We start from the raw sequence: 70,535 nt of genomic DNA on the forward strand, positions 1-70,535 counted from the left end.
AATATTTGTCTTTTTGTGTCTGGTTTATTTTACTCATAATGTCTTCAAGGTTCATCCATGTAGTGGCAAGTGTCAGAATTTCATCCATTTTTAAGACTGAGTAATATTCCATTATATGTATATACCCATTTTGTTTGGCCATTCCTTTCCTGATTGACATGTAGGTGCTTTCACCTTTTGAATACTGTGAATAATGCTCCTATGAACATTGGTGGACAAATACCTGTCCAAGTTGCTACTTTCAGTTTTAGGGGTATGTACCTGGAAGTGGGATTGCCGTGTAATATGGTAGTTCTGTGTTTATCTTTTTGAGGAACTGCCAAACTGTTTTACACAGCAGATGTGCCATTTTACATTCCTTCAACAGTGTGTGAGAATTCCTGGTTCTCTGTTCCTTGCCGGCACTTGTTATCTTCCATTTTTAATGTAATTCTAGTGGGTGTGAAGTGTTATCTTATTGTGATTTTGTTTTGCATTTCCCTAATGCAAATGACATTGAGCATCTTTTCATTTGCTTAATGGTTATTTGTATATCTTCTTCTTCTTTGGAGAAATAGCTATTTAAGTCCTTCACCCATTTTAAATTTGGGTTTCTGCCTTTATCCTATTGAGTGGTAGGAGTTCTTTTATATTCTCGATATTAAACCCGTGTCAGATATATGGTTTCCAAAAATGCTCTCCCACTCTGTTAGTTGTCCTTTCACTTTCTTGATAATGTTCTCAGATGCACAGAAGTTTTTTTAATGCAATTTTATTAAGATTTATTCACACACCATACAATCATTCAAAGTATGCAATAAATGGCTCACAGTGTTATCACATAGTTATGCATTCCTCACCAGAATAAATTTTAGAACATTTTCATTTCTCAAAAAAAAAAAAAACAAAAAAAAAAACACCAAACATACCCCTTATCTGCCCCTCTCTCTGACCCTGTGCATTGGTGTGGTGCATTCGTTACTGTTGATGAGAATATTAAAATATTACTGTTACCTATAGTCCATAGTTTGCAGTAGGTGCGTTCTTTCCTATATAACACTCTATTTACTCCTTGTAATAGTGTCGTACATTGGTTCTAGTTCATGGAAGAAATCTTTTTATATTTGTACTTTTAATCACAATCATTGTCCACCATAAGATACACCGTGTTATGTGTTATACAGTCCCGTGTTTTAACCTATAGCTTTTCTTCCAGTGACATACATGACTCCAAACTTCCCCTTTCAACCACATTCACACAAAATTCAGCACTGATAACTATACTCATAATAATGTGCTATCATCACCTCTATCCGTTTGAATACTTAAATTCAGTCTGCACATATTAAGCAACTGCTTCCCATTCTCTAGCCTCATTCTATCTCCTAATAACCTATATTCTAGATTTTATGTCAGTGAACTTACATATTATAATTAATTCATATCAGTGAGATCATACTATATCCTTTTGTGTCTGACTTATTTCACTCAACGTAAAGTCCTCAAGATTCATCCATGTTGTTATGTGCTTAAGGACTTCATTCCTTCTTACTGCTGAATAATATTCCATTGTTATGTATATACCACATTTTGTTTATCCATTCATCTGTCGATGGACACTTGGGTTGCTGCCGTCTTTGGCATTTGTGAACATCGGTGTGAAAATGCCTGTTTGCGCCCTCGCTTTCAGTTCTTCTTGGTATGTACTGAGTAGTGGGATTGCAGGATCTTAAGGCAAGTCTATACTTAGCTTTCTGAGGAACTGCCAGACCGTCTTTCACAGCAGCTGTACCATTTTACATTCCCACCAGCAGTGAATAAGTGTTCCCGTTTCTCCACATACTCTCCGAAACTTGTAGTTTCCTGTTTTTTAAAAGTGGCCATTCTGGTAGGTGTGAAGTGATATGTCATTGTGGTTTTGATTTGCATTTCCCTAACAGCTAGTGAAGTTGAGCATCTTTTCATGTGATTTTTAGCCTTTTGTATTTCCTCTTTGGAAAAATGTCTATTCATGTCTTTTGCCCCCTTTTAAATTGGTTGTTTGTCTTTTAATTGTTGAGTTATAGGATTTCTTTATATATTCTGGATACAAACCTTTATCAGATGTGTGGTTTCCAAATGTTTTCTGTCATTGAGTCGGCTGCCTTTTTACCATTTTGACAAACTCCTTTGAAGCACGGAAGTATTCAGTTTTCAGGAGGTCCTGTTTATTTATTTTTTCTTTCATTGCTTGTTTTCTGGATGTAACGTCTAAGAAACTACTGCCTGTCACTAGATCTTGAAGATGCTTCCCTACATTTTCTTCTAGGAGTTTTATGGTACTCTCTTTTATATTAGGCATTTGATCCATTTTGAGTTAATTTTTGTTTAGGGTGTGAGATAGGGGTCCTCTTTAATTCTTTTGGCTACAAATATCCAGTTTTCCCAGCACCATTTATTGATGAGACTGTTCTGTCCCAGTTGAGTGGACTTGGGAGCCTTTGTACAAAAATCAGTTTACCATAGATATGAGGGTCTATTTCTGAACTCTAAATTTGATCCTAATGATTAATATATTTATCTTTTTGCCAGTACCATGCTGTTTTGACCACTACAGCTTTATAATATGCTTTAAAGTCAGGAAGCATGCTTCCTCCCACTTCATTCTTCTTTTTCAAGATGATTTTGGCTGTTTGAGGTCCCTTACTCTTCCAAATAAATTTGATAATTAGCTTTTCCATTTCTGCAAAGTAGGCTGTTGGGAGTTTGATGGGTATTGCATTGAATATGTAGATCAATTTGGGTAGAATTGACATCTTGTTGACATTTAGCCTTCCGATCCATGAACATGAAACATCCTTCCATTTATTTAGAGATCTTTGATCCCTTAGCAACGTTTTGTAGTTGTCTGTGTACAGGTCTTTTACTTCCTTGGTTAAATTATTCCTAGATATTTGATTCTTTTAGTTGCCATTGTAAATGGATTTTTTTTTTTTCTTGATTTCCTCCTTGGATAGCTCATTACTAATGTAAAGAAACACTGCTGATATTTGTGTGTTGATCTTTATCGTGCCTCTTTGCTGAATTTGTTTATTAGCTCTAGTAACTTTGTTGTTGTTTTGGGGGGGACATTCTAAATACAGGATTTGTAAATAGTGAAAGTTTTACTTACTTCTTTCTGATTTGGTTGCCTTTTCTTTCTTTTTCTTGCCTAAATGCTCTAGCTTGAACTTCTAGTACAGTGTTGAATAACAATAATGACAGTGCGTATCCTTGTCTTGTTCACTATTGTCATGACCCAAGAGGGCTTTTGAAGCCAAAGGACTAAAGAAAGCACCGGACATGTTCTGAGACATGAGCTTTTATTATAGGGCTTACCTACAGGGTGGGGGAAGTTGAGCCACGTTGCCCTGAAATCAGTAGCTTCTCTGAATGGATTCAGGAGCTGCTGTGTATGGCGGCCAGTTCAGAGCACAACGTGGAAATAGTCTGCCCTTTGGGGGGCTGAATAAGCTGGTTATAAGGGCTTGACATTCCAATGGGTATGAGAGCACAAGGCAGGAGTGGGGTTGTGCAATGTAGGGAGGGGTTGATTGTAATCAACAGGGAGGAGGGAAAGATTATAGAGATAAAAGTATCTCAGTGAGTCTCAGGGAGGAGGTAGTTTTGGGTATAGATTACAGTTAGCATCTGATATTACAAGGACAATAGGTCCTAGGTCAAGCAAACTGCTGTGTGCAGTTTTCAAGACACTTGGGGGCCAGGGGCTCCCACACCTATCTTAGAGGGAAAACTTTCATTCTCTCACCATTGAGTACAATGTTGACTATGTGTTTTTCATATATTCCCTTTATCATGTTGAGGAAGTTTCCTTCAATTCCTACCTTTCGATGTGTTTTTATCAAGAAAGGATACTGGGTTTTGTCAAATGCCTTTTCTGCATCAATCTAGATGATCATGTGGCATTTCCCTTTCAATTTGTTAATGTGGTGTATTACATTAATTGATTTTCTTGTGTTGAACCACGTATACCTGGAATAAAACCCACTTGGTTGTGGTGTATAATCTTTTTTTTTTTTTTCCTTTTTATGCGGTGTTTTTTTTGTTTTGTTTTGTTTTTTAATTTTATTTTGAAATAAATTCAAACTTACAGGAACAGTTGCAAAAACAGTACAAAACCCATACACAGAACTCCAGCATACCCCGACCCTCCTCCCCTGATACCCCAATCCACCAACTTTAACATCCTGTCACACCAACATTTCTTTCTTCCCCTTCCTCCCTCCCTCCCTCCCTATTTATCATCCATCATCTATTGCTCTGTTTTCTGAACATATGAGAGCAAGCTGTGCACATCCTTGAACAAACAATATAATTCACATATACAATTCCTATGAACAAGAACATTCTTTTATGCAGTCACATTAAGCGCAGCTAAGAAGTTCAAGAAATTCAACATCGATACAAAGCTTACATTCTATATTTCCTTTTTTTCTTATGTCCAAACTGTGTCCCTTTGAGCCTCCTGTCCTCCATCCTCAGATCCCATCCAGGATCATCCTTGGCATTTAATTGTCATTATCTATTTAGACTTTTTTTTTTTTTTTCAATTGTAGAAACATATACAGCCTAAATCTTCCCATTCTAATCCCTCCCTAGCATTCCATTAGTGGGATTAATCACATTCAGAATGTTGCAATGCCATCACCTTCCCACCATCCATTAATAGAAATTTCCCTTACCCCAAACAGAAAACCTACACTCATTTCTTAATTCCCCATTGCCCCTTCCCCCACTTCTCATAACCCATAATCTACTTTTCATCTCCATGGTCATATTCTCTGATACTTTCTTTGTGTTTACCGTGGGGCTTCAATTTAATATATTAAATCTGTAACATTCTTGTTTTCTTTGATACCAACTTAACTTCAATAGGACACCTAAACTATGTTACTATACTCCTCCACTCCCCCACCTTTATGTAGTTCTTGTCAAAAATTACATATTTTACATTGAATCCAAAACCACTGATTTATCATTACCAGTTTGTGTATTTTAGATCGTGTAGGAAGTAAATAATGGAGTTACAAATCAAAAATACAGTAGTATTGGTATTTACCATGTGATCTTTACTGGAAATCTTTATTTCTTCATGTAGTTTCAGTCAATTGTTTAGTGTCCCTTCCTTTCAGTTTGCACAATTCCCTTTAGCGTTTCTTATAGGACTGATCTACTGGTGATGAAGTCCCTCAGCTTTTGATTATCCGGGAATGTGTTCATCTCCCCCTCATTTTTAACCTCCAGGTGTTTGTGAATTTTCTAAGTCTCTGATGGTTATTGACTTCTATTTGTATTCCATTGTGGTCAGAGAATGTGCTTTGAATAAATTCAATTTTTTTTTTTTAATTTATTGAGGCTTGTTTTATGTCCCAGCCTATGGTCTATGGAAAGATCCATGATCACTAGAGAAGAATATGTGTCCTGGTGATTTGGGATGTAATGTTCTATATATGTCTACTAAGTTTCTCTATATCTCTCTATGCTTTCTTTGTTTCTCTGTTGGTGGGGCTCCCTTTGGTATCTGAAGTAGGACAGGTCTTTTATTAGCAAAATCTCTCAGCATTTCTTCGTTTGTGAAAAATTTAAGCTCTTCCTCAAATTTGAAGGAGAGTTTTGCTGGATAAAGTATTCTTGGTTAGAAATTTTTCTCTCTCAGAGTTTTAAATATGTCATGCCACTGCCTTCTCGCCTCCATGGTGGCTGCTGAGTATTCACTGCTTAGTCTTATGCTATTTCCTTTGTAAGTGGTGAATTGCTTTTCTCTTGCTGCTTTCAGAACTTGCTCCTTCTCTTCAGTATTAGACAGTCTGATCAGAATATGTCTTGGAGTGGGTTTATCTGGATTTATTCTGTTTGGAGTTTGCTGGGCATTTATGCTTTGTGTATTTATATTGTGTAGAAGGTTTGGGAAGATTTCCCCAACAATTTCTTTGAATACTCTTTCTAGACCTATACCCTTCTCTTCCCCTTCTGGGACACCAATGAGTCTTAAATTTGGACGTTTTATTTTATCTATCATATCCCTGAGGTCCATTTTGATTTTTTCGATTTTTTTCCCCATTCTTTCTTTTGTTCTTTCATTTTCCATTCTGTGGTCCTCGAGGACGCTGAGTCATTGTTCAGCTTCCTCTAGTCTTGTACTGTGAGTATCCAGAATCTTTTTAATTTGGTCAGCAGTTTCTTTTATTTCCGTAAGAGCCTCTATTTTTTTTTATTTACTCTTGCAGGTTCTTCTTTATGCTCTTCTAGGGTCTTCTTAATGTCCTTTATATCCTGTGCCATGCTCTTGTTGTTTGTCTTTAGTTCTTTGATTAATTGCTCCAAGTGCCTTGTCTCCTCTGATCTTTTGATTTGGGTGTTTGGGTTTGGGTTCTCCATATCATCTGGTTTTATCATATGCTTTAAAATTTTCTGTTGTTTTTTGGCCTCTTGGCATTTGCTTTACTTGATAGGGTTCTTTCAGGATATGAAAAATACCAATTTCTAATCAGTCAGATCTACAGCTTGGTGGCGTACACTTTCTCTAACCAGCAGATGGCATCTGTGAGTCACCTATTCCCTTCAAGTCAGTTCTCCCCAAACTTTGCCTTTGTGGTGTGTGGAGGTCTGATTCTTGTGGGTTTCAAGTGGTGCACCAAGTTTGGGTGTGTGGTTGGTGCTGTCTGCCCTGAATGTGAGGCCTGTGTCTGAGTGGTTAGGGAGGCAGGGCAGCTTTAATAATCAAACCTCCCAGGTGTTCCTGGAGATTTAAGGCTGCTGTAAGAGTCTAAACCTTCATTTCAGTCTTGCCACAGATTGTCTCTGCCGCTGACCCACAAGTCCTTGGGATTGGCATAGGGTCCCTGGGATTTCCAAGCAGGTTTCCCTTCCCAGCTGTGCTCTTCCAGGACCTGCTGAGGGAAGGCTGTGCCATGTCACAAGTGTGTGCTGGCCCTCTAGGGAAGCCCTGGGCTGCTGGGCAGTGCAGGGGCATTCCCAGCCTGCTGTAAAGATGGCTGAATGGGGTGTGTTAATTTCCCATTTTCGCACGGCTCCACCTTCCCAGCTCTGGGACAGTTAGCTGTAGGTGCACTAAAGGCCACTGTCCATGGCCGAGATTGTGGCGTGTGGATGTGTTGCAGGAAACACTCCCCATCACGCTGGGACCCTTGGTGCAGCTCTGGGCTGTGCTCCAGCCCCGGGCAGGAGCATCCCCAGCCTGCCAGGAAGATGGCTGCAAGGGGCGTGGTTTCTTTCTCCTTTTGGCTCCCCTCTACCCCCTGGCCCCGAGACAATCAGCAGTGGGCTATCCTCCATGCCAGACACCGAGATGGTGGCACAGCATACTCCTGCCATGCTTCACTGCGCAGTTCTCACCATTGTAACCGCAGCCACTCCCGGGTTTTGTTTTTTTTTTTTTTTTTTGAAAAAAAAAGAACTAGTCCATCTCCAAACACCAGTTCATGGTTTCCCCACACCGCAGTGTGGCCGCTGGACTTTCAGCCAGCTCACTCACTCGTTTCAGAATGCAGACTCCCGGTTTCACCAAATGCACAGTCCCTATAGATTTAGCAGACCTTGTCCGGCTGGTGCATCACTGAAACTGGTGTTCTGGGTCCCTTTCTGGCTTTTATCTAGTATTTTTCAAGGAGGTGTTTTTTTGCCCTGTCTCTCCTAGCCACCATCTTAGGTTCTCCTGTATAATTCTTTTAATGTGCTGTTGGATTCGATTTGCAAGTATTTTGTTGAGTATTTTTGCATCTATATTCATAAGAAATATTGGTCTGTAGTTTCTTTTCTTGTAGTATCTTTACCTGGCTTTGGTATTAGGGTGATTCTGGCCTCATTGAATTATTTAGATGGTGTTCTTTCTTCTTCAATTTTTTGGAACAGTTTGAGCAGGATTGGTATTAATTCTTCTTGGAATGATTGGTAAAATTCACCTTTGAAGCCATCTAGGCCTGGGCTTTTATTTGTTGGGAGGTTTTTGATAGCTGATTCAATCTCTTTTATTGTGATTAGTGTTGAGGTCTTCTATTTCTTCTCGAGACAGTGTAGGTTGTTCCTGTATTTCTAGGAAGTTGTCCATTTCATCTAAGCTGTCTAGTTTGTTGGTGTACAGTTGTTCATAGTATCTTCTTATGATCTTTTTTATTTCTACAGGGTCTGTGGTAATGACCCTCTTCTTATTTCTGATTTTATTTATTTGCATTTTTTCCCTTTTCATCTTTGTAGTCTAGCTAAGGGTTTGTGAATTGTATTGATCTTCTCAAAGACTCAACCTTTGGTTTTATTGAGTGTTTTTTTGTTGTTGTTGTTCTCAACTTCATTTTTTTTTTCCCTTTAATCTTTGTTACTTCTTCCCTTCTGCTTGGTTTCAGATTATTTTGCTGTTCTTTTTCTAGTTTCTCCAGGTGTTCAGTTAGGTCTTTGATTTTTGCTCATTCTTCCTTTTTTAATGTAGACGTTTAGGGCTATTAATTTCCCTCTCAGCACTGCCTTTGCTGTATTCCATAGATTTTGATATTCTGTATACTTGTTGTCATTCATCTCAAGATATTTAATGATTTCTCTTGCAGTTTCTTTTTTTGACTTACTGATTGTTTAAGAGCACGTTATTTAACCTCCATATATTTGTGAACTTTCCAGTTCTCCAGCTATTATTGATATCCAGCTTCATTCTATTATGATCAGGGAAACTGCTTTATATAATTTAAATCTTTTAAATTTATTAGGACCTGTTTTGTGCCCCAGCATGTGGTCTCTCTTGGAGACTGTTCTTTGAGCACTTGAGAATAATGAATATCCATCCACCTATTTGGGGGTGTAATTTTTCTATATGTCTGCTAGGTCTAGTTCATTTATCATATGATTTAGGTTCTCTGTTTCCTTATTGATTCTCAGTTTAGATGTTTTATCTATGGAAGAGAGTGGTGTGTTGAAGCCTCCCATTATTATTGCAGAGACGTGTATTTTGCCAGTGTTTGCCACGTGTACTTTGTGGCACCTTGATTAGGTGCATTCATGTTTATGATTTTTATTTCTTCTTGGTGAATTGCCCCCTTTATTAATAGATAATGTCATTCTTTGTCTCTTACAACGCTTGCATTTAAAGTCTATTTTGCCTGATATAAGTATAGCTATCCCAGCTTTTTTTGGTTACTGCTTGCATGGAATATCTTTTTCTATCCTTTCACTTTCAGCCTGTTTGTATCTTTGGGTCTAAAGTGAATCTCTTGTAAACAACATATAAATGGATCATATTTTTTTAATCCATTCTGCTAGTCTCTATCTTTTGGGGAGTTTAATCCATTAACATTCAATGTTTCTACTGTAAAAGTGATACCTACTTCAACCATTTTATTCTTTGGCTTTTATTTGTCATCTATTTTTTCATCTCTCTTTATCTTTTTAGTTACCCTTAGTGATAATCTTTCATTTCTATATTCTCCTCCAAGGCTCTGTCTCCTGTCTTTTCTTTTCAGCTGGCAGAAATCCCTTTAGTATTTCTTGTTGGTCAGGACTCCTGTTAACGAACTGTCTCAGCATCTCTTTATCTGTGAATATTTTAAACTCTCCCTCATATTTGAAGGTCAGCTTTGCTGGATAAAGAATTCTTGGTTGGCAATTTTTCTCCTTCAGAATCTTAAAAGTATTGTGCCATTGCTCCTTGCCTCCATGGTTTCTGATGAGAAATCAGTGCTTAGTCTTGTTTGGCTTCCCTTGTATGTGGTAAATCACTTTTCTCTTGCTGCTTTCAGAGTTCTTTCTTTCTTTTTGGCATTTGGCAGTCTCATTAGTATGTCTCTTGCTTTGGGCCTATTTGGATTTATTCTGTTTGCAGTATGTTGGGCTTCTTGAATTTGCATATTTGTCTTTTTTTAAGGGTTGGGAAATTTTCAGCTATTATTTTTTCAAATATTCTTCCTGGCCCTCTTCCCTTCCTTTCTCCTTCTGGGACACCCATGATGTGTATGTTTGTGTGCTCTGTGTTGTCAATCATCTCCCTCAAACCCTGCTAAAATTTTTCCATTTTTTTCTCCTTGTGTTCTTTTGTCTGTTTGAATTAGCTTGCTGATTCTTTCTTCTGCCTCTTCAAATATACTGTTGTGTGTCTCTAGTGTATTTTAAATTTATCTCTAGTGTCTTTCAGTTCCATAATATCTTATTTTTCTGTGTATTTGTTTGAATTCTTCTTTATGTTCACCCAGTGTATTTTTAATATCCTTTATCTCTTCAGCCATCTCACTGAATTTGTTTAATAAATTTGTTTGAATATCTTTGATTAGTTTCAATGTTCCAAATTCTGTGTCTCCTCCAACTTTTTAATTTGTTTCTTTGACTGGGCCATATTTTCCTGCATTTTAGTATGCCTTGTGTTTTTTTTTGCTGATATCTGGTCATCTGATTATTTTGATGGGTTTATTTTGAAGGTCGGTTTCTCTCGTCTTGGATTTTATTGTTGATTGGTTTGTATTAAGTCTCTTCTTTGACAGTTGTATCATCAGTATTTCCAAGCTAAAACAGGGCCAGATACCCATGCAGGGGGCATATATCAGATCCAGTGGACCCTGGGAGAAGGTCTGGAAAGACTCCCCAAAGCCCTTTTTTTCCCTGCAGTTTCTGTCCTGCCCAGCAGATAGCGCTTTTCTGCTATTGATTCCTACCTCACCCCATGATTGCAGGGTTTTATGGCTTTTTGCCAAATTCACCCCTGAAGCAGTTGAAACCATGTTGTCTGGCACTGACTGACCAGGAGGGGCTGAAACTGTGTGTATACTGTGTTCTCACTTCACTGGCCATTATCTGGCTCTGTGTTGGGCTGTATGCCCCTCTGTACCTCGGGTATAGGACTTCCACAGCCATCACAGTCCACCCCCATGGAAGGATCAGGCCACCCACCACTTCTTCCCTCAAGGGTGGGGAATGGGCAAGAGGAAATCATGTTTCTCAGTCTCTTCATCCCACACTTACCTGGGCATTGTACTGACCTCCCCTGGTCCCTGGCCCAAACAGTTGATTCAGACAGTTTCTGCCTCTCTAGTTGCTGCTTTGGGGAGAGAAGTAGGTTCTGCCACTCCCTCCCTAATCCTCCGTTTTGTAAGCTCCTCCTTGGGGCCCTTTTGTATTCAGCCCTCCTCAGTGGCTTGTGTTCTGGCCTGGGTCTCTGTGAGCTTGGGTCCCTTTGTCTAGATATGCATGGGATTCTAACTCACCACTGTGTCTTTATAGTCTCTGTATCCTCTGTGGGAGGTGGAAAGAATCCAGGCCACTGCGTCTGAGCATTTCCCAAGCTGCAAGAGACCAAGTGAGGGAGAGAAGAGGACCAGCTAGTCCAGGACGGAAGATTCCTAACTGATATTTTTCTTTCTTTGATTCAGCATCTGTGGAGTCCTCCAGTCTCTACCTTCCTCCAGAGTTCTAAACAAGTGAGATTTGTCCCTTTTTTAGCTGAATCTCTGGGGAAGTTTTTTTCAGGGAGTGTCTTACATCGCCATGTTGATGATGTCCTCTCTGCACAAAAGTTTTTAATTTTGAAGAATTCAGTTCATCTATTTTTTATTTTCATACTCATGCTTTCTCTGTAAAGTCTAAGAATCCGTTGCCTAACATAAGGTCCTAAAGATTTTCACCTATATTTCCTTCTAAGCATTTTGTAGTTTTAGTTCTTCTATTGAGGTCTTTTGAGTGACTGTTTCAGTTTCCTAGGCTGCCCAAGCAAATAGCATGTAATGTTTCAGCTTAAACAATGGTAATTTTTTCTCACAGTTTTGAGGATTGGAAAATGTCCAAATCAAGGCATCATTAAGGCATTGCTCACTTCCAGAAGATTGTGGCATTATGGGATTGGCTGCTATTGATCCTTGGTTCCTGTCATATGACAAGGCACATGGAGACATCTCCTGGTCTCTCCCTTCTCTTCTGGGTTCTGTTTCCACTTCTTGTTTCCTGTGGCTTTTTCTCTGTCTGAATTTCATTCTCTTATAAAGGACGCAGTAATAGGATTCAGACCCATCCTGAATGAGGGTGGGACACACCTTAACTGAAGTAACCTCATCAACAGGTCCTACTTACCATGGGTTTACACCCATAGGAATAGATTAAATTTAAGAACATGTTTTTTCTTGGTACATACAATTTCAAACTACTGCAGTGACTTCTTTGAGTTAATTTTTGTATGTGGTGTAAGGTAGGGGTCTACTTTCATTCTTTTTTTTCCCCCTTTTATTAAAATATATTGTCCTTCTTTGTCTCTTAATTGTTTTATATTTGAAGTTTGATTTTTCTGATTAATTAGCTACTCCCACTTTTTTATGTTGTTTTTTTTTTTTGCATTAAATATCTTTTTCCAACCTTTCGCTTTCAACCTATTTTGTCCTTGTGTCTAAAGTGGGTCTCATGTAGACAGCATATTATGTTTTTTTAATCCATTCTGCCAGTCTATGTCTTTTTATTGGGGAGTTAATCCATTAACATTTAGTATTATTACTGAAAGGGCAGTTCTTTCTTCTACCATTTTGTCTTTTGGATTTTATGTGTCATATTATTTTTTCTCTCTCTCCTTCTAACCTTCTGGATAGTCTTCATTTCTACACTGTTCTCCAAACCTCTCTCCTGTTTTTCCCTATTAGCCCGTAGCACTCCCTTTAGTGTTTCTTGTACAGCAGGTCTCTAATCCACAAAGTCTGTCAGTGTCTGTTAGTGGTCATAAATGAATAACTATATGATTATACAGGGATCCATTGATTGTTTACTTAGGATGGAATGTATGGTGTGTGAATAAAACTGTCTAAAAATAAACAGAGGGATACAAGTGCTGGAGAAATGTGGAGAAAGGGAAGTACCTTAATCACTATTGGTGAGGAAGTAGAATGGTGTAGCCCATCTGGAGGGCAGTGTGGTGGCTCCACAGGAAGCTAAGATGGGGTTGCCGTATGGTCTTGCAACACTGTTATTGGGCATATACCTGAAAGAAAAGAGGGACACAAATGGACATTCGCACAGTGGGGTTTATGGTGGCAGTATTCACTATTTGTAGTGGATGGAGGTGGCCTAAGGGTAGATTGGCTGATGAATGGAATGGTGAACTGTGGTGTATACATACAATGGAATAATGGAATTTTGATTATATTAAATCTGTAAATTGTTTTTGGTAGAATTGACATCTCAACAGTATTTAGTCTTCCAATTGATGAACATGGAATATCCTTCTATTTATTTAGGTATTCTTTGATTTCTTTTAGTAATGTTTTGCAGTTTTCCATGTACAAGTCCTTTACATCCTTGGTGAAATCTATTCCTAGATATTTGATTTTAGTTGTTAGTGTAAACGGAATTTTTTCTTGATTTACTTTCCAGATTGTTTATTACTAATGTATAGAAACACTGCTGATGTTTGGGTGTTGCTCTTGTACCCCACCACTTTGCTGAATTGGTTTATTAGCTCTAGTAACTTTGTTTTGCATTTTTTCAGGATTTTCTCTATATAGAGATCATGCCATCTGCAAACAGGGAAAGATTTACTTTTTTCCCATTTTTATTTCTTTTTCTTGCCTAATTGCTCTGGCTAGTACATCTGATACAATGTTCAATAACGGCGATAGTGGGAATCCTTATCTTGTTACTGATCTTAGCAGGAAAGTTTTCATTCACCATTGAGTATGATGTTAGCTTTGGGTTTTTCATATATGCTCTTTATCATGTTGAGAAATTTTCTTCAATTTCTATTTTTTCTGAGTTTTTATCAAGGAATGCTGGATTTTGTCTGCATCAATTAAGATTATAATGTATTTTTTCCTTCCAGTCTATTTATGTGGTTAATTAAATTAGTTGATTTTCTTATGTTGACCACCCTTGCATACCTGGGATAAACTCCATTTGATCAAGGTGTAAATTCTTTTAATGTCCATTGGATTCAGTTTGCTAGTAATTTGTTGAGGATTTTTGCATCTATATTTATAAAGGATATTTTCCTGTGATATCTTTATCTGGCTTTGGTGTTACGGTGATGTTCTCATACAATGTATCAGGAAGTGTCACCTCCCTTCAATTTTTGGGGAGAGTTTGAGGACGATAGCTGTTAATTATTCTGGGAATGTTTGGTAAAATTCACAAGTGAAGCCATCTGGTCCTGGGCTTTTTTTGTTGTTGGGAAGTTTTTGAGTACTGATTCAGGCTCTTGTTATTGGTCTTTTGATACTTCTATTTCTTCTGAAGTCAATGTAGGTGGTGTGTGTGCTTCCAGGAATTTTTCCATTTCTTCTAGGTTATCTAATTTGTTGGAATGCAGTTGTTCATACTATCCTCTCATAATCCTTTTTATTTCTGTAGTCAGTAGTAATTTCCCCACTTTTGTTTCTGATTTTAGTTATTTGTGTCCTGTCCCTTTTCTCCTTTGTCAGTATAGTGAAAGGTTTATAGATCTTATTGATCCTTTCAACTTTTGATTTCATTATTTTCTCCATTGCTTTTTCATTCTCTATTCATTTATCTCTGCTCTAATCTTTTTTTCCCCATCCTTCTAGCTTTGGGTTTAGTTTGCCTTTTTTTTCCTCCCTAGTTCTTCCAGTTTTGAAGTTAGGTCTCTAATTTGCCTTTGCTGCACTCCATAAGTTTTGGTATGTTGTATTTTCATTTTCATTCACTTCAAGATATTCCCTGATTTCTCTTGCGATTTCCTCTTTAATCCATTGGTTGTTTTAGAAAGTATGTTGTTTAATTTCCACATATTTGTGGATTTTCCATTTCTCCTTTTGTTAGTGATTTCTAGTTTCATTCCATTGTGGTTGGAGAAGATACATTGTATGATTTCAGTATATTGAATTTATTTAGATTTATTTTGTGACCTAAGATATGGTCTGTCCTGGAGTATGGTCCATGTACACTCAAGAAGAATGTGTATTCAGCTGTTGTGGGGTCGAGTTTTCTATATATATCTGTTAGATCTGTTTGGTTTAGAATATTATTCAAATCTTTTGTTTCCTTATTGATCATCTGTTTAGATGCTGTACCCATTATTGAAATGGTAAATGAAAGTCTTCTATTAGTGTAGAACCCTCAATTTCTCCATTTAAATATGCCAGTATATATTTGGGGGATCTGTCAGAAATATACATATTTTTAATTATTATGTCTTCCTGTTGAATTCAGCCCTTTATCAGTATTTAATGACCACCTTTGTTACTTGAAACTGTTTTTGACTGTAAGTAAGTCGATTTTATCTGATATTAATATAGCTACCCCAGCTCTCTTTTGGTTACTACTTGTATATTTTTTTCCATCCTTATCCTTTCACTTTCAACCTTCTTATGTCTTTGAATTTTTTTTTTTAATTTTCAGTAGTGCTTTATAGATTTATTCTTTTTTTATATTCATTTTATTGAGATATATTCACATACCACACAGTCATACAAAACAAATTGTACATTCGATTGTTCACAGTACAGTTGCATAGTTGTACATTCATCACCAAAATCAATCCCCGACACCCTCATTACCACACACACACAAATAACCAGAATAATAATTAAAGTGAAAAGGAACAACTAAAGTAAAAGGAACACTGGGTACCCTTGTCTGTTTGTTTGTTTGTTTGTTTCCTTCCCCCACCTTTCCACTCATCCATCCACAAACTAGACAAACGGGAGTGTGATCCCTATGGCCCCCCCAAACCCACTGTCCCTCCTCATAAGCTACATTTTTATACAATTGTCTTCAAGATTTATGGGTTCTGGGTTGTAGTTTGATAGTTTCAGGTATCCACCACCAGCTACCCCAATTCATTAGAACCTAAAAAGGGTTGTCTAAAGTGTGCGTAAGAGTGCCCACCAGAGTGACCTCTCGGCTCCTTTTGGATTCTCTCTGCTACTGAAGCTTATTTCATTTCCTTTCACATCCCCCTTTTGGTCAAGAAGATGTTCTCCATCCCACAATGCCGGGTCTACATTCTTCCCCGGGAGTCATATTCCACATTGCCAGGGAGATTCACTCCCCTGGGTGTCTGATCCCACGTAGGGGGGAGGGCAGTGATTTCACCTTTCAAGTTGGCTTAGCTAGAGAGAGAGAGGGCCACATCTGAGCAACAAAGAGGCACTCGGGAGGAGGCTCTTAGGCACAAGTATAGGGAGGCCTAGCCGCTCCTTTGCAGCAACAGTCTTCCCAAGGGCAAATCCCGTGGTAGAGGGCTCAATCCACCAAACCACCAGTCCCCTATGTCTGTGGGCATGTTAGCAACCATGGAGGTAGGGCAGGCCAATACCCCTGCATTCTCCACCAGCTCCTCAAGGGGGCTCTGCATATTTTTTCCTTGTTTTTTTTTTTAAACTTTTTTTTTTTCTAAATAAACTGTATGAAAACTAAAAAAAATTTTTAAAAAATTAAAAAAAACATACAATAAAAGTACATTTCAAAGAGACCATAACAAGGGAGTAAGAAAAAGACAACTAACCTAAGATAACTACTTTACTTCCAACATGTTCCTACTCTACCCCAAGAAAGTAACCTAATATAGCAACATTTCTGTGAACCTGTTCCTACTATACCCATCAGAAATTAACAGACCATAGTCATTCCTGGGCATTCCAAGAACGTTGAATTTACCCATGATAGCTTATCTGTTCTTCTTGGATTATTGTTCCCCCTTCCTTAATTGCTCTCTATCGCTAGTTCCCCTACATTCTACATTATAAACCATTTGTTTTACATTTTTCAAAGTTCACATTACTGGTAGCATATAATATTTCTCTTTTTGTGCCTGGCTTATTTTGCTCAGCATTATGTCTTCAAGGTTCATCCATATGTCTTTGAATTTAAGGTGAGTATCTTGTAGACTGCATATAGTTCGGTCATGCTTTTTTTTTTAATCCATTGTGCCAGTCTCTGCCTTTTGACTGGATAGTTTAATTGATTTATATTTAAATTCACTACTTATAATGCAAGACTTTCTTCTGCCATTTTTCTATTTAGTCTTTGTAAATCTTTTACCTTTCTTGTCCCTCAATTCTTCCATTAATGCCTTCTTTCATGTTTATTTGATTTTTTTGTATTGTTCCATATTGAGTTCCTTCTCATTCCCATCTGGATGTTTTATATATTTTCCTTGTGATTACCGTGGGGTTAAATTTTAACATCCTAAAATATAAGAACCATATTTGATTTTATAGCAATAGCATACACATACACTGTTCCTGTACCCCTCAGTCCCTCCACTTTTCCTTGTACTTTTTACAGATTAAATCTTTGTATGTTGTACATCCAAAACCATAGATATGTCATTACTTTTTATGCACTTGCATTTTAGCATCTGTAGGAAATAAGGAGTTACATATGAAAAAATACACTACCATAATTCTGGCATTTATAGTTACCCAAATTGTTACCTTTACCGCAAGTCTTTATTTCTTCATACTACTTTGAACTACTGACCAGTGTCCTTTTCTTTCATTTTGAAGAAATCCCTTTAGCATTGCTTGTAGGAAGGTCTAGTGGTGATGAACCCCCTCTGCTTTTGCTTTTCTGGGAATGTTTTAATCTCTCATTTTTGAAAGGTCTTGACGAATATAAAATTCTTGCTTGACAATAGTTTTCTTTCAATCTGCTGCCTTCTTGCCTCCTTGGTTTCTGATGAGAAATTGTAACTTAATTTAATTGGGACTCCCTGTACATACACATTGTTTCTCTCTTGCAGGTTTCAAAACTCTCTCCTTGTCCTTTGCATTCAAGGTTTGATCAGTATGTGAAGGGGAGTAATTTTCTTCTAGTTTATCCTGTTTGGTATTCTCTGGGCTTATTGGATGTGCATATTCACAGCTTTTGCTAAGTTTTGGAAGTTTTCTGTCATTTTTTTCTTTGAATATGCCTCTGCCCCTTTCTTCTCCTTGTGGTATTCCCAAAATGCATATATTGCTATGCTTGATGGTGTCCAGAGGTCTCTTAGGCTATGTTAGCTTTTTACAATTATTTGTTCTTCTCCTCAGCCTGACTTATTTAAATTTCTTTTCTTCAAGTTCCCTGATTCTTTCTTCTGCCAGCTTCAATCTCCTATTGAAACCCTCCTGGGAATTTTTCATTTTAGTTATCATGGTCTTCAACTCCAGTAGTTCTGTTTGGTTCCTTTTAAATATGTCTGTCTCTTTATTAAGATTCTCATATTGTTCATTCATTGTTTTCCTGATATCCTTTAGGTCTTTCTCTGCATTTTCCTTCATGTCCTTGAGGATATTGAATATCTTTTTTTAGTCTTTGTTCAGTATGTCCATAGTGTGGTCTTCTTTGTTGGTGTTTTCTGGATTTTTATTGTCTTCCTTTGGATGAGCCATCTTTTCCTATTTCTTTGTCTTGTAATCTTTTGTTGCACACTGTAACTTTTAATATTTTAAATATTTTTGTATTTATTTGATCTTTTCTAGTGAACCCTTTTGAATCCCTTCTCTTTTCCTTCTTTATATATTTTTCAGATATTTTCTTTTCGTTTACCATGGGGTTTATATGTAACATCTCATGTCTGTAATAATCTCTTGATTTGATACCAACTCAACTACAGTATCATACACTATATCCTATACCCTTCCTTCCTCCTACCTGTTTTCCTTGTCACTAATTATATCTTTATACATTGTGCATCTAAAACCATAGATTTATCATTACATTTTATGTATTTGCATTTTAGATTGCATAAAAATTATAGTTTAGAAATACAATACCATGTATTGGCACTTATAATTACCCATGTGGTTCCTTTTACTGTAGATCTTTGTTTATGCTGCTTCAATCTATTATCTAGTATCCTTTTCATTCAGTCTGAAGAAGTCCTTTAGCACTTCTTGTAGGGCAGGTATAGTGGTGACCACCTCCTTCAGTTTTTGTTTATCTGGAAATGTCTTAATCTCTCAATTTTTTTTTTCTGAAGAAATATTTTATTGATCTTTATTGACATAAAATAGGCAGCAGAACTGAATAGATCAATTACCATAGCAAAAAATGAAAAGGTAATCAACACTCAAGCCCATTCCATTTCATGGGTGAGTTCTACCAAAGATGTTATTTGAGGAATAAAGGAGTCTCATGCTATGCTAACTGTTTCCAAACAAAAAATGGAAAACTTCTCAGTCCATTCTATGATGGCAATATATACCTGCTTTTAAACCTATACAAGGAAAGCCCAAGGAAACAGTAGAACAGTGTCAACATTGTATTACTTTTAAAATAAGGAGACATTATTTAAAAAGATAATCTGTTTATGCATATTATGTGTCTTGTGTGTATGTGTGTGTTTCCAAAAAATTCAAATTCACTTTTTATTTATTGGTTGTTTTAATTCTCCAAAGCCTTGACTACCTGAGCTGGTAGAATCACTGAAGATGAAGTCTTTGTGGATGTTAATTTTCTGCGTTTGGGTTGGGGACATCAAACCTAACCAGAGACCTCAGATCTCCTTCATTTTTGAATGAGAATTTCACCAGTTATAAAATTCTTGTTTGGCAGTTAATTTCTTTCAGCACTTTAAATGTTTTGTCCCACTGCCTTCTTCCCACCATAGTTTCTGATGCAAAATTGGCACTTAATCTCATTGAGGCTCCTTTGTACCTGACATGTTGCTTTTGTCTTGCAGCTTTCAGGTTCTTCTCTTTGCCTTTCAACAATTTCATTATGTGTCTGGATATGGATTTCTTCAAGTTTATCTTGTTTTGGGTTCATTGGGCTTCTTGAGTATGTATATTCATATCTTTTATTAACTTTGGGGAACTTTTCTGCCATAATTTCTTTAAATATTCCTTCTTCCCCTTTCTTGTACTTCTGGGACTCCCATAATGTGTATATTGGCATGCTTGACTGTGTCCCACGGGTTTCTTAGGCTCTACTCACTTTTCTTCATTTTTTATTCTTTGTACTCTTCAGTCTGAATCAGTTCAATTGTCTTATCTTTGAGTTCACTGATTCTTTCTTCTGCAAGCCCTAATCTGCTGTTGAAACTCTCTAAGGAATTTTTAATTTTGGTTATTGTGGTCTTCAGCTCTGGTTCCTTTTTTTTTTAAATTGCATTTTTATTGAGATATATTTGCATAACATTAAATTGTTCAGGGTGTACAATTAGTTGTTCATAGTTGTGCATTGATCACCACAATCAATCTTTGAACATTTTCATTACTCCAAAAAATAAAAATTAGAATAAAAAAGAACATCCAGAACATTTCATTCCCCTCCTCGCCCCATTGTTCATTTACTTCACATTCATTCTATGTTTTTTTTAACTTTATCAAAAAAATAAAAAATCAATAAAAATAGCAACATTTCAAACAAAACCAAATCAAAGGAATAAGAAAAAACAAACAACCTAAAATAACTACATTGCTTCCAACATGTTCCTACCCTACCCCAAGAAAATAGACTATAACCCAACAAAAGAATAAGAAAAAAAAACCCTAAAATAACTACATTTCTGCTAATGTGAACCTGCCATATCCCCCAGAAATTAACAAACCATAGTCGTTCCTGAGCATTCCCAGAACATTAAGTTTACCCTCCATAACTTATCTGTTCTTATTAGAGTATCATTCCCCCCTTAACTATTTGCTGTCTACCACTAGGTCCCCTACATTCTACAATATAAACCATTTATTTTACATTTTTCACAATGTCACATTAGTGGTAACATACAACATTTCTCTTTTTGTGCCTGGCTTGTTTCGCTCAGCATTATATCTTCAGGGTTCATCCATATTGTCATACATTCCATGACATCGTTCCTTCTTACTGCCGTGTAGTATTCCATCATGTGTATATATAGCATTTGGTTTATCCACTCATCTGTTGAAGGACATTTGGGTTGTTTGCATCTCTTGGCAATTGTGAATATTGCTGCTATGAACATTGGCATGCAGATGTCTGTTTGTGTCACTGCTTTCAGATCTTCCAGGATATTTACTGAGAAGTGCAATTGCTGGATCGAAGGGTAACTCTGTATCTAGTTTTCTAAGGAGCTGCCAGACTGACTTCCAGAGTGGCTGTACCATTATACACTCCCACCAACAATGAATAAGAGTTCCAATTTCTCCACATTCTCTCCAGCATTTATAGTTTCCTGTTTGTTTAATGGCAGCCACTGTAATTGGTGTGAGATGATATCTCATTGGGGTCTTAATTTGCATCTCCCTAATAGCTAGCAAAGCTGAACATTTTTTCATGTGTTGTTTTTTTTTTTGGCCATTCATATATCCTCTTCAGAGAACTGTCCTTTCATATCTTTTGCCCATTTTATAATTGGGCTGTCTGTACTATTGTTGTTGAGTTGTAGGATTTCTTTATATATGCAAGATATCAGTCTTTTGTCAGATGCATGGTTTCCAAATATTTTTTCCCATTCGTTAGCTGCCTCTTCACCTTTTTGACAAATTCCTTTGAGGTACAGAGCTTTTAAGTTTGAGGAGTTCCCGTTTATTTATTTTTTTCTTTTGTTGCAAGATATCAGTCTTTTGTCAGATGCATGGTTTCCAAATATTTTTTCCCATTCGTTAGCTGCCTCTTCACCTTTTTGACAAATTCCTTTGAGGTACAGAGCTTTTAAGTTTGAGGAGTTCCCATTTATTTATTTTTTTCTTTTGTTGCTTGTGCTTTGGGTATAAGGTCTAGGAAGTGACCTCATAATACAAGGTCTTGAAGATGTTTCTCTACGTTATCTTTTAGGAGTTTTATGATACTGTCTCTTATATTAAGGTCTCTAATCCATTTTAAGTTAATTTTTGTATAGGGGGTGAGGTAGGGGTCCTCTTTCATTCTTTTGGATATGGATATCCAGCTCTCCCAGCCCCATTTGTTGAATAGACTGTTACGTCCCAGTTTGGTGGTTTTGGGGACCTTATCAAAGATCAGTCAACCTTAGATCTGGGGGTCTATCCTGGATTTCTCAATTCGATTCCATTGATCAATTTGTCTATCTTTGTACTGTTTTGGCTACTGTGCCTTTGTAATAAGCTTCAAAGTCTTGGAGTGTAAGTCCTCCCACTTCACTTCTCTTTTTTAGAATGTATTTAGCAATTCGAGGCATCTTCCCCTTCCAAATAAATTTGATAGTTAGCTTTTCCAAGTCTGCAAAGTAGGTTGTTGGAATTTTGATGGAAATTGCATTGAATCTGTAGATGAATTTGGGTAGAATTGACATCTTAAGGACATTCAACCTTCCTATCCATGAACAAGGAATATTTTTCCATTTTTTTTAGGTCCCCTTCTATTTCCTTTAGTAAAGTTATGTAGTTTTCTATATATACGTCTTTGCATCCTTGGTTAAGTTTATTCCGAGGTACTTGATTTTTTTAGTTGCTATTGAGAATAGTATCTTTTTTCTTGAGTTAGGTCATTTCTAGTGTATAGGAACATTACTGACTTATGTGCATTAATCTTGTATCCCGCTATTTTGCTAAATTTGTTTATTAGCTCTAGTAGCTGTATTGTCAACTTCTCAGGGTTTTCCAGTTATAAGATCATATCATCTGCAAATAATGACAGTTTTACTTCTCTCTTTCCAACTTGGATGCCTTTTATATTTTTGTCTTGCGGGATTGCTCTGGCTAGCACTTCTATCACAATATTGAATAGCAGTGGTGACAGCGGGCATCCTTGTCTCACTCCTGATCTTAGAGGGAAGGTTTCCAGGCTCTCACCATTGAGTACTATGCTGGCTGTGGGTTTTTTATATATGACCTTTATCATTTTGAGGAAGTTTCCCTCAATTCCTACCTTTTGAAATGTTTTTATCAAAAACAGAATGCTGGATTTTGTCAAATGCTTTTTCAGCATCTATTGAGATGATCGTTTGACTTTTCCCTTTTGATTTGTTAGTGTGTTGTATTACATTGATTTTTTTATGTTGAGCCATCCTTGCATGCCTGGGATGAATTCCACTTGGTCATGGTGTATGATTTTTTTAATGTGTCTTTGGATTCGATTTGCAAGTATTTTGTTGAGAATTTTTGCATCTATATTCATCAGGGAGATTAGCCTGTAGTTTTCCTTTCTTGTAGCATCTTTACCTGGTTTTGGTATTAGAGTAATGTTAGCTTCATAAAATGAGTTAGGTAGTGTTCCATATTCTTCAATGTTTTGAAAGAGTTTAAGTAAGATTGGTGTCTGTTGTTTTTGGAAAATTTGGTAGAATTCCCCTGTGAAGCCATTTGGCCCTGGGCATTTATTTGTGGGAAGCTTTTTGATGACTGATTGGATCTCTTTGCTTGTGATTGGTTGGTTGAGGTCTTCTCTTTCTTCTCTGGTCAGTCTAGGTTGTTCATGTGTTTCCAGGAAATTGTCTATTTCCTCTACATTATCTAGTAATGGTTTAGGATTAGTTTGCTGTTGTTGGCATACAGTTGTTCATGGTATCCTCTTATAATTTTTTTTAATCTCTTCAGGATCTGCAGTAATGTTGCCTCTCTCATTTATTATTTTGTTCATTTGGGTATTCCCTCTTTTTGATTTTGTCAGTCTAGCTAGGGGCTTGTCAATCTTGTTGATCTTCTCAAAGAACCAACTTCTGGTGCTATTTATTCTATTTTTTGTTGTTGTTGTTCTCTATGTCATTTATTTCTGCTTTAATCCTTGTTATTTCTTTTCTTCTACTTGGTTTAGGATTAGTTTGCTGTTCATTTTCTGGCTTCTTCAGTTGTTCCATTAGTTCTTTGATTTTAGCTTTCTTCCTTTTTAATGTATGCATTTAGAGCTATAAATTTCCCCCTCAATACTGCCTTTGCTGCATCCCATAAGTTTTGATATGTTCTCATTTTCATTTGTCTTTATATTTAGCAATTTCTCTTGTTATTTTTCTTTAACCCACTGATGGTTTAGGATTGTGTTGTTTAACCTCCAGATATTTGTGACTTTTATAAGTCTCTGATGGTTATTGATTTCTAATTGTATTCCATTGTGATCATAGAATGTGTTTTGAATAATTTCAGTCTTTTAAAATTTATTGAGGCTTGTTTTATGTCCCAGTCTATGATCTATTCTGGAGAAAGTTCTGTGAGCACTAGAGAAGAATGTGTATCCTGGTGATTTGGGATGTAATGTTCAATATATGTCAGTTAATTGAAAATCATTTATCAGATTGTTTAGGTTTTCAGTTTCCTTATTGGTCCTCTGTCTGTTTGATCTATCTATAGGAGAGAGTGATGTATTGAAGTCTCCTGCAATTATTGTGGAAACATCTGTTGCTTCCTTCAGTTTTGCCAATGTTTGTCTCATGTATTTTGGGGCACCTTGATTGAGTGCATGGACATTTATGATCGTTATTTCTTCTTGTTGAATTGTCCCTTTTATTAGCATATAGTGACCTTCTTTGTTTCTTGTAACATCCTTGCATTTAAAGTCTATTTTATATGAGATTAATATTGCTATTCCTGCTTTCTTTTGGCTTAGCTTGCACGGGATATTTTTTTCCATCCTTTCACTTTCAGTTTCTTTGTGTCTTTGGGTCTAAGATGAGTCTCTTTTAAGCAGCTGCACGGCTCTTGCTGCCAGATCCGCAGCCACTTTTGGAGTTTTTAAATTAATCCATCTCCAAAGACTGAGCTCAGTTTTCTCCCCATTGTGGCACGACTGCCATTTCCCCAGCAGCCTCACTCGTTTCCGAATGCAGATTCTCGGTTTCACCAAGTGCACAGTCGCTGTGGACATAGCAGACCTTGTCCAGCCAATACAACCCTGGAACTGGTATTCTGGAGTGCTTTCTGTCTTTTATCTAGTGTTTTTCACTGGGAAGTAATTTTCTCTTGTCTCTCCTAATCTGCCATCTTGGATCCCATCTCTGGTTCCCTTTTATAATTTCTACCTCTATATTGATATTTTCATTGTGTCGCTATCTCATTTTCCTGATATTCTTTGTTCTTTCTCCATGTTTTTCTTTAGTTCTTTTAACATATTTGAGATAATTTGTTAAAGTCTTTGGTATTTGCAAAGTCTGGTCTTCTTACTTGATTTTTTCTGATGTTTTACTCTTCATTAGGATGGGACATCATTTCATGTTTATTTGTTTATTTTGTAACCTTTTGTTGCTGACTGTGTATTTTAACATGGTAACTCTGGAATTTAGTCCCTGAGCTGTTCCTTAAGTTTGTATCCACCTAGCGAGAGGACAGATTTCCCTCAGTGTCAAGAGCTAACAAAAACCAATGCAAAGATAACCTTTCACAGTCTTTGCAAATTGGCTCTGTGTTGGCTGGTTCTCTTTTAGCACTTGGCCCTCCTGTCAAGATCAGACTAAGGTGAATGCATAGGGTTCTTTCCAGTTTTTTATGAGCATACATCTTGTCTAGGCATGTGCTTGTGGCTTAAGGAATTCCCCTGTTTTCAGAAATCTGGATGCCCCCTTTTACACTTTTCCCTATGAAATACTTTCCTTCCCAGGTGCTCTATCGTATGTCTGAAAGTGGTAATCCTTTACCCCAGATTGCTTTGATTTGATTGTTTCTTACGCTCTTTTAGCTGCCCACAAGCTGGTTCTGTGTGCAGGCCAAGTTTTGGGATGCTGAGACAGAGACTGGGGTCCTGATTTAGTCCTTCATGTTACTACCAGATGGACCATCACGGACATCCATCCAGCTCGGGATTTGCTTGCTGGTTACTCTCTTCCCTCCCCACATGGTCCCAGGGACGCACGCTGAGAGCTCAGGCTGGCTCCACATTGTGCTGGGGAGGGGCGAGTCGGGAGCCATGAATTTTTTCCGCTCTGAGTTGCAGTTTCTTGATTCGGTGTTCACGCGGTTCTTCCAGCCCGCTGGCTGTCTTCTGGACCTCTGAGGAACATGGCTTTGCCATTGTTTTGATAGCTGTTCAAAGCTCTGTTCAGGGACAGATTCCTGGAGCATCTTACTCTGCCACCTTGATCTCTGTAGTATTAACTTTTTAAAAAGAATAATGAATTTTGAATTAAATGGCAGATCTGTCCACAATTAATAAATTTGATCCCTTGGACTTATGTACAGTGTTGCTCACACCTGTAAATTACACATTTTCCGCAACAACACAGATTTACAAAATTTAATCATGTAATGGGCTAATAAGTGTAAGTGATATCAAAGGATTAAAACAGTCCTGGGTATAGTCTGTGATTATGCAATGAAGGTAAAAGTTGATAGGTAAGTGTGTAGAGTATCTTCTAAATAGCACTTCAGACAAGTATTATTCTGTGGAAAGAAGGGGAGAAGAAATTCCATTTTATACATGGGAACCTACTTATGTATGTCAGCAAACAACGGCCAGTGGGGCAAATCCTGCCTGCTGCTTATTTTTATTTCTTTTCGTCATAGTTATTGTTTTTTACTGAGAGACAATTCACAAAAATCTACCCTTTTATAGTGTACAGGTCAGTGGCTTTTAGTATATTTATAAAGTTGTACAACACTCACCATTTTGTTCCAGAACATTTCATCATACCAAAAAGAAACCCAGTAACCACTGGCATTCACTCCCCATTGTGTACCCCCACTGCCAGCCTCTGGCAGCCAACAGTCTAGTTTATGTCTGTATAGTTTTGTCTGTTCTGGACATTTTGTATAAATGGAATCATTCACTATGTGGCCTTTTGTAGCTGGCTGCTTTGACTCAGTATGTTTTCCAGGTTCATCCTTGTTGTAGCACCTTATCAATACTTCATTCCTTTGTATGGCTTAATAATATTCCATTATATCAACATACCACAATTTGTTTATCTATTCTATCAATTGATGGACATTTGGGTGGTTTGCCCATTTAGTTACGAATGCTGCTACAAATATGTGCACAAAGTTCCTGGGTAGACAACTTCAGTTCCTTGGGTACATACCTAGGATTGGAATTGTGGGGTCAAATGATAACTGTGTTTAACTTTTTGAGGAATTTGGTGGGTACACTATTTTACATTTCCACCTGAAATGAAGGTTCCAATTTTTCCACATCCCCAGCAATATGTTACTATCTTTTTGATCCTAGTCATCCTTGTGAGTTTGATCTGCCTTTCCCTGATAACTAATAATGTCAAGCCCCTTTCCATGTTCTGTTGACCATTTGTATGTCTTCCTTGGGGAATTGACTTCAGATTCTTTGCCTCTTTTTTATTTGGGTTGTCTTACTGCGTTGTAAGAGATCTTTGTGTAGTCTAGATACAAGGCCCTTAGCAGATATATAACCTGCACGTATTTTCTATTCTTCTGTGGGTTGTCTTTTCACGTTCTTGATAGTGTCCTTTGAAGCACAGAAATTTTAAACTACGATGTAGTTTTTTTTGTTGTTGTTGCTATGCTGTTGGTGTCATGTCTGTGAATCCACTGCCAAATCCAAAGTCAAAGATTTACCTTTATGTTTTCTCCTGAGTCTTATAGTTTTAGATAGTTATTCTTTTGCATATGGTTTTCCAGTTGTCCCAGTAAGATTTGTTGAAGACTGCTCTTTCCCCCATTGAATGGTGTTGACACGTTTACTGAAAATCAGTTGACCATAAACATATGGTTTTATTTCTGTATTTCCAGTTCTCCTCCATTGAGCTACATGTCTATTTTTTTTGCCAGTCTCACGCGCCATTTTTTTTTATGGTAAGTTCTGAAATGGGAAGTGTGAACCTTCCAGCTTTCCTTTTTCAAGATTGGGCTATTCTGTGTCCCTTGCAATTGAATTTTAGAATTGGCTTGTACATTTCTTTTTCATGCTTAACTGTCCTCCAGTATATAATGTTAACTGTAAATGGTTAGAGCAGACACCTTTTATTGTTCCTGCTCTTATGGGAAACCTGTCTTTCACTGTGAAGTATGACGTTAGCTGTGTTTTTTGTAGATGACCTTTATCAGGTTGAGGAAATTCCCTTCTATTCCTAGATTACTGATTATTTTTTTAAGTGTTGGATTTTTTTTCCAAATGCTTTTCCCACATATATTGAGATGATGTGATTTTTGTTTTTTATTCTATTGATATGGTATATTACATTGATTGATCTTCAGGTGTTAAACTAAACTTGCATTCTTGGGGTCAGTTTCACTTGGTCCTGTTTAATTCTTTTATGTATTGGTGGATTCAGTTTGCTATTATTTGTTGAAGATTTTTGCATTTATGTTCGAGAGATATGGGTCTGTAGCTTTCCTTTTGATGTCTGGTTTTGACACCAGGGTAATACTGGGCTTGACTGAGTTGGAAAGTGTTCTCTTCTGTTGTTCAGAAGAGTTTTGAAGAATTGGTATTGATTCTTTAAATGTTTGGTAAAGCCCAACAGTGATGCCATCTGGGCCTGGACTTTTGTGAGTAGTTCTATATCTTTTACACTTGTGTGTGTACATGTGTGTGTGAATGTTTCTGCTGTTATATACTGCCCATCCAAGATGGAAAACCTATAAATAGTCTTCAGAGATTCTGTCTCTACATCAGTTCAACACAGATCAGGTTTTGACCCCAGCAGCTCATTCAGGGATTTCTGAGATTTGGAATTGTGGCTAAGGGACTATAAGCCAGTTTTCCTGTAGTACTACTAATCTAGCCATGCCCTGCTTTTTCAACTTGCCCACTTGGCAGGGCCAACTTCTCTCAGCCCTAAGAGGATCTTAAAGTACCAGAGGAAATCAAGTAATCTTTCCTCTGGGGGAGGTTTGTAACATCTCGTTTTGCTAGTCTACAAGACCCTACGTCACATACCCCAAAGTCTGTTAAGTCTGTTTCCTCATCTGGAAAACACAGCTGGACAGGGAAGGACTAAAAGGAGGGGCTCAAGTCCCTACCAGGCAGGATGGCAGACAAGACATACTGAAGCTATAGCTGTTTTTATTTTATCTGAGGACAGGGGAAGAACACAGTCTTCCTTCTGGCTCCTCCTTGTGTAACTACCTGTGGGTTTAAAAAGAAGTGGCATTAAATCAGCCTCCTCAGGCTCTGCTCATCTCCTCAGTCCCAGCATAGGTCTGTCTTCTTGAGACCATCATCCCAGCCACCTCCCTCGTCTCCCAGACTCCAGTTTGACTCCACATTTATCTTCCCAGCATTCTTACCAGACCACCTTCCCTTGGTCAAGTTCAAGCTCTTCACCCTGGTATTTGGAGACTCCTCAGGGTTTGGCTCCCACATTCTTCTTCATGCTTACCTGGATGCTCCATCCCACTTCCCTCTCCCTCTATATTGAATTACTTCTGTTTCCTTTAGAGTGAGGAGGAAAACTTCCCAGATACAGGTTAACATGATAAGCAAAAGCCTGTTTTGAAGCATGTGTGGGAAGTCTGCAGGAACCAAGAGTGTTTCCGGGGAGGAGGAGGTGAGATTGGAAAGAGTCCTTGTTGCCAAGGTGACTCCCCCTCCCCACCCTTCCCTCCCCACAGCCACGCATCACCAGTTTCCGTGTCTGTGGGAATCTTTCATTTTTTTCCCTTTTTGCCTCCCCCCTTCCCTTCGTGGTTCCGGATCCATGTCAAAACTCTCAGACCAGAATATCCTCCCTGGCCCCCTAGCCTTGGTCTCTCCCCCTTGCAGCTGTGATGTTGTCAGCTCATTGCCCAAAGCCCCTGTGGCTGCTCTGCCTTCCAGGACAAAGTTCAAATCTTTAGCTTGCGCCAAAATGCTCTCTACATTCTAGAATCAGCCTCCTCTGTTACTGATTCTGCCACACATTAGTAATAGTAGCAGAAGACCAGGTTTCTAGGGATGTTGAGAAATTTGCCTAGAATCCAGGCAGACATGTACCCAACTAAAAGTCAAGCTTTTATACTAAAAGTTGGGAGACAACTGCTACTCACCTGTCACAATCCCCTTTCCTTTCTACTTGCTGTCACAGCCCTGGTCATTCTGAGGCATCCTCAGGGATGGGGCCCGAGCCCTCTCCCTGCACACAGGAACTGGCCCACAGGGATTCTCTGGCAATGTATAGCCAACTCTGCTTGCTTTCCATGTGCCATGCACTGTGAGACACACTTGATGGGTATGAACTCAATTTTCACAACCGACCCTACAAGATATAGTTCCTTCTGCCATCCCAATTTACAGAGTATAAAATTGAGTTCAGAGATTGGGTGACCTGCTCCAGGTCACACAGCTATTAACTGAAGGAGCCACAATTTGGACCCAGTTAGTCTGGCTCCAGAGTACTGACCGGCTCTTACCCACCATATTCACGGGCAGTAACTGCTAAACTGAACTGCCCCACAGGACCTTGCTGCCCCCAAGACACCTTGCAGACCCTCCTCCTGTAGGCTGCCCTCCAGGAAGAGACCGTGGCCTTGATGGGGCACAGCCCCCCTTCATGCTGATGACTAAGAACAGACGACTGGCTGTTTCTAGACCTTTATTTCTCTGTGAAAAGGGGGGAAGGGCCATGAATAAAATAAAAATGGCACAGTAGACACACAAAAAAAACACCAAGGGGGGGGAAGAAAGGAGGGGGAGAAGTAGGTGGTGGAAGGGGGGTCCCCATTACAGCAGCAGGAGCCAGTCACTGGGGATCTCACGCCTCTTCCCTGATGCGGGTGGGCGTGCCCCCTTCCTCCCAGAGTCACTGTCCTGTCTTACCTCTCCCTCAGCCCCTAGGAGGGGGACAGTAAGAAGTCTCCCTAGACTGGGGGAGGAGCAGTCGTGCTAGGGGAAGGGGCCTGGGGTCAGACCATGCACAGGGAGTGACAGCCAGAGGCCCCCAACTGCCTCCCTGAGGAAGGACTTGTGGGGGGTGGGCGGACACCAGAGCAGGCGTTGGCTCCTCTTCCAGCATCAGGCGAGAGACAGAACTGAGGGACGGGAACAGGTGGGCATTAGAACCATAGCTCTCCCTGTGCTCACAGTGCCCCTGTACCTCCCCTCCCCAGGGGCTGCTCCTCACTGGTGCCCTCTCTATGTAGACCACCCTCCCCGGGGTTCTCCGTATTCTCATGGTCCTACCAGTCAGAGCCTCCTGGGCAAAGTACTTGACGTCCACATCCTGGTCCTGGGTCAGCTTCTCTAGGATGGGTTTGACCTCGCTCTGCAGCGTGCTGCAAGGAGAAAGGGAGAAGGGAGCCAGCTGAGCTGAGGGCAAGGGAACCTGAGCAGGTGTACACAGCAGAACACCAGGTGGGTGGTTTCTCCAATCTAGGACAGACAGACACATGTGTGAAACAGGATTCTCTGAGGTCTGGGATACAATACTTGAGAGGCGAGAAGTCTCCAGAACCTGGAAGAAAGTCTCTGGGGCTCGTAACAGGCAGAGCAGAGCTCCGAGCAGACCGGGAAAGCAGGTCACAGAGTCACAGGCCCCTAGAGCCTCTGAGATCTACTAGGTGTGAGGTGGGAAGGCAGTGGTGGATCACGCACTCTCGGTGCCTGCCCTTTAGAGCTTAGGCCAGAAGGCAGAGACCCAAGGGAGCATAGGAAGCTGAAGAGGGGCACATCTGGGCCCAAAGCAGGCACCCACGCTCACCCAAGGGGGCCAGGGAGTGTGCTGACAGCCAGAGACAAAGGTCTGGCAAATCAATGGCCGACGACTTCAGGGAGAAACTAAAGGTGTGAGGCTAGCTACTGGAACAGACACGGAGAGAAAGAAGGGGTGTCTTTTCAGTCCGCCCCTTTGTCTCCAGACCTCTTTGCTACCCACGCTGTCCACATCTCTCCTGTGGCCATTGGCAAGTCTCCTGATGGGTCTTCCTGCCCCTAAGGACATCCAATCCTAAGTTAAGTGCGTTCTTAAAAGTGTGTGATGACTTTGCCTCATTGCCTTGTTGTTTGGTTTTAGTGAGTTATAAACTACACAGGAAGGTCACACATCTTCAGTGCCGAAGATACACCTGTGAGCCACTCCAGGCCCTCCAGACCCAGAGAATGTTCCAGCCTCAGCAGGCTGTGTCCCTCCAGTTCACAGCCCCACCAGCCAACAGAACCACTGTTCTCACGTCTGTCATCATCAGTTTTGGTTCTTTTTGAACTCGACAGAAATGAAATCAGGGTGTTCTTGGGTGTGCCTTCTTGCAGTCACCATGATGTCTTTGAGACTCACATTGTTGCACAAAGCAGTTGTCTCTTTTTTCACCACTGAATACCGTGTTTCATTGTAGGAATAAACCACAATTTATCCCCTCTGTAGTTGACAGGTACTCGAACAAAGCTACCATGAATGTCTGTTTGGCAGAAATAAGCACCAATACTGCATTTGTCTCGCAGGGTGTACATGTAAGTTCCGTTCGCGTCTACCAGCTTGGAGAGTGCTTGTAGCAACTTCCAGCCCTGCCTGCAAGGCAGGAGCCTTCCAGTGGCTCCATGTCCACACCAACCCCCGTACCCCGAGTCGTCTTCAAGTTTAGCCAGGGGAGGGGGGGACAGTGATGATGCCCCACGGGGATTCACTTGCATTTTCCTGGTGGCCAGTGGTGCTGAGCACCTTCTTTTGTGCTTACATAGCCAAATTGGAGACCCTCTTTTAAAAGTGACTGTTCTGGGTCTATTTTTGCCCATCTCTGGGGTTTCTTTGTCTTATTGATTTGTAGCAAAGTATACTGGATATGAGGCCTTCGTAAAAAATATGTTTTGGAAGTATCTCCTTGCAGTCAGCAGCTTGCGTTTTTTACTCTCTTAATGCTGTCTTTTGATGAATAGATCATAATTTTATCAACTTAATATTTTTTTCCTTTCTTTGGTTGTGGTTTCTGTGCACTATTAAAATATATCTGTGCCTACCCCAAGTCATGAAGGTATCCACCTACTTTACTAGGCTTTTTTTTTCAGAAGTCTTTCTGATTCTGATCTGTCATCTCAGTCCATAAACTGAGATGTGGGAGTCGAGGTGTTTTCTTCCCATCAGCGTCCAACTGACCCGGCACCACTCATGGGAAACACCTCCCTCTCCCCAGTGAGCTGCAGTGGCGCCTGCTGTTACATGTGGGGTCCATTTCGGTGCTTTGATTATCTCCACTGGGCTACGTGAATATCCTTGTGCCAGTACCTCACTGCTTGACTTACTGTGGCGTTATGGTAAGTCGATAACCGGTGGGGTAAGTTCTTCAACACCCTTCTTCCAGGCAGCCGTGGCTATTCCAGATCTTTGCATTTCCCAGTGAATTTCAGAATCAACTTCCCAATTTTCCAACAAAAAACCTGCTGGGATTGGCCAGGATTGTACTGAATGTACTGATAACATCAGGGAGCTCTATCTGTGAATAAGGGAAGGGTTCTGTAATTTTCACTCGAGTTTGTACCTCTGTCATTAAATTTATTCCTGGTGTTTGACATTTTTGATGTAACTGTAAGTTATACATCTCAATTTCATCTTGTCATGGTTTTCTGCTGGAATAGAGAACCACCATCCTCCCCTCCTGAAATGGACAAGGCAAATTCTCATTCTACACTTGGGGAAAATAGAACCTAGAGAAGGGAAGGACAGGCCCTGGTCCACAAGTAGCAAAGGGCAGTGCTGGCCCTCAAGCCCTGGGCTCTCTATCTTCAAAGGTCAAAGATCAGACAAGGTGTGATGGCAGCCCCAGGCCTCACCTGTTGTCCAAGATGGGCCCTATCTTCTGCAGGGACTTGGCCACGTTGAAGCGGACGTTGGCGACAGGGTCCCCGGCCATCCGCAGGACTGTGGGCAGCATGTGCTTGGTGGTGATGTCCTGCCCGCAGACCTCAGACAGCACCTGGGGGTGGGGAGAGGCAGCTGCTAATACTCTCAAGGTCACAGGTCACTCGCTGGTGGTCAGACCCCAGGGGTGAGGGGAGTGCACAGGGGCAGCTTTCCTCCTGAAGGTCTCATCGCCCCAAGGTGCCCCAACGCCCACCTGACACGTCTCCCTGGCCTGGGGACTCAGCTCAGACTGTCCTTGTCCCACCTCTCTATCCTCAGACTTCCCTTAATTCTCTGGGATGGAGCCCTTCAAAGTGTAGCAGAGGAGGAAAAGATCAGAATGCGTCCCTTGTATTTACATACCAAGCATGTAACTAGAACTTAGAACAGTGTCTGAGCTAATTAGTGACAAAGGTAGAGAGACAGGAGTACTTTTTATGTACCCAACACTGTTCTAGGCACTTTGCAGGCTAAATAAATTCATCACCTGATGAGTTAGGTACTGCAGATACCAGTATGGTTATTTCACAGGGGAGAAAACTGCAGTGCTGTCCGTAGCTAATAGATGGCAGAGCTAGAATTAAAACCTAGGTTTGATTCTGGAGCCCGCACACTTCATAACATAATGGTTAACAGACAGATACATTTTACAGGGAAGGAGAGGGTTGACGGAACAGATCAAGTCTCGCTAGTCCCGGGCCTCCCACCACTCAAGTACCTGCCCCCAGAGAGGTCCTGTGACCCCGGCCCTCAGTTCCCCAGGACTCTCACTCCGGTGACCCCAGCTCCAAGCCATTTCCCCATCCCCAACCCAGGTGTCTCCCCTGTGGCCCCTCCACCAACCCTCCTCTCCCAGGCACTGCCAGACCCCGGGGGTGGGGTGGGGTGGGGGACAGGACAGATCAGGTGCTCACATTGATGCAGAAGAGCGTTGTCATGCGATGCAGGTAGTTGGGGTCCCCAGACATGGCCAAGACCTTGGGGATGATGGTGGCGTGGGCCCACTCCTTCCCGAACTTCTCCACCAGCTTCTTCAGGTTGCTGGTGGCCGCCTCGCGGATGGCATAGACTGCAAGAGAGGGAGGGCGAGAGGGGCTGTGATTCCAGAGGTGACGCACCAGCGCGGGCAGAGAGCAGGACTCACTGCGCCTTCTGAGCAACCCCTAGGGCCAGGCCATGTGCAAGCCAGTCAACTGCAGCCCGAGAGGAAGACGTGCTCCCTGGGCGTCACTGAATGTGCTTTCTTCATGCAGGAGCTTCACAGCAGCTCCAAGAGTTGGAGTCCATTATCGGACTCATTTTCAGAAGGCTCAGTTGAGGCTCTGAGAAGTGACTACTCCAAGTAAATTATTTAGTACTTACTATTTCAAAATGGTACCTGATATAGATAATGTGCATTTTTATTTTTACCACTCAGTGAAAGGTCCTGAGAGACTGCAATGAGACCTCCTAAGTTTCAAAGACTGATTGTGGGGCTGAAATTGGGCGAGTGGCTTGCTGGAGTGACACAGCCAGAAGGCGCAAGTCAAAGCCAGGTCCGTCTGCTTGTGGCCCTGGACTCTTCAGCAGACAGGCAGCCCCGGAGCCGACCTGTCACGTCCCCTCCAACCCTGCACTTCTCCAGGATTCTAACAAGGCCCACAGAATTCTAAAGCTGGCCCACATCAGCACCCATGGGGGGGAAGGAAAGTGTAACTATAGCCTCTCCCCCTCCCCTACTAGCCCCGCAAATCCATCCGCCTTTCCTAGAGCCCCAATCTCCTCCTGCCTCCTAGTGCAGATGCTCACCATGATCCACCAGCCAGGCCATGCACAAGGAGTTGAGTTTCTCATCAAAGAACTCCACTCCCTGCAGGAGAAAAGGGGGCAAGAGATCAAGGGAGAATGGGCAGGGAGTTTCCAAAGGAAGCTACATGTATCCCCAATAGACTGGCTACTTCTCAACTGTACCTGAGTGCTCCCTCCCCTCCTCTCACTGGCTGAGTTCTAGTCATCCTTTAAGGCTCTATTTATGGTGTCTCTGCCTCTGACCCACCCAAGCAGAAATCACACCCTCCACTGAGCGTGGATGGTCCCCAGTTACCACCCCCTCTACGTGGCAGTGGCCCCATCTCTGGCTCGGCACTGTCCCCAGGTGGCCCACGCCACCTGGCAGCCCAGGCCTCCTTGCTCACCAGCTGCCCGGCCAGCAGGGGCATGTACTCAATGATGGCCAGCCGCACCCGCCACTTGGCGTCCTCAGCCAGCTCCACAATGGCAGGGAGCAGGGACTGAGACAGCTGCCGGATGCCGATCACCTCGTTCACGCAGTCCAGGTTGGAGATGATGTTCAGCCGCACCTCCGGGCACTGGGGAGAGGACAGGAGGGTTCCGCACAGCACACGACAACCCTGGTCATGTCCCGAGGGTCTGCTCCCGCCCAAGCCCAGCTCCCAGCCTGAGGCACGCGTTTGAAAGGCACTGAATGTGTAATGAGCAGTCCTGGGTACGTTCTTCGACAGTGAACAGGTCTCCTACGTTTCCCTTAAAGAGGTTAGCAATACACAGTCCTAAAGCTGTGGGCGCCCACGTGGGGTGGCAGCTTGGGACCCGAGTGAGAACTCTGTGCTTCTGAGCAGCACAGGAGTCGCACTGCGCTCCCTGCACCAGGCCTGCTTTCCCAAGAGCAACCTGACTCCCTGGTGTGGAGGAACCCCGCCATCTCAGAAAGCCTGGTTGGGGAACTCGGAACCACAGGTGAGGAGACAAACCTCGCTGGGGACTGTGAAGTCAGACAGGGTTTTCAGCCTGAGTGTCAGCCAGTGACCAAACAGGGAAACCTGCCCCCAGAGGAGGAAATGCCCACAAACCACTGTTTTTCTGGGACTGGGGGTGGTGGGAAGGGAGGAAGGAAAATTATTTCCTTATCAAATTTAGTTTAGACTTTGGAATCAAAAGAAAACACAGATGAATCAGTAAACCAAGTAAGCAGCAGACCTGGGGTGTTTCTCTAACGGAAGATCTGGCCCCGGCCCGGCTCCTGGGAGCTGCCCTCCAAGCCCCGGGAGTGAGCCTGGTGCACTGAGAGCAGGGGGAAGGGAAAAGCCGGGGAACGGACCTTCCGCATTTGAAAAGACTTCTGTGTAGCTACACTGAGAAAAAGGTAGGTCCTTTTTGTTTGAAAAACTTTTGAGTGTCAAAATGTAAGATACAAAGTTTAAAAATTTAAAATTGAAATTCCAGCTATAAGCTTCACCATTGTGCCACAGCAAGAAAACCACAATGGTTCGTGTCCTCTTTGCAAGAGAAGCTGCCCAGGGACAGGCTGTGGCTGAAGGGGTGTGATTTCCACATGGTGCCTGTAGAAGGTCAGACTGCAGGAGAAAAGTGCCCCAGTGCTAGGGTTGCTTTAACATGTCTGGCCTCACGTTCATGCTCCGGCTGAACTGGAGCCTTTCTTGGTGCCAGGAAACAAAACTGCCCTCAGAGACTCTGGAGAGGCTCCGACACAGCCAACCCAAGGTGAGCCCACTTAAGCACCAGAGGCAAATAATTGAATTTTTAACAAGCTGTGTCTATAAAAGTGCGATCATAAGGCAAAACTGCACGAAGCACAGTTCAGATAAATTACTTAGATCATAATATTTTGGTTCTTAAGAAAATGAATGATGGTTCATATTAGCGGTTCATGTAAATAAATGCCAATAGAATTATGAAACTTGTCTTTAAAAGGTGCACTGTTTTTGATGTATTTAATAATGCAGTCTTTCTTGGTGATATTAGATGCAGTGCTGTTTGTTACCATGCTGTCTTTTCCTGTCATACTGTGCGTTGTGCACACGTGGTGTGGGACACTGATGAGTCACACCCCAGCAAACAGTCCCACCGTCTGTCCAGTCACCGCCAAGGCAAACACCAGGGGGCCTGAAACCCATCTGTCTCCCTGACAGTCTCGAATCCTTCCGTGTCCCTGCAGTCTTGTGCCCTCTCCCAAGACCCCTGCAACAGCCTCTGGTTTAGCTTCTCTGTACCTCCGCTGTCCAACTCGCTTGTCTCTTTCTTTCACATTAACCTCAGGGCTCCTGTCCGACACCCAGACCTGCTCTAGCTCCTCCACTGCCCACAGACTCAAGGCCCGGGTCCTCCCAGGCGCTCACCCCGATGACCGCTATGGCCCTCACCCTCTGGACTCCGCAGCCTGAACAGCTAGGGGAGGTCGGGGGCAGGAAGGATGTGACGCCCTCACTGGGGTCTTGTGCTGAAAGAGAACTAGGGCCTTCCCTCCCGTCAGGGCAGCGCCTGAGACCAGAGAGAAGCCACTGTGCTTTGGGGTCTCTATGGTAGCATCTTAGCCTGAACTGTGAAAATCATGGCTCTGTAAACACGCCCATCACAGCACCTCCAGCACCTTACTGGAAATAAGGGATCGCTTGTCCCTCCCGATCAAAACCATCTTACTCGTTTTCTGGTGTCTCTGATGCACAGGAAAAGGGTATCAAGGCCTAGGGCATCACAAGTGCCAAATAAAGGAAGGAAGGAAGGGATGTGTAGATAGTTGTGTCATAACATTTAACTCATCGGAGTGCTGGGTGTCTGAGGTTCTAGAAGATTCCGGCCAATCTGCGTACACTGCTGACCCATGGGCTACCCCCTCAGACCCAGACCCTCCCGCCCTCACCTCATCCTTCAGCTGAGCCAGGAAGAGGGGCAGGAGGTGCTCGATGGTGTTGTCCTTGCCCAGGATGGGGGAGAGGCCCATGATGACCGAGGCCAGGGCTGACTTGACGTGCTGGTTGGCGTCCGACACCAGCTCCTGGTGGGGAGAAGAGGGGGGTGCCTGGGTCAGGGCCACCAGCTCCCCACACACAGGAGACTCAGCAGCCTCCGCCCCAATCCCAAAGGTCTTTGGATGAAGGGGCTCAGTAATCTCAGAGGGGCAGCCCCAGGCCTCAGATGCTGCTGGTGATCACACCCTCATAACTGGTTTAAAGCCAGGAAACCAGCTTGCACCTGGCTGCCCCCAGCCCAGGCTCAGCCCCGCTCTCCCCGCACCAAACCCCACGGCACCTTGATGCAGGGCAAGATCTGGGTCATGATGACATTCTCGCGGCAGTCGGCTGACAGGTTTTCACAGAACTCTGCGGGTGGGGAGGTGGGGAGATGGGGAAAGGGATGGGAGGTGAGCCTACGTCCCGGGCCCACACCAGCCTGACACCCCCACCTGATGAGTCCGGAACCAACCTTTGACCTTGTGGGAGGCTGCGGCCCTCACCTCGGCCTCACAGTCCTTCATCAGGTTCTGGAAGGCAGGGACCAGGTCCGTCTTGGTGATCTCGGGCCCCACTGCTTTCTGGAGCTGCGGACAGGGAAGGGGGTGGGGAGAGGGAGAGGGTTTGGCAGGCACCCCTGGCTCACCAAGTTGAAGGTGAAGGCCCCAGAATGAGGGAACAACTGCCAGGACAAGCCCCGGCACTGTGCTGTGCCCCCAGCAAGGGTGCTCCGCTCTCACAGCCTCGGCCCCTCGCTGTGTGGCGCTGAGGTGCACTGGGTGGTGTCAGGGTCACACCCGGCTCAGTTAGTCCCGTACCAGCCGTGTGGGCTCGGATGAGTCACTCCACACCTCTGACCCTCAGAAACACAATGGATCCCCAGGGGTCGCTGCCTCGGTGCTGCTACTGCTAAAGATAACAATCCATCTCCGCACTGCTGGAGCCACCAAGAGCTCCGTTTTCTGTTACTGGATCCAAAACATTCTAAGAATACAGTGGCTGTTTGATTTATATACTTCTGTAGGTTTTCAGATCTGTTACTTTTGCAATTAAAGTGAAACAACAATTAAGGGGAGAGATGGCATGCCAGGTCCCGCCTGTCTCCTGGCTTCTGCTGCAAAGCCGAGTTCTGCAGGCTGCGTGGGAAGCAGGACGGTAACTTACTAAGGAGGAAATAAATGTTGAAAGGCCTAACGTTATCCTGCGCAAATGGCACCTTTCATCACGTCACGAGGTACCGAGTGCTGTTTGCCAAGCACTGTTTCAGCAGCCTGCACGCCCTACCCGCCTGGAGCTTTTATCCTGAACCCAGCGTGATGCAGTTCATACCGTCCAGGACACCGGGGCCCAAGAATCTCTCTTAACTTTAGTGCATGCTGGTGTCCACATGGCCACGTTTCTCTAACATTTTCACTAAAGAAACACCAAAAAGCAGTAAGAAAGCAAACCCAGTATCCACTAAGGTTCCCCACAAGTCTTAGGCTTCCTCTAGGAAGTCCTCAGGATTTCTGCTTGAGCCCCTTCGTCCACCACCACTGGCTGCTGGAAGAGGGCAGAGGACCCTGTCGTCTCTCATCTCTCTTGGGGTCCCACAAGCCACCCCCAAAGTTCTCACTTGGGCTTGTCCTTCCCCTCCAGCTTCCCTGCATGTCCCATCGTTCTGCTGAGAACACATCCTGTCCCAGCTGGCACCCAGCACCTCGTGGGAACTGGCCAAGCACCACCCATCCCCCTCAGTGCTCCGGGCGCCTGGGCACCGGCAATGCCCTGTTGTTGAATGTCCCCTCCGACCGCCTCCCTGAAGGCAGCAGCTGTGCTGACCTCACTGTGCCCCCAGAGCCCAGCTATGACCTGGTGCTCAGCAGATCTGCTTGTGGCGCAGAGCCGGGCCCCTCCGGGTGTCCTAGGTCCCCAGAGACTGACAGGTCGCTCGGCCCAGCTGATTAAATCCATCCTTCCGAGCTCCGGCTGCTCTCGTAAATGGAGGGGAGCAGAGGAGGTTGGGAACTCGGCGTGTGTGCCACCGTTCCCGGCTCCTCTCGAGGAGCCTTCTCAACACTGCACCTCACGCAGCCCCCACGGACCAGCAGCAGTCAGCAAATAAATCTACAATCCCAGCTCCTGCCTGCGGCTCTGCCCCTTCACCTCCGAGGGCCCCAGGTTTCCCCACCTGTGGGCCCCACCAAGGCCCCGCACCCACCTCTGTGAACTTGTCGGCGACCATGTAGCGCACGCGCCAGGACTTGTCCTCAGCAGCCTGGCGCAGGGTGGGCATGACCAGGGCCTCCAGGTCCTCCTGGGGCAGGAGCTGGGCGATGTTCACACATGCCTCCACTGCCAGCAGCCGCACCGAGTCCTGCCAAGGGGATCCGAAAGGGAGAGGCGCCCAGGGAGTCAACATCCAGGCTTCCCGTCAGAGGCAGAGTCAGAGGGAGGGGGTGGTGAGGACGGCGGGAGAGGACCCCACCTGCTCGTCAGAGGCCAGGTTGGAGAACATGGGGATGATCTCGCTCTTGACGTTGTCCAGCTCCAGCACCTTGGCGAACTCCCCCAGCTTGGAGGCTGCGGCCCGCCGCACCATGGGGGTGTCATCTGAGCACAGGTTCCGGAAGTACCTGGGAGTAGGGCAGGCTCAGGAGAATCGTGGGGGACCGCAGCGAACCCCTGATTTAAGGCTGGGGGTGGTGGGAGGGGCTGAGGCTGGAGCAGAGGACCCAGCTGAGGGGAGGAGGCTGGGCTCGCAGGGGCCAGGGGCTGGGGACTCACTGCCGCAGTTCTGCCTTGACTGCGCTGGACACTCGGGGGTAGCAGACGGAGAAGAGGCCGCAGGCGGAGGTGCGGGAGGTGAACCAGTCGCCACCCGCCAGCCGCTTCACCAGCGGCACGAAGTGGGCCTCCAGGTCGGAGGGCGAGTGCTCGTGCGAGATGGCCCGCAGGGACTCCACCGCCTTGTCACGCACAACTGTCTCCTCCACCGTGGCCAGCGACTCCAGGGGCGGCTGCAGGGACACGCAGGACGCAAGGTCACCCAGCAGCTCCCCCACCACCCCTCCTCTGACCACCACCCACACACCCCCAGTCCAGTGCACCGTCCCTTAAACTGTTTTCTGAGGAGAGGGCCACATCTGTCATCAGTTTCTCAAAGTACAGTAATAATTCACATTTACTGGGCAATCTACTTGCTAGGTGCCAAATATTTTCTAAGCACAGTCTGTGCCATACACTCCAGGGAACACCGGTTCTAACCTGCTGAATCTAACAAAGCAGGTCCTCCTGCTGTCCACAGTTCAGAGAAGGGGATCTGAGGCACAGAGAGATTAAGGAACTCATCCAAGCCAGTAAGTGCTAAATGCCAGGATCTGAACCAGGACATCTGACCGAGAAGCCCCCTAAGAGTTGAGCAGCCCAGCTGTGGGTCCAGTGGGCAGTATAAGGACCTCACGTTACCAGGGCTTGGGGCTCAGGCCTGGCTCCCTGGAAGGGGATGTGCTACTTGAGAGACACCCAAGCCGCTCACGCCACGTCTGCAGAGCGAGCAGTGGTCCTAGTCCAGAGGGGGAGTCACCGGTTAGAGACCTTCTGGAATGAAACTCGGTGTACCCCGACCTGTTCAAATAAAGGGTAGAGGACTGTGGTCTGGAACCCAAATTGGCCTGACAGGTAGAGAAGGCGGAAAAAAATCATGGACATAAATGCTCCCGGGCCAGGCAGGTGTCAGAATGAAGCAAGGGACAAAGGTGATGGGTGGGGGCAAAGTGAGGAGCACCCACCTAAGGGGGATAGGCGCTTCCTAGCAACATCAACTGTGAGAAAACAGAGGTAAAAGCAAATCTGATTTTCCCAAAGAAACCAAAAAACCCAGATTTTTATGTGGTTAAGCCTCATTAGACAAAGGCTGGCACCGACTGAAAAGCCGGGGCTGCCGCGCAAGGTCCGTGCTGCCGGAGCTCAAGCCGTGGCCGAGTGTCGGGTTCAGGGTGGACTTCAGGCAGTGCCCCTGTGGGTGAGGGGTCACTGGGTACTGCAGGGACCGGGTCCTCGCCCACCCACTCCTCCCCCTGGCCGGGCTGGCACGGAGCGGCGGCTCCATCAGTAGGTACCGAGTGGCTGCAGGCTGGATCCCGCTGACCTGTTACCATGTGAGGGTCTGAGGGCCGAGGCTGAGCAGCTACCCCAGGGTCTCTCCCCCGTGGGTTACTGCCGAGAGTAGTTCTCGGAGTGATGATCAGAACAGGACCACCTGGAACCATCCCAGCCTGGGGCCAAAGAACCAGAGTCTGGGGATAGGGCCCAGGAAGGGGCATTTCTAAGGAACTCCAGGTGGTGCCTGCAGAGTTGAGCTCAGGGAGAACCGCTGCTGAGGCCTCCCTGGTAAAGGACAGAGGGCAGGAGTTCTTAGGCCTGGAGACCATGAGTCCCCCGAGAATCCAAAGGTGGGCTCTGGGGCGGGGGGAAAGGGGGCGGGGGAGAAGCTGTGGGCCTCCTAGATTTATGTATAGTTATGAGGCAATGGTTCAGAGTTTTCACCAGCTTTTTCATCCATGATCCCGAGAGAGAGAACCTGTTGATAAATAAACAGGCTAGAGCCCTAGCCACACAGGCCCCTGTGTAATTCCAATTCCCCACAGCCAGGTCCCTGCTCAGTATTTATGGAATGAATGAACGCAGAATAGCTATTTTCCATTTCTGATAACTTGTCAAAATCCAGGCTAACTTATACTTCCTCCAGGAAGCCTTCCTTGACCACTCCCCATCCCGCCTAAACCAGGCTGGTTGCCACTCCAGGTCTGAAGACCCCTCTGCTCCTAGTTTACAGCTCTGAGCAGCCTGTGTCCCAACTAGGAGCCCCCTGAATGCAGGACGGGAGCAACTACAAGCCAGGAGCCCAGATCTGAGCCTGGCTCTGCCTCTCACCAGCTCAGACAAGTCACTTAAACCGACCGTGCCTCAGTTTCCTCATCTGTGCCATATGGCAATACCAGTGCCCAACTCACAGGGCGGCTGTGTGAGCACCAGCTCTTCTATCGGACCCAACTCTGGTTCCCCACATGGCGGGGCCCACGCAAGGCTTCAGGACTGTCTGTCAAGAACTGTGGGGCCTTTCGGCAGCAACCACCATCTTAGGGTAATTCACCAAAATGACAAACGCAAAGGAAGAGAGAAGCGGCCCCCACATGTTCCCTAGGCCTTTTAGAAAACATGAAGTTGTTGCTCTGGCCACATACATGCAAATCTACAAGAAAGATGATATTCTAGACATCAAGGGAATGGCACTGTTCAAAAAAGAAGGCCCCCAACTGCGACCACAGGAAAACCGGCAGGCTCCAGTGCAATGCAGCAGGCTGCTGGTGCTGCTGGAAGGACAGAAGCCGAGGGCAAGATTCCCGCCAGGAGAATGGATGTAGGTGCTGGGCACAGGATGCACTCTAGGAGCCGAGGCAGCTTCCCGAAATGTGTGAAGGAAAATGACCAGAAACAGAAGGAAGCCAAAGAAAGCCACCTGGGGTTCAATTGATGTGGCACCCCGAGAAGCACACGTGAGAACGAGAGGAGCCTGGGCTGCAGCACCGTATTCCCTAGGACTTCATGGCATAATCAGTGTAATGGGGGAAAAAAACAAAAAGGAAGTGCGGTGGTTTCCCCGGAATGCTCAGTGGGAAACCTGGAGCTGCCGTGAGTACCCTGGGTTCTGGCCCCACCTCCACCGCAGGCCTGAACCCCAACCCGCTGCGGGCCCTGAGGCCCCTTGCTGAAGTGTGCATAAGAGTGCCCACCAGAGTGATCTCTCGGCTCGTTTTGGAATCTCTCTGTCACTGAAGCTTATTTCATTTCCTTTCACATCCCCCTTTTGGTCAAGAAGATATTCTCCGTCCCACGATGCCGGGTCTACATTCCTCCCCGGGAGTCATATTATAAGGGAGCTTTAATGACTCCATTTTACAGACGAGGAAAGTACAGCACAGAGAGGAAGTCAATCTCTCACAAGTCGGTCAGGTGATGACAGGGAGGACCCAAGCAGCCTGACGCCAGCCCCGGAGCTCTAAGGGCGGAGGTGTTTGGCAAATGGAAAGATGCCAACAGCCTTCTCAGCATCGTATCAAATGCCCCCGACCTGCTGTGCCCACCTGTTCCAGAGCACCTCCAGCCCCCTACATCCCACCTCCAGCCCCGGGCAGGGCCAGGCACGTGACCCAAGGGTGGGAGACTCACCAGCAGGCAGTGCACGTACTCCGGGCCCCCCACCAGGGTGGTGAAGGTTCCCAGCTGCTCTGCCAGCGCCAAGAGGACCTCATCCTCATCGTAGATGGTGTCTGTGGGATGAAGACAGACTCAGTTACAGCCCCGCAACCCAGCCCCACAACCCATGCTCCATCCCCTGCGTCATCACCGAGTCCGAGGGAGCCCATCAGACATGGAAGAGTTGATAGTGACAAAGCACCGGGTAACCCTGACACTTCAGTTGCAATTTTTTTTTTTCTTAAGAATAGAAACTGATGTTTATTTTCCACCAACCTAATTTCTGTTTCAAAGCCTGTGGAAGAACCAACAACTTCAAACTACTGGATGGCAGTTCCTGCTCATCCAGTGGCCTGAGCAGTGGGGGCTGCAGCTGAGCACACTAGCCTCCCATCGGAGGGCACAGAGGACCCCTGCACACCTTCGGATCAGTCTGTGGCCTCAGGGCTGCCAGCAGGAAGTTCAGGAGCTGCAGAGCCCATTCACCCTGAAAGTCCCCTTGGTCACAGCCTGCTCAGCAGCGGCCTGACCTTCCTTTTCAATCCCCTCAGGTTCTCTGTAGAAGTTAGACCAGGCGTGACCCCCACGGGTAATCAAGGGAGATGGTGCGTGTCCTGTGCAGAACTTCAAGGACCGGCACCTGCCACCTCTGACCTGCAAGTGGGTCCCCTTGGGTTACACGGATGGAGATGTCCACGCAGCAGGGGAGAACCTGTTACTTGGAGCTGTGGTCGGCAGGTGGGTGTAAGCGGCCTCTGTGAGAGGCAGGTGGTCAGCCCTGGGCTCAGTCGCCACCAGCAGACGTGGCCCCCAGGGTCAGCCTGGATCTGGTCGGAGAAGGTCCCAGCAGTGAAGCACCCGGTACTAGCAGGAGCTCCAGGGGCAGCAGCAAACTCCACAGCCTGCTGGCTGCCGTTCCCTAGGGTGTGACACTGACACCTGCCGGGTTTTCAATGGCGACAAGGCCCGAGCCGCCAGCAGAAGCTTCTCTCAGTCCCCTGTGGATTTATGATGCAGATGCAGCACTTTTCCTTCTGCAGGTGTAGTCTTCCCTCTGGAAGCTGAGGTTGGTGCCCCCAAGGTAGGTCCCTGCTGCAAGGAATCTGACGACACCCTCCTTCATCTCCGGGCCCCAACAGTGTGAGTCTCCCCTTCAGTCATGACAGAAACACACGACGATGCCGTGTGGACCCTGCTCTGGGTAGTGCCGAAACGCTTCAGCGGCAATTTTAACTAGTATGAAGGTTGACAAATGGTGAGACTGAGGCCTAAAGAGTGATGGCAACTTGCCTGCAGCGACACAGCCTGCAACTGGGAATGCCGCGTGGGCCGTCTCCACACCAGCCCCTGAGCAGATGGCCCGGAACCACATGGCGTCCATGAGCGAACTGGGGACCGAGCACTGCAGGACGCTGAGGCAAGAACAGCTTCCGGGGCAGGCACGTAACGAAGAGGCTACAGAGTGGGTCTGACCTTGGGTCAGCCCTCCACCTCTCTCGGCTGCCAGCGGGGATGGCGGCTCCATCCTCTGTGTCCCTGCGTCTTCTCCCTTTCTGATGCTTAGAAGGATGGCGTACGAGGTGGTAAAGAGAACAATGACAGGAAGGTAGATGGTGACGTGACGGTCCAGCCTGTGGCACCTGCCATGGAGGAACTTCCCAGCAACCAACACGTGGGCTGCGCCCACCTCATACCGGGCAGTTATAAGCCCTTATTTAAGCTTCACATCAGGTGAGCCTGCTATGCCCGACTTCCACATGAAGAATCCGAGGCAGGCGGATCTGAGTAGCTTGCCCGAGGTCACACAGCTGACGACTGGTAGAGCCTGGATTTGCACCCAGGTTGTCAGGACCCAGAGTCTGTGCTGTTTGTCACTAATCAACCCTGCAGAGCTTTGGAGCCAGAAGGACTCGAAGAATATGCCTCTCCTCTCAATCACCCCTAACTGACCAACCCTGGAGAAATAAATCACTTCACTGCACTGTGCCTCAGTTTCCACATCTATAAAACGGGGCAGTTGAGAAGATGCACTCAGCCAGTGATGGAGACTGTAGCCAGCACTTACGGAGGGCAGGCCCCACTCTAAGTACGTGTTAGCAAGGGCTGTTACATAATGCTCACAGCACCGTGAATGCATATGGATGATTATCCCTTTATTATCAATTGAAAAAACATGAGCTCAGTGAAATCTCCTGAAGTCAGCTCTGGAAGCTGCCAACTTCTAACTGTGGGAGCTGCGGCCCAATCCTGGCTCTCTACCTCCAAATCCCTTTGGATTTTGGATTTTCGCCAGTCAGGCCCACATCATTCTAGATCACTCCCTCTGAGAAGGGCTGCTCCTCTCCTCTGAATCCTGCCTGCACCCGCAGCGCCCAGCACAGGACAGACACTCACAGCCTTTAGAGCTCTCATCCCCAGCAGGCCCCACAAGTCCACCTCGTTACCTGTGAGGAAGGGAAGGAGCTCGCTGCGGGTCCTCTCGACACCGAGGGCCAAGGCAATGGTGGAGAGCTTCTTGATGCTGTTGAGGCGAAGCTGACGAGAAAATGAGAAGAGAGGAGAACATGAGAAACCCGGAGTGGATGAGTTCCAACAGCTCTGGACCCAGGCAGCACCTGGAAACCTCGCTAGGCAGCTGTGAAGACGCAATCCAGGAACTCGGCCAGCACCTCCCAAGTGACACAGTGGCCGTGAGTCATCAAGGAACAAAGGAACAATGACGGGAGTGGTGGCAGCAGCAGACCCACCCTTTAGGTCCTAGTGAGTCTCCACGCTCAGCCGCACTTCCTCCAACCACCCTGCTAAAAGCGCAGCCCACCCCCAGCTCCTTCCCTGCCCCTCACCGAGCACCCGCTGCTGTACCATAAGCTGAACATCAACAGCAGCTGCCCAACTAAAGCTGACCCTGGGCTGAGCACTCACATGCACGACCTCATCTAACCCTCGTGACAACCCCACGAGGTCAGAATTATTAAATGCCCCATTTCCAAGGGGGAGTAAACAGGCCCAGGAAGACCCAGCTGAGAGGGCCTGGAGGGGGGCAAACCCTAGGACTGCAGGCCACTAGAGAGGATGGCAGGAGCAGCCCAAGTCCTGATGCCCCCACTGTCAGATGGAATTATGTGAAGGATCTCACAGTGAGTTCATCCTGGATTTAGGGTGGGTCCTAACCCCAAAGACAGCGTCCTTCTAAGACACAGAAAAGAGACAGAGACACACGGGGGGGACACCATGAGACAACAGACGGAGATACCGGAGCAAAGCCTCTGCCAGCGGAGGAACAGCAAGGACAGCAGGCGCCACCAGATGCCAGGGGAGGCAGGGCCTCCAGAAGGAACCGACCCTGCCAACACCTTCATTCCAGGCTTCTGGCTTCCAGAAGTGCGAGAATAAATTTCTGTCATTTTAAGCCACCTGGTTTGTGGTCACTGCTTTCAGCAGCCCCAGGGAACTAAGACCAGTGGTCAACATACATCGAGGTCTTGCACCAAGCAGTCACCCTGGGACTGCCTGTGATCCCCTGAGTCCTAGGGAGTGAGCACAGCTGAGGCTCAAGGGGTAAAGACACCACCAAAGTGAGCACTGGTGGAATCGGGCTCAGCTGCGGAGATTCCGGGGCTGAATGTGGAACCCTCGCCTCTGGTTTCTCCGTCTCTGCCTGGCTCCCCGGGCTGTGGTCAGAATGGAGTGAGGCCCCACGTGTGAGTGGGCACAGGGCCCTGCTGAGTGAGCAACCCAGGGCAGCGGTGGCAGCCCGTCCCAGAGGGAGGGGAGCAAGATGAGAGCAGGAAGCCCCCAGCCTGATCTTTCCTGGGACCCCTAAATTACAGGTTATCTGGCCCAGTGGTTTAAGAAGCACTTTGGGGTCACGGACAATGATGGAGAAGTCATGGAACACTATAATGGCCTCTCCTCAGAAAAATGTACACACCGTATTTTTAATACACTGTCCCTGGGTTTCTGGACCATCTAGGCTTCGGGTAGTGCGAAGCCCACCTCCCTGGCGGTGGGAGGACCCAGGATGATATATAAGGCCTGGAACATATTTGCAAAATGGTTCAGCCAAAAAATAAATTGTATATAGAGAAAGACCTTTAGAAACAGATTCTGAAAAAACCAAATACAGAAATCAGAAAAAAAAAAAGGGAAAAATCAAATGATCATCTCAATAAATGCAGAAAAGGCACTCAACAAAACCCAGCATCGTTTATTGACAAAAAACACTTCAAAAGCTAGGAATTGAAGGAAATTTCCTCAATATGATATAGAGCATTTATGAAAAACCCATAGCTAGTGTAACACTCAATGGTGAGAGACTGAGCCTTCCCTCTAAGATCAGGAAGAGGACAAGGATGCCCGCTGTCACCACTGATATTCAACAGAGTGCTAGAAGTGCTAGCCAGAGGAACTGGGCAAGACAAATAAATAAAAGGCATCCAAATTGGAAAAGAAGAAGCAAAACTGTCATTATTTGCAGATGATATAATCTTATATTTGAAAAACCCTGAGAAATTGATGACACACCTACTTGAGCTGATAAATTCAGCAAAGTGGTGGCATATAAGATTAACCCACATAAGTCAGAAATGTTCCTATACAATAGAAAAGACATAACTGAAGAGACACTCAAGGAAAAGACTCCATTCTTAATAGCAACTAAAAAAATTAAGTACCTAGGAATAAACTTAACCAAGGATGTAAGACCTCTACACAGAAAATTACATAACTCTACTAAAAGAAATAAAAGGGGACCTAAAGAGATAGAGAGATATTCTGTGTTCATGGATAGGAAGGTTAAATGTCGTTAAGATGCCAATCGTACCCAAACTGATCTACAGATTCAAAGCAATTCTCATCAAAATTCCAACAATCTACTTTGCAGACTTTGAAAAGCTAGCCATCAAATTTATCTGGAAGGGAAAGATGCCTCAAATTGCTAAAAACATTCTAAAAAAGAAAAACAAAGTGGGAGGACTTATACTTCCTGACTTTGAAACCTGCTATAAAGCCACAGTAGTCAAAACATCATAGTATTGGCACAAAGACAGACATATTGATCAATGGAATTGAATTGAGAATTTGGAAATAGACTCCCAGATCTATGGTCAACCGATTTTTTATAAGGCCCCAAAATCCACTGAACTGGGAAATAACAGCTTCTTCAACAAATGGGGCTGGGAGAACTGGATATCTATATTCAAAAGAATTAAAGAGGACCCCTACTTTACTTACAACCTATACAAAAATTAACCCAACATGGATCAAAGATCTCAACATAAGAAACAGCACCATAAAACTCCTAGAAGATAACATAGAGAAACACCTTCAAGACCTAGTATTAGGATGTCGCTTCTTAGACCTTACACCCAAAGCACAAGCAACAAAAGGAAAAAAACAGATAAATGGGAACTCCTCAAAATCAAAAGCTTCTGTACCTTGCGGGATATTTGTCAAAAAGGTAAAGAGGCAGCCAACTCAATGGGAGAAAATATTTGGAAACCACGTATCTGGTAAGCGACTGATATCTTGTATAGATAAAGAAATCCTACAACTCAATGACAATAGTAAAACAGCCAATTATAAAATGGGCAAAAGATATGAAAAGACATTTCTCTGAAGAAGAAATACAAATGCCTAACACATGAAAAAACGTTCATCTTCGCTAGCTATTAGGGAGATGCAAATTAGGACCACAACAAGGTATCATCTCACCCCAATATGAATGGCTTCCATTAAACAGGAAACTACAAATACTGGAGAGGATGTGGAGAAAGTGGAACTCTTATTCATTGCTGGTGGGACTGTATAATGGTTCAGCCACTCTGGAAGACAGTTTGATGGTTCCTCAGAAAACTAGATATTGAGTTACCCTACAATCCAGCAATTTCACTTCTTGGTATTTACCCAGAGGATCTGAAAGCAGTGATGTAAACAGATATTTGTGCACTGATGTTCACAGCAGCATTGTTCACAATTGCCAAGAGATGGAAACAACCTAAATGCCCTTCAACAAATGAGTGGATAAACAAAATGTGGTAATAACGCACACAATGGAATACTACGCAGCAGTAAGAAGGAACAAGGTCTAAGAAGGAACCAGGTTGTGAAACATATGACAACATGGATGAACCTTGCAGACAAAAGGCTGAGTGAAATAAGCCAGGCACAAAAGGAGAGAGATTATGTTACCACTAATATGAACTCAAAGTGTCTCATACTGTAGAATATAGGGGACCTAGAGATAGACAGCCACTAGGGAAGGGAAAACGATAATCTAATAAGAACGGACAAGATATTGAGGGTGATCTTAATGATATGGGAATGCTCAGGTGTGACTGTGCTTTGTTAGGTTTCTTTTGGTATGGTAGGAGTGTACTGGAAGGAAGTTGTTTCAGTATATTTGTTTTTCCCATTGCTTTGCTTTATTTTCTTTGGAAATGTTTTTTTATTTGATAAATAAAGTAATTAAAAAAAAAACCAAATACAGCAAACACCAGTAGTTACTGAATCTGAGAAGTACAAGGAGTTCACTGTAGCTTTCTCTGTAAACTGTCAGACAGAAAATACTTCCAGGTCTATGGACAACAGACTCTGCCTCAACTGCTCAAGTCTGTCGCCAAAAAGCCGCTGCTGGCGACGCGTAAACAAGTGGGCATGGCTGCAGGGCAATAAAACTCTATTTGCCAAAACAGGCAGCAGAGTCTACTTGTCTTGCGACTTTCTCTGTTTGAAATTTTCATCATAAAATGCTGGAAGGTTGACTTGTTGCCTATCTCCTGCTTGTCCTTTCCAAGCTGGGCCTTGGTGTTCTCCTCTCGGCGGGGCGATGGGGAAACGGGGCATGTGGCCGGGGCCACAGTAGGACAGCAACAACCCCGAGGCCCATCATCACGTGTCTGGGGCACCTACTGACGGCTGACCACCCTCACGACTGCCCTGGGACAGGTATCAGTAGTACAACCCGCACCGCACAGCAGCAGACACTGATGCGCCAAGAAGTGGTCACATGCTGAAAAGCAGCAGGGCAGGCCTGGGACTCAGGCAGCCGGGTGCCAGAGCCCAGGCTCTCAATCCCAACATCACTGCCATTTCGGAAAGATCCCCAAGGAGTAGGTCCAGGGGAGTTTGACATCTCTCCCCTGGCAAAGAGCCCCCTCCCCTCCACCACCTCCGTGGAGTCCTTGGTTTTGATCTCAGAGGTCCCTGAGGCAGCACGGGGCAGTGTCTGGGTTCAGGGCTGACTAAGCTGCTTCACCTACGAGCTGCAGGGTCCCAAGCAACTCTGCCTCAATTTCTCATCTGTAAAATGGGGATGATAATACCTCCCCCAGAAGGCTGCTGGGAGGACCCAGCGCTCCCAAGCTCAAGGGCGTGAGGGCGACATCAGGAATGGCTGCTGGGGCAGCCTCATGCCTGGCTGACACATCTTGATTTTGTTCAGGTATCACACGGGCACGTGTGGCAGCCTGCAAGCTGTCTGCCAAGGTCTGCTCTCCCTTCTTTCACAGTAACAGAGTAATAATAGCAAACATTCCCCAGTACTTACTTTGTGCCAGGCTCTGGCATGTAACCTTCACTCCCACCCCAGGAGGAAAATACAGGATCACCCATTTCACAGCAGAGAAGCCAAAGGCACAGGAAGGTGAAGTAACCTAACGTCTTCAAAGACAGCAGGGTCAAGATTTGAAACCCAGCCACTGACTCTTAATCACGACCGTGTATTTGTATTTCTGGGTACTTTCGGTGCCATGGACCCCCTTAGCAGGTCTAACAATAACCACCACTTTGAAATAGCAATAGCATAAACACTACAAGAGCCCAGCAACAGCTGAAATGGGTTGTGACACATCAGGATTTCTATTCATGGCAGGTTTTGCTAATACTGTTTAAAACATACTACTGTAATACAGTAATTCGTAAGATGTGCCCCAGTTTAAAACTTCCAGCACTAGGCTGTACTGCCTCTAATAATCCCTGATTTCCAGCTGTGCACATGACCCCCTGGAAAAACATTTTTCCCAATCTCCTTTGCATCCAGATGTGACTAAGACCTGGCCAGTGAAATCCTGGTGGACATTATGTGTGACTTCTAGGAAATGTCCTCATCAGGGAAGGGGAGCACATCCTTCTTCCCTCCTTTCTGTCCACAATGAAGCTAGAATGGCTGGAGCTTGAGCAGCCATCTTGGAACCTTGAGGCAACCTGGGGAGGAGAGGCGGGGGCTAACATAATGGTAAGAAAGGGGGACCCTATGGCATATGGCCGTGGAGCACCACAGCAGCTTGGACTCCACCAGATTTCGTGGTCATGAGTCAGAAATAAACTTTGAGCTCATTTAAGTCCCTGTTATGCAGAGTTATGTCATTATTTATGGCCAAGCTTAATCCCAACTAATTCAGCAGTGACCTAGTTCTTGGCAAAGAAATGTAAGGGCAAGTCCACTGGGGAGCTTCCACGAAAGATTTTCCTCCTTGGTGCAAGGGAGGAGAAGAAGGTCTCTGCCCCGGGCTGGCCCTGCTTTCAGTGTGGCTCTGTGAGGACCTAATGTCAGGAGATGCTGCAGCAACCCTGACACAGCATGAGACAGCTCACCCAATCCTACAATGTTGTAGAGCTGCTGAACTTGTTATATGAGGAATCCTCATTTGGTGAAAGGACTGCTGGGTGTGTTCCCTGTAACGTTCCTAACTGACAGAGCAGCTGCTGATGTCAAGGAGAAACCTTCACTGGCTCTCGTTCACATCACAACCCTGAAAGGCTTCCCTGTGCGCGGCCCCCCACGTACCCCCTTCCGCCCCCTGGCACTGACCGCAATCCAGGTACACGGTTCCAGGACAGCACGTATCAGCCCTGCACCTGACCTGGTACAGGGGGATGTAAACAAACACCTCCCCCTTCCCACCGCTACATCCACTGTAGAGAGCCTGTCTCCTTTAAGACCCTTCCCTGACATGCATGTCAAGTAGGATCCCAGGGGTAGCGGGACTTGCCATCTTACTCGGAATAAAACCCACAGGCCTTCCTGTGGCCCACCAGGCCCAGCAAGATCCCCCCCCCCCACTCCCTCTGTTGCTGTCACAGTGGTTTCCTTGCAAGTCAGCAACATCCACGTGCACACAAGTATACACGCATGTGCACACACACACTTCCCACCCTTGGCTTTGGCCCTCACTGTCCCCTCATCCTGGTCCACTCCTTGCCACACACCCCAGGGCCCTCACTGTTGGAACAGCACCCCTCTCTCTCCACGCGTCTCAGCTCCTCTCCCGCCCCGACTCTACTCTGTTGGCTTGTCGTTTCTCCTTTCCCACAGCACAGCGCTCCGCAGGGGCAGGGACTTGGTCGTCTTCACTCTATGAACCCAGACAGGTATGTGCACATTAAGTGCTCAGAAAAGATTTGCTGGGTTAATTTTTGTAAAATAAAGATAACAAACATGGAACATTACATAAAAAATGTAATATCTGAGGACTGTGTTCCTCGGGGTCGGGTCTGAGCTGCATCTGTAACCATCTGCTTCAAAAAGTGTCACGGGAGATGCTGCATGACTCCCCACAAGTGCGACCCTCGGAACACCTCCAGACACTGTCCAATGTCACCTCAGCTGGGACCCACCGCTCTAGAGAAACCACTAAAATAAGGATCAGAAGATGCCCCAAGTGCCTCTGACAGACCGAGCCCCGTCACGTCACCACCAGTGCTGCTGACACCGTGCACAGTGCTGGCGCTGTGCTAAGAGCTTCCGTTTATTTAATCCTCACAACCACCCCGTGAGCTGCCAAGTTACAAAGTTATCCCCATCTCCAGATGAGAAAACCGAGCACAGAAAGTGAAAGCAACACAGAAACCGGGCCTCTCGCTCGGTGGGCCACACTCCACAACACCGGGCCCCAAATGCCCCCGGGGTACCACAACCCGCCCCCAACTCTCACCTGCGGGGTGTCCTCAGGCAAGGGATGGGCGCTCCTCACCACCCCCCGCTGCCCCTGTGGCGATGGCAGTGAGGGCACCCACACGCCTCCTCCGGGGCAGCCGCTTAAAAGGCCGGATCCCTCGGTATCTTCACGGCCAGGCAAGTGCTGGGCCGGCCTCGCGACGCCCCTTCACAGACGGGGCTGCACAGGCCCCAGGGCCCAACTGGCCGTCACCAACCCCGCTACGCAGCGCCCCCAGCCTCCCTCCCACACAGCGCGGCTCTAACGCCACCCACCCTGCAGGCCACCCTGCACGGGTGCCCGCAGCTCTGCTCCCGCCCAGCAGAAGGGATCCTTTCAGAATGAGGTCGGAGCCCAGCAGACACACCTCACAGCCTGCACTGTGCCCACGGCCTCACTCACACACACACACACACACACACAGACACACGCCAGCCGTGGTCTCGCCTCCCACCCTACGCCCCCCACACTGGCCTCCTGTTGTTCTCTGAACACCCAAGCACATGCTCACTGCAGGGCCTTGCACCTGTGGACTGCTCTTCCCCACCTCTTCATCCTCCCTCATTCCATCCAAGCCCCGGCTCAATGGCACTTACTCAGGGAAACTTCCCCAGCTACTCATCGAAAGCAGCAGCCCCAGGCATGCTCTAACCCGTCTCTGCCTCGTTTTCTCTTTTAGCAGTCATCGCCACTGCCATCATACCACAGAGATATGGTCGGTCTCCCCCACTAGAATGTAAGTGTCGCAAAGACTCGCTCCTTTGCTCCCTGCTGGCACCCACAACAGAGTCCGCACATAAGGGGTGTCCAGAAAATATCTGCTCAATGAAGGAATCAAGATTATAGGATTTTAATTCCCACTTTCTAGTATCCTGGACTGTCTCGTTTAAGATTCAAAGTAGCTACCATACAAATGTAAGTCAGCAAGTACCTGCCCTACCCCAAATTCTCCTCTACCCTCAGGTCCTACTTCCCTTGGCTCCTCGGCCTTGGCTGAGCTCCTTACCTTAGCTGTGCTGCAGTTTCCTCATCTGGGACATGGGAAGGAGCACAGACCCTACCGCAAAGGGCAGTTGTGAGAATCCAGTAAGGATGCAAAGCCTCAGCAGAGCACCCAGCAGAGCCGGCACCCAGTAACAGGGAGCACTCACTAGTGCCTACCCGACCCCCCACCGCCATGAGCTCCTGTGTCCCCTGGTCTGTGTTCTCAGGCCTGTGCTGGGAGCTGAGTCCTTAGAGAGGAACCAAAGCCCTCTCCTCAGGAAACTCACAGACAAGGAAACGATGCCACCTCCGGGCCTGTCTCCGATTCTTGGGAAAATGCTCAACCTTCCTACAAGCCCAGATCTACAGGTACATGCGGGGAAAGATCTGGAAGAAACAGTAAGTGAAAAGAGCAAGGCGCAAAACAAAAGGTTCAGTATTCATATAAAAATAAAGGCTCTCTCTCTCCCCGCCACCGGGGGCCTCGGGCTGCCTTTGGGGTGGACAGAAGGCCGCCTGCGTGACCTGCGCTGCCTGCACCTCCAGCACAGCGTCACCAGCCCGGGCCGGCTCCTCAGCCAGGCCGCGTCCCCACCACCGCTCCCTGCGCTCTGTGGGCCCACAACGTGCCTCTCGGAGCTCCAGACCAATCTGGCTCCACACCGCCTGGACCTTCCCCTGTGGCCTCCGCCCTCCTTGTCACCAGTCAGATGGTCCAGGGTGACCCCGCCCGGGTGAGCCCGAGGATCTGAATGCTGCCATCGCCACGACCGAGACCAAGCACACCACCCGGTCTGTGGATGGGTCTCACGGGTGTCCTGGGTGGCACTGGACACCAGCCCCTCTCCCCCGCCCCCAGGGCGCCAAGGGGCAGCAAGCGGTCTGCTCACTAAGCAACTCCCCAGCCACGACCGAGGCCTGAGCCTGCCTCAACCCCAGACATGGCCTGACATGTGCCAAGCAGGTCCTGGGAGGTGGGCGAAGGCACAGGGTTCTCTGAGGCCCGAGAGGGCCCGGCCACCCGGGGAAGGATGATGTGGCAGGGGGCACAGAGAAAAAAGGAGTGCTGGGGGGGCCTGGCTCCTGCAGCACCCGCAGCTCTCTCCCCCCAGGTTTTTCTCTCTCATTCCACTGTTTCTGCAACCCTTGGAAATACAATCACTGTTGAAAAAACAAAAATTCCGAGCATGGTTTAGAATCAGCACTGTCCAATGGAAACATAATGGAAGCCACACGCACACCACATGCACAATTTTAAATTTTATTAGTGTTAAAAAGGTGAAACTAATTTTAATATGTTTTATTTAACCCATCATATCCCAAAATTTTTTCTGTTGTACCAAGTCTTTGAAATCTGGTATGAGTTTTCTACTTTCAGCACATCTCAATTCAGACCAGCTACTGCACTGGATGGGGCAGCTCTAGAAAGCTCTGCCCAGACATAGGGGATTTGACACAGTGATGGTTTAAGTCAGAGGTTAGAATTTGTTTTCCTGTAAAGGACCAGATAGTAAACGTTTTAGATTTTGAGGGCCAGACCATCTCTGTTGAAACTAGTGAACTCCACCCTGATGTTTCAACACAAAAGATGCAGACATGATACGTAAATGAACAGTTTATTTACAAAAAGAGACCTCGGGTCCTCCGTGGCTGTCTGCCAACCCTGGGTTTAACTGATGGCTCACGAGACCCTCCCGGGAACTGGCCCTCCGATGCTTCTCCACCTTCCTCTCCTGACAGCAGCAGCTCGTGTCCTGCTCTTCCCAGACCACGGGGTGCACATTCTGGCTTCAGGACCCCCGCCCAGAATACAAGGCGCCTGCAACCTCCCTTCACAGCTCTGCCCAAATGTCACCTTTTCAGTAAGGCCTTCCCTGGCCACCGCACCTAACACCACAGTCCACCCCGGATCCTCCCCACTTCCTCCCCTTCCTGCTTCCCCTCCTCGGCACTCATTCTTCTCCATCTCCCCTCCTCTACCCTGTGTGGTTTGTTTCCTGTCTGCCCTCACAAGGAAGTGCACTCCACCCACCAGGTGTGGCCTGCTCACTGCTGCAGCCTCAACAGGCAGACAACTCCCAGCACTCCATAAATGCAAATACCTACTGAATGAGTAGCTCACCTTCACTGACCTCAATGCAATAAAATTAAAAGTAACCAAGGAATTAAAAAAAAAAAAAAAAAAGTTAAATTAATTGATGAAGTTAAAAAAAAAAAAAAAAAAGCACATCGCTACCATCCTGTCTCCTACCACTTCCCCCTCAATCTCCCCCTTCCCACTGCAGTGACTGTGGGAGGCAGAAAAAAGCCCCCGCCACCCGCCCCAGTTGTCCAGAACCCAACCCCTGGAAACACTGATTGTTGTACTACTTTACAAAGCAAAAGAGACTCTGCAGACGTGATCAGGGGTAAGGACCCTGAGAGATTATCTGGGCGGACCCCATCTAATCATACAGATCCTTAAAATCAGAGAACCTCTCCCGGCTGTGGTCAGAGGGAGACTGACTACGGAAGAACAATCAGACACAGACCATCGCTAGCCTTGAAGAAGGAGGAAATCAAGGGATGTGGAAAACCTCTAGAAGATGGAAAAGGCAAGGAAAGAGTTCTCCCTTAGAGCTTCCAGCAAGGAACACAGCTCTGCTGACACCCGGATTTTAGCCTGGCAAGCCATGTGTCAGACTGGAGACCTACAGAACCGTAAGACAATAAATTTATGTTGTTTTAAACCACTAAGTTTCTGGCAATCTGTACCAGCAAATTTGGTATCCTTGTTCAAATTCACCTTCTGTGCCCCTGATCATCTTTCTAAAACTGCATCCTCTCTTCCTTTTTTCTCCATAGTACTTACTCCCATTTCACATACTATCAGATTGATTTATCGTTTTGATTACTGTCTATCTCCCATCACTACCCTGGTAAGCGCCCCAAGGCTAGGAAATGTTGTCCATCTTGTTCCTTGCTGGACACCTGCCCAGGACAGTGCACAGCAGATGCCCCACTATCTCAACACCCTGTTTGTTTCCTGCCTACTTCTCACACAAGTGAATATATTCACCTGCTGACGTGCTTCACACCTGTCTCCTGAAGAGTAACCGATGTCACCGCTATTGCCCCAGCACCATACTTGACTCATGCCAGGTGCTTACTGAATAAATGAATTCACAGGACTGCCCGACCAACTAGATAATTACCCCCATTTGACAGAAGCAGAAACCGAGGCTTAACTAGCTTGCCCATGTCAATCAGCAAGAAGTTGAAGATCAAGGAGTACAAGCTGACCGAGATTGTTTTCTTCTCTGACTGCCAAGCTGCCAGTTTACTCCTTGCATGCCTCCCCACTCCCTCCTGGGTCCTCACCAGTCCAGCAGTTCTGGGACTGCCGAGTAAAACTCCAGCTGCCAGGTGGGGGAGGAGCAGGGGAGGGCACGGGACAGACCAGGGGGACAACTGGAAAAAGGACAACTTCAGACCCTGACAACTGTAAATAGCAATTTCACCCCCGATCTTCCCCTCCCCTCTCTCTCACCTGGCTACCCAGGCAACTGAGAGGCCCCTAACTGGCTGGTTCCTTATCTCCATCCTCCTCTCTCCTGGCCCTTACAGCAGCCAGGTAGCCTAATTACTGCAAAAGAAAACATTCCTGACCAAGGGGTCCCGATGGCAACCCAGTTAATCCCTGCTCATCCTGATGGAGCCAAACAGTCCTAACTGCAACCTCACCTCAGCAAATCCCTCGCCCATCCCAGTGAACAAGCCCTTTGCTATCTTCCCAGGCTTTTCCTCCAACCCACCCCCAGCTCTTAAAAAGCTGGCTCTCCCTTGCTTCCGCAGTTTTTTTCTCTCCCCTGCTGTAACAGCCACTGAACAAAGTCAACTGTGCCTGTTTAACAACGTACGGTGCCGTTTTTCATTTCACAAAGGGAAGCCTGTCGGACTCCAGAATCAGAGTGATGTATCCAGAGCCTCGGAGCCGGGTCCGGCCTTGGCAGATTGCCCAGTGCACCCCACTCCGTTTCATAAATGGGGAAATTGAGGACGAGAGGGGGGACGGCAGGCTTCACTCACCACTCCCAATGATTGCAGCTATTTACCGGGCCCTTTCAACAGGCCGGACGCCATCTGTTTTACTTGCATTAAAGCAATCAGTCCTCACAACCACGCAACGAGGCCTGAACTATTATTACTCCACATTTCACAAAAAACACAGGCTGAGAGCGGTGAAGTAACTCGCCCAAGGTCACGTAGTGGGTGGGAGGTGGAGCCGGGACGAGCACCCAGGAAGCCCTAACCCTGCTCAGTGCCTCGCCAGCCGGGCTCAGAGCCCCTAATCCCTCTAGAACCCGCTGAGGAGGAAAATGTGGGCCCGCCTGGGAAACTGCCCACACCCCCGGCCGAAGGGGAAAAGATGGAGAGAGAAGGGGGCGGGTTTTGCTACCGTGCAATTCGCCCTTGAGACTGGCAAGTTTTCCCCTGGTGGGGAGTGTTTTTGCGTTAAAATAGGAGAGAAGGCCAGGAATGGCGACGGCAGCCCATTTCGGGGGTCTACCCCTCAGCGCCGCAGCCCAGCTGAAACCCAAAATCACACCCACGTCCCGGCCAACACGGCGGCGCCCCCGCCCAGGGGCCACTCAGGGGCCTCCGCCAATCACCGGGCCCTCTCCGCCCCCCTGCCCGCCGTCCCCCACCCCGGCCCGGCCTCTCGGCCCCGGGACTGTCGCGCGCCCCGGCAGGCCCGGGACCCTCCAGGCGCGCCCTTGCTCCCGCCCTCCACTGCACCCACACCCAATCCGGGGAGCCGTCTCATCCGGGCCGGGGACCCGGAGGAATGAGACCAGGGTGCTGATTGGCCGCCACCCCTTCCGCCACTCCCGGCAAACGCCAAGCCTCCTCCGCGAGGTCCTCCCGGGCCTCCATGTCCGCCTTGCCGTCTTCCCCGAGCCCCCTGTAGCCTCTAACCTGCACATCCTCGTTGCGGAGCTCGTCTATGAGCACCGCGATAGGATAGAGCGAGTCGTCACCGTCGGCAGCCGCCATCTTGGCTCCGTCCCGGTCCGGACCGACTGCGACCAGCGCGGGGCTGCAGCGGGGCGGGGCGGGGCGAGGCCGCGGAGCGGAGGAAAAGCGGGCGAGGGGGCGCCCGGGCCACTTTACAGGGGCTGCCGCGCGCTGGTTGGCCGCACTATAGCCCGCGTTTCTTTGGTCCGAGCAAATCAGTCCCGCCCACTGCCCATTTGCCATTGGTCGAATGGACGATCCTGGGCTTGCTGGAGCTTGGGACAGGGCGAGAAGGAAACGAAGTACCCTGTATCTTAGCAACCGAGGTCATTCACGCCTACGTCGCCGCTGGCAACGGCGAGACGAACGGCTGTTTCTAGCCAATGAGGGGCGGGACCGGGAGAAGGCTTCTGCGCGTGTGCCACCTGGAATGCATGACGTCACCTGGGGTTGGGGACCCTGCGCAGCTTTGGGGGTGCTGACCGGTGGCTCCTCGGCCCTCGCGGGGGAGGAGGAGGTTGGGAGAGGTCGTCGGGTTATTGCCTGGTTCCCTGGATAAAACCGAAGGGCCCCGTGGATCTGACCCCCCTCACCCTCTTACCTTCACCTCCCGCCTCCCACCAGCAGTCCTGGAAATTCGAGCCGCCTGAACACTCTTGTTTTTCAAGCCTGCAAAGCCTTTCGCGAGAGTGGAGTGCAGCTCCTATTCACTAGTCAGATGTCCCCAAAAAGGTCCCCCCGCCATCCCTGCCTTCTTCAGGCTCCGTCCTCTGGGCCTCCCTCCCGCAGAAATCCCCCACCCCCGGGCCTGGGGCTGTGATTCCGCGTGGGCGTCTGTCTCCTCAGAGTGGGCGCCGGGGCGCGTCTGGCTCTGTTCCCGGCCCTCGCTCCACACAACCCCCAACCCGCAGTCTTGAGGCCCACCCAGAGGGTGTGTGTGTGTGTGTGTGTGTGTGTGTGCTGAGCTAGGACCCCCTCGACAGGTCTGAACACCCCCACCCACTCGGGTCAGGAAACGACTCCCCGACTCCCCGTAAAGCGTGTGTGTGTGTGTGTGCGTGTGTGTGTGTGTGTGTGTGGCGGGGGGGGGGTCTTTGGGCCCCGCTCTCTTTATTCCCAGGCAGGTGTGTGTGCGTGTGTGTGTGTGTGTGTGTGTGTGTGTGGCGGGGGGGGTCTTTGGGCCCCGCTCTCTATTCCCAGGCAGGTGTGTGTGTGTGTGTGTGTGTGTGTGTGTGTGGCGGGGGGGGTCTTTGGGCCCCGCTCTCTATTCCCAGGCAGGTGTGTGTGTGTGTGTGTGTGTGTGTGTGTGTGGGGGGGGGGGGGTCTTTGGGCCCCGCTCTCTTTATTCCCAGGCAGGTAGGTGTGTGTGTGTGTGTGTGTGTGTGTGTGTGTGTGTGGCGGGGGGGGTCTTTGGGCCCCGCTCTCTTTATTCCCAGGCAGGTGTGTGTGTGTGTGAGTGTGTGTGTGTGTGTGTGTGTGTGTGTGTGGCGGGGGGGGGTCTTTGGGCCCCGCTCTCTTTATTCCCAGGCAGGTAGGTGTGTGTGTGTGTGTGTGTGTGTGTGTGTGTGTGTGTGTGTGTGTGTGGCGGGGGGGGTGTTTGGGCCCCGCTCTCTTTATTCCCAGGCAGGTGTGTGTGTGTGTGTGTGTGTGTGTGGCGGGGGGGGTGTCTTTGGGCCCCGCTCTCTTTATTCCCAGGCAGGTGTGTGTGTGTGTGTGTGTGTGTGTGTGTGTGGCGGGGGGGGTCTTTGGGCCCCGCTCTCTATTCCCAGGCAGGTGTGTGTGTGTGTGTGTGTGTGTGTGTGTGTGGCGGGGGGGGGTCTTTGGGCCCCGCTCTCTTTATTCCCAGGCAGGTAGGTGTGTGTGTGTGTGTCTGTGTGTGTGTGTGTGGCGGGGGGGGTCTTTGGGCCCCGCTCTCTTTATTCCCAGGCAGGTGTGTGTGTGTGTGAGTGTGTGTGTGTGTGTGTGTGTGTGTGTGTGTGTGGCGGGGGGGGGTCTTTGGGCCCCACTCTCTTTATTCCCAGGCAGGTAGGTGTGTGTGTGTGTGTGTGTGTGTGTGTGTGTGTGTGTGTGTGTGGCAGGGGGGGGTGTTTGGGCCCCGCTCTCTTTATTCCCAGGCAGGTGTGTGTGTGTGTGTGTGTGTGTGTGGCGGGGGGGGTGTCTTTGGGCCCCGCTCTCTTTATTCCCAGGCAGGTGTGTGTGTGTGTGTGTGTGTGTGTGTGGCGGGGGGGGTCTTTGGGCCCCGCTCTCTATTCCCAGGCAGGTGTGTGTGTGTGTGTGTGTGTGTGTGTGTGGCGGGGGGGGGGTCTTTGGGCCCCGCTCTCTTTATTCCCAGGCAGGTAGGTGTGTGTGTGTGTGTGTGTGTGTGTGTGTGTGTGTGTGTGTGTGTGGGGGGGGGGGGGTCTTTGGGCCCCGCTCTCTTTATTCCCAGGCTTGCCCACCCGAGCCCCCTGAGGCCACGGACCCTCTCTTCACTGGGGTGCCTGCTCTGACGTCAGACTGCTCAGGGTCCTGGGTTGGGGCCTTTTATCCTTTGGACCCTAAGGCCTAGGAATTTTCAAAGGCCTATAAGGCTTTTTTTTTTAATGTAATATCAAAACAAGGAAATTTAGGATTTAAAAAATAGTACATATTTCAGGAGAAACGGCTAGATTCTATGAAGCTTTGTGTGTGTGTGTGTGTGTGTGTGTGTTTTATCTCAGATACAAAATTTTGGAAAAGTACAAATTATTGGCTTCAAATTCCAAACGGAAACTACAAATTTAATCAGTGTTTAAGAACTATCCATACAATTACAACATCCATGCCAAATGATGTACACTTAACCATAATAAATTGCACTCCCTCACAACGACCCTATGAGATGGGTAAAGGACCATTACTGGTCACCCCCAATTTATGGATGAGGAAACCTGAGGCATAGAGAAGTTGAGGAACTTGTCCCAGGTCTCACAGACAGTGATGGGGGGATGACATTTCAACCTGGGCAGTCTGACCCTGACGTCCAGCTTGATGAAACCTCTATGTAATAATATAAAAATTAAATAAAATTATACCTAGTGTGGGATTTGGGAGTATTTTGCTATGTCTGACCTCGTGTGTGTCGGGAGGTGCAGTGAAACAAAAGCAGGAGATTCTGGGCCTAGGAAATATTCTTGACTTGAGGTCAAGTTTGTAATAGGCACTTCCCACCTCTCCCAGGCGCATGCAGTGTTACTAAAGGGCAGCGTTTAGCTGTCTCCAGCACGGATGGGAGGACGGATTCATGATGAAGCCTCAGATGCGTGTTCCACCAAACATCTCGAAACCTTAGATTTGACGCGCTGCCATGATGGTGCTCACGTCGCAGTTTCCATCTCCCAGCACGCTCCGGTGGGTGTCTCCAAGGTGTTCGGAGACGGCCTCTGGAAAATCCCTTACAGTATTTTCCTGGTGAAGGCTTTGCTCTCCTGGAAGATGGCGCGGTGGTTTGGAGTTGTATGTAGCCCAGTAAAAAACATATTCTTAAGCTTAATCCATTCCTGTGGGTCTGAACCCATTGTAAGCAGGACATTTTTATGCAGTTATTTCAGTTAAGATGTGGCCCAGCTCATTCAGGATGGGCCTTAATCCTACTACTGGAGTCTTTTAAAGTGGAATGAAACTCAGACACAGAGAGGGAAAGCCACAGAGGGAGTAGCTAGAAGCTGGACATCAATGGGATCCAGAAGAGAAGAGAGAGACCAGTAAGTGAGGCCACGTTCCTCACCATGTGACAAGCTAAGAACCAAGGATCCCCAGCAGCCAGCCCCAGAATGCCACAGCCTTGACTGGGACTTTTTCCTAACCTCAAAACCATGAGCCATTAAATTCCCATTGCTTAAACCAGCCCATTATATGGTATTTGCTTGAGCAGCCATAGAAACTAAAACAGATGTTACCGAGGTCAACAAGTTCCCTGTACTCTTTTCCTGTGGTAGATTTGTAGGGTGCTGCTCAGAGCAGTTCCAATTACTCAGATTGAGCCTCGTCTCCTTTCCAGGGCTCACAAGGTAAGCTTTTATATTTGTTTGTTTTTGCTTCCAGAGAAGGCAAAAATCCCCACCTTTGATTTTACATTTTATTCTTCCTTTTATGCTGAAAAGCTTAGTTTTTAATGACATTGACATAATTTATTTGTTTTATTCATATTTTAGGATCTTTATATATAATATTTATAATCATATTTTAGAAGACCTATCTTTGAAAACATTATGAAATATTAAACATAATTATATAAAAAACATCTGAAAGCTATGTTATATAATGATATATTCCATATATTAGGAAAATATATGAAATATATTCGTAATAGTTCCAAAATGATTAACAGAATGACCAATAGTTAACATTTCTTTATTTTTTTGTCCTTAGGAAATTTTACACTAGGGATGAATAGACAAAATATTCTGTTTTTAAATCACCTTTAAATAATTTTTCTGTGATTATGCCCCCAACTCAAAATAAACTTAAGATCATTCAAAAATTTTTTGTTTTCTGTCTGATGTTCGAAGTGTGGGCAGAGGTGTGTCTCTTGGCAACACATATTTCTTTAGTATCTTCCAGGCCATCACCATCAGCCCCAGAAATTTTAGCTGGAAAGAGTTTAAAGTAAAACTCCCAAGTACTTTAGATTCTTGATGATCCAGCATGGGATCCTGTACATGCAGGTAAATCTCATTTTTCCTACATGTGTCACTGACAAATGGACCAACAAAAAACTTTCAGACACTGCCCTGGTGTAAGTAATCACAAAATCATATGATCCAGATTTCAGCATTGTGAACCGCTCCTGGTGTTTTTTTGTCTGTGATTCATGATCTGGGCCAGTGTTGGGGATTGAATCATGTCCCCCACAAAAGGCATGTGCAGGTCTCAGCTCCAGGTCCTGTGGGTGAGAACCCATTTGTAAACCGGACCTTTGGAATGAGGATGGGCCTTAATCCAATATGGATGAAGTCCTTATAAGCAAAGGAAATTGGACATGGAAAGAAGCCACAGGGAGCAGCAAGAAGTTGGAAGTACAGAAAAGAATGGAGACGACGTGGCCATGTGCATGGCCATGTGATGGAAGGGCCAAGGACCCCCCAAGATTGGCAGCCAGCCAGAAGAGACTGACCTCTGGGGGAAGCAAGCCCTCTAGCCTCTGAAACCGTGAGCCACTAAATCCCTGTTGTTAAGCCAACCCATTCTTTAAGCAAGAGGGAGGCTGAAACCGCTGGTGACTGCATGGTTTTCATCCTATACAAACAAACAGCAGGTCTAGCATTCAGAGGAACAACATGACCTTCAGATCTTCCCCCAAGACCGGGGCCACGTAAAGCACCCCTGTCCTGGTGACCACCTTTGTCCATCTTTCCACCCCCTCCTCCTCCTTTCAAGTTTATATGGCTCTTTTTGATAATCCCAGTTGTGGCTGATATACACCTCAGCATTAATTGCCACATGTTTCCCAACAGTGGACCTTTTTGTCCTTGTAAGCCATGACACCAAGGTATTGAGTCTCTGCTTTGCCTGGAAAAGGGATACAACATCCTCAAATTTTACCAGGAATCTAAGAATTGTCTGTTTTGGCTCAATGTTTGGTCTTTTATTCACAGTCTTAAGAATATTTATGAAAAAGCCACATTACAAGAGAATGCTAAACAAGACAGACTGGACTATTGTCCCAGTGATAAACAGTAAAGGGTAATAGCAATTGTAAGTGGGATGTTATGAAATTACTTATAAACTTGAAGTTTCATTAATGATCACAATAGAGAAGTTCAGATTCTATGAAATAATGAAAAAGCAGGTCCAGAAACAATCAGATTGTAGAGAAGTCTTGGAGTGAGAAACTTTCAATTTAATGTTTTTGTTAAATTTTCTCTTATATTATCTATATGGAATTAGAGGAAATTTTCCATTAAATGGAACAGAATGTGAAATAGAGGAAATTTTCCATTAAATGGAACAGAATGTGAAAGGATCATTCAAGTAACTCAAGAAAAAAAAATGTTCCCATTTTCTGATGAAGTGACCTGGGGTGAATCTGGAGGGGAAATTGAGTTTTGGGTGATAGAGGCATTGGAAGTCATGGTGTGGATTTCGTATGTTATGTTCTTAGGATGATGGGAGTCATTTGAAAAAGGATTTGACGGAGGGAGTTTTTCATATTTAAATATTTTCATGTAAAGATGGCCAGACTGAACTGGAGTAGGGCTAAGGACAGCACAGAAGGATATGCTAGCTGATATTTTAAAGGCTTCCGGCATATGTCAACAATTCAAAAAGACATGCTGTCTAGGATAAAACTGCAAGGATTGTGGGACCTGTAGAAGGTATCACTCCCATTCCAAAAGGGAGAACTTGGAAGGAAAACAGGGGTCATGGGTCCCAACAAGTCTGAAACCCAGTAGAGCAAATTCCATTATATTTCAAGGTCTGAGAATCATCTATGGGTCGATGTTTTGTCCTACGGGCCTGAGGAGTGGAAGTCCAACCCCTTCTAAGTGCCTGTGCCATGTCATCCCCGAACCCTGGCATGTAGGCCCCACCCTTTGCAATCATTGGGATGGTGGCCAGGCTCTCCGCAAGAGACCAGGGTGCCCCTTTGTCATTTAGCTTGGAAATCAACTCAGCTAAATACCCAAGTTCATCACTCTCAAGTTGTACTTTCCATCCGACATCACCACTCAATTTCATTAAGTTCTCCGCCACTTTATAACAAGGATCACCTTTCCTCCAGTTTCCAATAACGCATTCGTCATTTCCTCTTAAGGCCTCACGGGAAGGACCTTTAACATCCATGTTTCTACTGACACTCTCTTCAAAGCCATCCAGGCTGCTTCTATCAAGCATGTCACAACTGTCCCTCCTCTACCCATCACCCAATTCCGAAGCCGTTTCCCCATCTTTAGGAATTTGCCATAGCAGCAGCCCCCTTTGCCTCAAAAGGAACATGCCTTTTGTGGGGGGCATGACTCAGTCCCCAACATCAGCACTATTCCTAATAGTCTCAAACTGAAAACAACCCATGGGCCCAGTGGAGTGGTTAATCATTTGGGAATCACACAACAGGCTCCTACACAGCAGTGCTAATGAATGGTCCACAACAGCAAGCAAAAATAAATCCACAAACAACCCAAAGGATGAAAAAGTCCATATACAACAGAGTGAATGCTTTATTACTCCATCAATATAAAATATAAAACAGGTGAAAGTGATCTAGGCTGTTAGATGTCAGAATAGTGGTTACCCTTAGGGACAGTGACTGCGAGGGCCAAAAGGGGGGTCTGGGGGGCCTGAAAACATCTTGTTTCTTGATCTGGGTTTTGCATACAGAAGTGTGTTCAGGCTGTGAAATCTCATTAAGCTGTGCACTTACGTACTGTGCTTGTGTCTTTAAATTTTAAAAAATACCTATCGTTTGATTTCAGGCTGTAAAATCTCATTGAGCTATGCACTTATGTACTGTGCTTGTGTCTTTAAATTTTAAAAAATACCTATCATTGATAAAAAAAAAAGATAGTAAATAGTTTAGTGTTCCATGTTCTTATATTCCTAAGGTGGAGTTTAAAGGTATTAAATAATGCTATGACATGACTAGTATGCTGAAATTTCTAGGTTAAATACAAAAAGATACTGAGAATACAGCTTCTGAGAAAAGGAGTAAATATATAATTATTTTAAAAAATTAATACAGAAGAAGTTAATATAGAAAGAATAAGAAAATGAAACAGGTATATTGTACTGAACATAAAATGCTGGAAAATCCAAAGCCATATAGATCCATTATGATACTAACCCATAAATATTCTAATTATTTTTGTTATCATAAATATTCTAAATGTTCCTGTTAAAGCATTTTTGACTATATTTAATTGGATGTTTTTTCAAGAGATATAGCTAAAGTATAAGAATTAAAATAGAAAAATGAAAAGACATTCTATGGAATCTTAAGGATAATGCATTTTGTCATTGCTGTCATTAGTATTATTATTTTTAATTTCTTAATGTACAATTTCCAAATATTGATTAATGGATAACAAACATAGTTTGTTTGATTATATATATATATATATATATACACACACACACATATGCGTGTGTGTGTGTACTTACATATACATACACACATACAAAAACTTATGAATGTATACAGAGTATATATGCATATACACATACACACAAATGTAGGTGGCAAGAAATTCTTCCTTTGTCATCTAATGTCTGGGAAGTAAGTGTCTTATGTGAGTTAAAAATGTGTTTCTCTATACGTTTGTGGCACAAGATATAATATACATCCATTAGAGCAAATTAATTCTTCTGTTTTTCGAATTGTTGAATCCTTAATATATTCCATCAGCTTCATAATGGAAATATAGAGAAATCCACATTAAATCTTCCCTAAAACTGAGGAAATATCTAGTTTGCTCCTTTGGAAATCCACAAGACATACACTCCACATAAAGATAATGGATCCATGATTTTTCCTCCAAATGGCTTTTCCTCAACTGCTCCAAGTTTAATGCAAAGTTCCACCTTAAACTTATTTCATCATTTCAGAGACATGAGTGCACTATTAAACTCTTTCTTGTAAAAGTGCTCAACTGGCATCTTCACATAATAGAGAAAAGTGTGCCTTTTACAAATCCCACAGTCCATGCAATTATTCCTGATATCAGCTCTTTTGTAATTGTCAATATGCAAGCGATACCATTTGAAAATCAGCTAAAATATATTTTTGTGCTCTCCTTTGCACCACTCCCGTTAGATCTGACCATTTCTACATGACAATATTTAAAATATGCTAATATGCCTTCATAACATTATATCACATTTACATCCTCTCTAAGCTTGTAAAGCAGAAAATTCATAACTTGGTTCCTATGGGCTGTATACTCTCAAATTGATTTACCCTCCAGCTTTACACCTGCTACTCACTGTTCTGTGGGAACATAATTCTCTCCAATTCTACTAATGACCTTCTCACATATTCTTCCATTTTCTTGTAAGTTTTCTAAGAATCCCATGTCTAGTTATTTTCTGTGAAAATTAGTCATTATTAGATTGAAAGTTATACACTCAAAGTCTTCTCCACAATCTCCAGATTGTTTCAGGGCCTATTGTGTATGACCGCATAAATTCTGAACTGCTCCACCACAAGCATTAATAACATTTCAACTACATAAACATTTACATGACAATTACATAATGGGCTTACAATTGCGATAATAGTTTAACTGTTTATTTTAGAGCAGAAGCTCAACCTGTCTTGTTCACCACTGTCTTGTAATGTGACTTTCATAATCGTGCTTAGGACTCTGAGGTGGATGAGTGAGTTACACAACTAAATGCAATGCAAAAAAAGACATATGAACTTACTTGTTTCTCATAATACTAGGGGATTTTGTATTCTTTATGCAAGAAAAGCAGAGCCTGAACACCCTGGCATCTCGATTCATGAAAACAAAGGGACTGATGGTTGGGAAACATATATTGGTTAGTCCAGAGGTGTTCACCAGTCACCAACTGGGATAATAAAGAAGGCCGAAGCATACTTGACGATGGAGAAGACAGTGTAAAATTAGACAAAGGTGCTCTTCAGGAGAAGGATGGTTTTGGTAGCTCCAGACTCATGGGAGGACCCGGGGGAGACATTGTTTCTTATGCACGTGTTACATGGCACAGGGGACTTTGCAGTTGCAATTAAGGTTGCTAATCAGCTGACCTGAAGATGCGATGATTATCCTGGGTACACAGGTCTACACAAAATAATACACAATATAATCATATGAGTACGTTAGGGAGAAGGAGAAGCCCGAGAAAGATGGCAGAAGAGGCAGTAAGAGAGTTGAAGCCTGAGAGGGATTTGACTCACTATTGGGGAGGAGGGGCACATGGAAACTGGGAGAAGGAAATGAATTCAAACAACCTAAATGATCCAGGAACTGGATTCTTTCCTAGAGCATCACGGTTACAGCCCAAGCTGAGGGACACCTGGATTTTAGCCTTGTGACACTCCTAACAGAGTACCCAGTCAAGCCCCAAATACTTCTGCTCTGAGAACTAAGAGAAACTAAACAGGTGGTGTGTTAAACTGCTAAATTTTTGGTAATTTTCTGTATCAGTAAT

The 70,535-nt window shown here is 45.5% G+C and overlaps 1 protein-coding gene across 1 annotated transcript; it reads right to left on the reverse strand.

Moving 5' to 3' along the window:
• Positions 1–30,251: 30,251 nt before the first annotated feature.
• On the reverse strand, positions 30,252–60,521 carry PPP2R1A (protein phosphatase 2 scaffold subunit Aalpha). Its single transcript, XM_037819414.1, has 15 exons — positions 60,366–60,521; positions 46,932–47,022; positions 44,461–44,561; positions 41,017–41,249; positions 40,718–40,865; positions 40,451–40,606; positions 38,723–38,837; positions 38,549–38,619; positions 38,160–38,294; positions 35,677–35,850; positions 35,291–35,351; positions 34,417–34,571; positions 33,433–33,575; positions 30,856–30,947; positions 30,252–30,704 (listed from the first exon to the last, which is right to left on the reverse strand). The coding sequence occupies exons 1-15, from the start codon at positions 60,441–60,443 to the stop codon at positions 30,688–30,690; spliced, it is 1,770 nt and encodes a 589-aa protein (XP_037675342.1). The 5' UTR covers positions 60,444–60,521; the 3' UTR covers positions 30,252–30,687.
• Between the last annotated feature and the right edge of the window lie 10,014 nt (positions 60,522–70,535).

This window comes from Choloepus didactylus, chromosome 27, assembly GCF_015220235.1.
Source record: "Choloepus didactylus isolate mChoDid1 chromosome 27, mChoDid1.pri, whole genome shotgun sequence".
NCBI lineage: Eukaryota > Metazoa > Chordata > Mammalia > Pilosa > Megalonychidae > Choloepus > Choloepus didactylus.

Coding starts and splice junctions, on each gene's coding strand:
- PPP2R1A (XM_037819414.1), bottom strand. CDS start 60,443: ATGGCGGCTGCCGACGGTGACGACTCGCTCTATCCTATCGCGGTGCTC. Junction 47,023..60,365: donor TCCGCAACGAGGATGTGCAG/GTTAGAGGCTAC, acceptor TTTTCTCGTCAG/CTTCGCCTCAACAGCATCAA. Junction 34,572..35,290: donor GGCCTGGCTGGTGGATCATG/GTGAGCATCTGC, acceptor CCTCTCTTGCAG/TCTATGCCATCCGCGAGGCG.